We start from the raw sequence: 72,089 nt of genomic DNA, 5'->3' as shown, positions 1-72,089 counted from the left end.
GCCTGCAGCTCACCGATGATCTCGCCAAACCCAAGAGGTATCTGGAAGCATCTACCTGTGAGGAGCACTGCTGCGGAGACGCAGACAGGGCTGCTGGGAGGTGAGTTGGGTGCCCTGGCAGAGACTCAAGCAGAGGCTGAACAGCTACCAAACGTCACCCACTGCGATCCTCTTCAAGCCAATACATCCACCTGCCTGGACAGCTTTCCTCCAATGCTCCCTTTGGCTCTGACATTAGATGGCTCTCCTTTGTGTGACCACATTTGGTCTCGTGCATGCTCCTGGGATCACATGGGGGCAGATACTTGAGAAACGTGTAATGGTAGTGAGCAGAGTCTGAGATGGTAGACCTGCATAAGAGAACTGGAGTGAAGCCACCTCACTATGCTAAGCCTGGTAAGACACTCCTTGGGGATTGCCAGACATATTACCACTAAAGACATCAAACACTACATGAGCACCAGCCGTGGTATCAGAACTCAGATCTCCTTTTCCTCACTTTCATCTTTTGGATATTCAAAAAAAGGCTTCATTTGTAGTTTTACAGCTCTGGTCAAATTCTTGCTTTCTGTATCAAAGATATGGGTAAGATAAAGCTTATTCAACTTAAAATACATGCTTTAACCACACACGTGCTCAGTGAAGCTTAAAGTCTTAGGATAGTAGTAATCTCAGTTAAGGCAGCAGGACTTTGCAGCGGCTTTGACCTGTGCAGTTTCCTCATGTTCCTCCCAGTGTAGATCATGCTCCAGCATCATAGCACAAGTATCCACGTGCATTGTCACATGGGAAGACATAAGGGTCCAAAAGACATCCCTTTACCATTGTGGGCTACTGTCTCCAGGTTCTCCTCACTGCTGGGGGTGTTAAGGGTCCCTACCAGCAAGTTAGCCTTGGACCAAAGATCAGGCTGTGAAGGCGGGCTGAACTGACATAAACGACTTCACGTTCCTAAACCACATGCTGGACAGAGCTCACTCCTGCCCTAGCTGGTGTACCAGCAGAAGGAAGTCAGGGAGTAGGACATCCTTCCCCAACCCAGCTTGTGCTAGGACAGCTGCCACCACTGTCCTTGCTGCACTGTCCCAGTGCCTTGTCACCTACTTGCTCCAGCCAAAAATGGGGACGGTACGAACTCCTGAGCAACACAGGGCCATGCCAGGGCAGAGGGAGACACAACTGGTCTTTGTGGCAGGCTTCTGACCATGGTGACTTGCTCTGCTGCAAGATGATGCACCAGGGTGCCTGCTGAGAAAAAAATCTGTACCTATTTTAGTCCATTTTCTTACACCTTTCACTACCCAGACCCCACAGGAGTACAAGAGATTACTGCAACATCCCTCTCAGCTCAGCTGTTTCTGAGGTTCATGACAACTCAGGCCCACGTTTCATGAAGCCATGCCAGGAGCAGAAACCCAAGCAAAGATGCAACCATTGGAACACTCACATTGAAGCTGTTTCTTACAACTCGGTACCAAATATTCTCATGTCTCTTTCTTGTTTTGAGCCCCCTAAGCATCCCTGGATCTTTTCCCTATCTCCAGCTCCCTTTTGCTATGAAAACACCCCCTTTTTTACATCCCTTTACCCCTTGGGTTAAGCAAAAAGAAGCTCATTCACAACAGGTGCGTAGATTCACTCACTAGTGGGACAAGAGGCTGTTTCACTGGTCTCCCCACCTCCTTGTGAAAAATCAGTTATGATATGGGAATTCACATGCTCTGAGGCTGTTGGCTGCTGGGTCACCTGTGGTTAGCAAATGGATTCAGAAGCAATTCAGGGGTAAGGCCTGAGAGACAGAGACGGTCAGAGAGGGACAGGCAGGGGGAATGCCTAATCCCTGACTTCATTAGGAAACCAGTTTAAAAATAACTTTGCACCTAAATAAGCACTTTGATTTTCCAAAGAGCTAAGCTCCTGGGAGAATTTGGCCCAAGGTGCTGCAAAACGCTGATCTCTGCGATCAGCCAGAAAGAAGATACTGGAAGTCTTGGGGTATCACCACCTACCTTTGCCCTTAATTATGTATTTTACATCACCTGTTCCTTGATACAGAGTCATTACGAGTAAAGGAAGTCTGCAGAAAGTGCTCATTTACATTACACAGACTTTGCCCTCTGTAGTTTGGCTAATGGATGTGTTCCATGCTTAGATATCTCAAAGAACTCTAAAAGAGGTTCAGTAAGCATTAGCTCTGAATTGCATTTCAACTTTCTTTCCCCATAGTGGAACTGACAAGAGAAAATTACAGTTGGAGGAAACTGGAAAACAAAGCAGCACAAAAGCAGCCCAACGCATGCAGCAGAGGAGCCTGAAGTCTATTTGCTCTGTGAATTTTAAATGCAGCAATACACAGCATTAAGCAGGGTTTAGCACCTCTTGTGACCTCGCACACACACATGCAGATAAAGCCCAGCGTGAAGGGCTGCAGGTATCCAGTCAACTACTTCAGCCGTCCTTGTTATGAGTACTTCACAACCACAGGGCTTTTCAAACGTAATCCTACACATTCCACATGTTCAACATGTACACACACACACCAACTCCTGTCTCACCGAAGCAACCACGGGGCTTGAGCTGCCAGAGCTCTGAGCGAGCGGATACAGTGCTGGGATGAGTGACCTCCAGCCAAACAGTCTGCTGGGGGGGGCGGGGATGATCAACAACGAGACGTCCTCCCCCACTTAACTTCAGCGGACCCAAGGACATCTGCTGCAGAAAGGAGTGCCTGGTGTAGGAATGTTTGTGCTTGCAAGGAATTACAAACATTTTCTAATTCTGGAAGAATCTGCAAGCTGTTGGCACACAAAATGCCACCTCATTTCTGGTACATTAGCTTCAGACTAATGCTTCCTTCAGCAAGCAAAATGACAATTGCTTCTGGGATATACCGACAGAGTCTGACATAATTAATACCAGCCAGCACGCCTTATGGAATAAACATTTTATTCCAATGAGATTACTGTATTGACTTGATATACTTGAATTTTGCAAGGTGTTTTACCTTGCAGTCTGTTGTAAGATCTTGCATTATGGAAGTTTAAGAGGACAGACATGGCATGAATAAACACTCTCTTCACTGAAAGGTCTTCCAGGTTCTGTGGTTGCTAATGAGATCATGAGAAATGTGTGGGTCTGTTTTACCAACACCCCCAGATGCAATGCTTGCTGCAATATTGTTTTGTTTGACTACCTGCTATCTAGGCAACAATTCCAAACCTTTGCAGGTAAACTCAGTGGATGACTCGGAGGCTATAGGATAGAAAACCTAAGGAAGATGGGTCATCCTTACAGAATGATCTGAAATGACTGGTTAATGGCCACGAGACAACAAAAACATATTTTTGTAGGCCTAAAAACTAGGTACCATCTCTGGGCAGAGAGCATAAGTCATACCAGAATGGTGAAATGCCGTCCTGTGCCTCCTTATACTCGATCCATGCCTGTCCCCACTCTAAGGAGCTCAAAATATGAACATAAACAAAGGCGGCTCACAAGTAACAGGAGAGCTACCGAAAAAAAGGTGGGTGGAGAACCGGAGCCACTGTGACTGAGGCACAGTTTAGCCTACGTACTCACAGATGGAAAAGGCATCAGCTGCTAGAGAACATCTCACGCTTGCCAAGAAGGATAGCTGCTGAAGCGGCTAGCAGTTGACACTAGGCAATTCTTCAGATATTGCCTATAAGTCTGCATGTTGCCAGCTATCAATGCTGGCCTATTTTACCCTGGAATTCTGAAAAACGCCATATTATTTTTTTCCCCATACATCTCCCAATTTTTTAACAGGCATTTAGGGCTTGAGTTCAGGTAGGGGAAGCACAGAGAAGGTTAATACCAGCCAGGACCTAGTGCTGGGAAGAAACATGCTCTCATTACACTTTAAAAAGTCAAAAAAACCCCACCCAGACTGTTTATAGACGTGAAGAAGAAATTATTTCCCTACATCATGTCAGCTTGGCATAGACCCAGCAAGCAGACTGTTTGACCTCTCCAATAAATTACATGGATTGCCAGTAAGGATCATGTGGCTAAGTCTCTAGAAATAACGTCCCTGGGACTTCATCTTCTGTGCTTGGCATATTTTAATCTCCTAAAAAAGGTAATACTTTTGTTCAGTCTAACACTCTCAGCAGGGAAGCAAAAGGTATTTTATTGTAATGCTGGTTTCTCACTCTGAAGGTCTTCCTGACAAAGCCTGAGTGACAAGACAGTTGAATGGACCAGAAGATTCAGAACAGCTCAGAAGGCCTAAGGACTTATATTTTCAAAAGTAATACATGATTTCCAGGAAGTTAAATACACAAGGCCTCAGATTTTCCAGAAGCATGTCTGGTACCTCCTGGTAAAGTCCATCCGAACCATTTTCTAAATGCACTGCTCCTTCCTGAAAATACCGCCCACTACATGCTTACAAACTTCACTCTGTGCAAAATGCTGGCCCCTTTCCCTTCCTATGTTTTAAACTGTAACTCCCAACTACAGGTTGCAAACTAATTTACCTAGGATATCTCTTCTTTAAAAAAAAGCTTTCAGACCTCCCAAAACTCTCTACCCAGAAAGCAGGTCACAGATGCTTAGATTTTTGTGGTCAGAGTAATTAATTATGCCATTTATTCCAACGCCCTACATTGCACAGGCTATTGGAAAGAAATCTCTGGCTGCCTGGAAACGTTTCACCACCTCAGCTCTAGAACCCAAACAACTGATGTGCTCTTCTGTTCAGCATTACATGGTCTTGTACTTATTTTGAGACCTTAATGGCCACTGGACAATAAGCACAGGACCGTTCCTTCTTTTGAGGATTATACCTCACCCACACAACAAAACTAAAATAACACAGCTTTCCACTTAAAAAGCATTCACCCTAGGTTCAGAAACACGACATCAGTCTGCATGTTAAAAAGGTGAAGGACTTATCCCCGAATGCACAGGAAATCAGTGGTGAAGATAAGCAGATACTTCCCCAGCACCGACCCAGCATCCTACCTTCTAAACCCAACAGCTCCCCGAATGCTGTACGTTCACCAGCACACCCAGATTAGCTTCAAACTCCAATGATGCTCTAGAGTCTGGTTCATTAACTGGCACAGGCTGCAGCCGAGGGCTGCGAGCCCAGCAGTGCACGGAAATATTATATTTCACAGGTGGCAACTGCTGCAAGAAGATGAGGACGGCCAGACCTGCCTCACTAGGGAGGTCCACGCAAGGGGTTAATCCTCACTCCCAGGCCCAAGGACCAGACTGGTGTCCTGCTCCTGCACTCACCACCTGAAATATGTGTGAATCCTGCCCTCTGTGCACAAGCCACAGGAAAGTAAGTAAGACTACATTCACATGCCTGCTTTGTTCCTTCAGTTTCTGAGCTCTTGTAGGAGGTGGGGGAGGAAGCAGCTTTTTGGATCAAAACTGCTCAGAAAAAAAATCAGTCCTTCTGTCTGTAATCCTAGAGACGTGGTTATGCTATGAAGTGCCCTAAACATTTTCTGAGAAAAAAATTTGGTCAAAGGGACACACTTTGTATTAAAATAATGATGTTTATTATGAAGATGTGCAGTCACTATCTTTGAACTTTTGTTCTGCTGCTTCTTGCATTCTTACCAACACCCTTTAGTCTGTGCTTTGTGTGGCTGACACACTTGTTAAGTGTTAATGTGTTTATATACAATCATCATTATTATTATTACTATTAGACTTTCAACATTCAGAGACTTGAAAGATTCCAGGTGAATGCTAGGTCTTCACATCTTGGGCCAGGCTTTAATGAGGAACTCAATTTTTGGAGGTACAACTAATTGCTAGCATAACTAATTGCTATAGTGTGCATATCCGAGCACCTCAGAGCAGCCATAAACCAGGAAAAGTCTTCTAGATAAGCTGAGATCTGGAGTGTTGAGCAGTCTTATATCAACAGGTAGTAGGACATAGAATGAGTGTTTTGCAGATCTCTCATCTGTCACATCTTGGTGTCTCCTATATCATTCCTATATGAAAGGAACAAGTCACTAGGCTGCTCTTTATCTCTGAAAGCTTACGCATAGAATGGTCACTCTCTGACGTTTGAGCCTTGCAAATATTAGTCTGTTTAGATTTTTCTTAAATCATGCAACCAGCTCCCTAAAATGAAAACTGATAACTAAGGAAAGGGAGAAAAGCGCTCAAATGCTTGAATATGGTGGCCACAGCCACCACCACATACTCAGAAGAGTGGCTTTTCCACACAGGTTTCCTCCAAGGTGTTTGGTGCTGACATTCTGCCTGTACAGCCAGTGCATGATGATGCCCAAGACCGAGATATGTCCGTATTTCAGAAGAGCGAACATTCAGAAACAGATGTGGAACTGATGCCTCTTCAGCTCCTCCACAACAGACTTTCCCCATGACCTTTTTCAAGCTAATTAATGCTAGGTCCTTTCAGGATAATTACAGGCTTAAAGAAACAGGAACAAAGTGGTAGTCTCTGAAGCTTCTAAATACCTTTGAAAAATCATATGAAACTGTCATTCGCATCTTGAAAAATCTTGCCTTTCATCTTTGCCATTTATCCTTAGTTAGAGACATCCAGAATAATGGAGACACTTATTCCCCAGCCTCATCAAACAACAGGGAAGAAGAGTACCAGAACAAGACAGAGTAATCTACTGCTGACCAAACTGCTCAGACATGATGGGGACAAAGGCCAGGACGAGAAGAACAAAAAGGGACCCAGATCAACCAGCTTCTAGGAAGGAAAGATGAAAGACTCACTCCGACTACCACTGAAGTGAGTGGAAAAAACTCTCATTGACTTCAATGGAAGTTAGATGAAAGATTTGTATTTTCCTTTGTGAAGTAAGAGGCATGGATGCAAACCTGCAGATAGGCCTGGGAAGTGTCCCAATCAGGCATAAAGAGGGGTTCACTGAAGATCGAGGAGCAAGAACAGGAGTTCTAACCTGGTTAAAATGCAAAACTCTACACCTCCACAGAGCATAAGAAGTTTAATACAAAACTTCATTTGGAAGTAATGGAAACAACATTATCTCACAACTTCGGTGGAATCTTGTGCATTTGGAACTCAGGACTAATTAGGATAAATTAGCCAAGCTACAATGCCCCTTGGTTGGGTCACATGTACCTACTCTTGGAGCACTATCTGTAAACCAAGTCACTTGTGTCTTCTGAAAATAAAATGCACTAGTAAGTAGGCTGTACAAACAACCTAGACTGTTAAACGGGTTTCGCTAGCTGTCAACCCACAGGGTAATTTTAATGACCTTCCCTCCTCCCACTCCCCTGCCCCAGCCCCATGCAGCTGGACTGGAGTATCACTGCAAGAAAAACAGCAGAGGCAGAGAGGAAGGCAGATCCCTATCAAATTCAGCCCCTTGCAAACTTGGCTGTGTTAGTCTGGCCTTCTTCAGACACCTGCTCGGGACTGGGAATGTTGCCTACACATATAGAAGCTGGCTATCCCAGAGTGAGACAAGTAATACATCTGTCATGTCTCTGATGACTGACCAGACTGCATGTTCTGGTAAGAATGTCACCAGCCCCACAAGTCAATTCCAGCCTTCCATGAACATGCAGGAAGCAATGCAAAGTAATCTATGTGGTGAGGAGAAATTAAAAAAAAAAAAAAACAAACAAAACTGCCATTTATTAGCAGGTGATGAGATTACACTAGGAATTTCCAGAGGAACTGGGTCTGGTTTTCAGAATGAACCCCCAGAAGTTACAGGAGGAGACACCAACCTAGAAGAAAGAGAATGAAAAAACAACAGTTCTGCATTTAATTTTGCTCATGTGAGTAACTCCTTTGATGTCCAAGGACCTACTTATACGCATTTGCAAGGGCAGGCTGCTAATTTGCACTTTCTTAACTACATTTCATCTGTAAAGCCAGTAATTACACACAAAAGGCCTCATTTAACAAGACCACCTGACCATACAATCACACTACTTGGACAGTCTCTGGAATCATATTTACAAATTAAGTAAAGTGTAGGCTGCTTCTATTTTGTTTTAAAGTAGGTCTTTAATGTCCCATATATCAACCTAAGCAGGTTTTTTGTTGTTGTTTGGGGTTTATTTTGTTGGTTTTGTGTTGTGGGTTTTTGTGTGTGTGTGTGTTTGTGTGGTTTTTTGTCTAGTTTTGGGTTTTGTTTGTTTGTTTGTTTTTTTAATGTTGCTTTTTTGTCTCCCTTGATGCTGATGGTGCAAATCACTAAACTATCTCTCAGTGACACATTCCCAGCTGGAATGAAGGGATTCAAATCCCCTGATGAGTAAAACTACAATAATTTACATCAGCAGATGCTCTGGCTCTTGCGATATCCTTCATTGCTCTATTGAAAAAGCAGAATTAATGACTTTGTCAGCCCTCTGCACTCGAAAGAGTGTCTGATTCTTATTTACACTTAACCTTCCTTACAGCGCTCAGGCTTTGGAAAGAAGCCTCCAAGAGAAGTAGAATTTCCAAGATGGAACCTCACAATCTTTAGTTTCAGTTCCCCCTGTTCTGCAAAGGGTCTGGAAAAAAAAAATCGGTGTCATCTGAAACACATGCAGCAGCCGGCTTGCTATTGTGAAGAAGACCGGAACATGTGTAACATACTGGTTTTATGGGGTGCTGATGAAACCTGGAGAAGGATTAATGGGAGACAGGGAAAAGTTAAAAAAAAAAATCTGAAATGTAATTACACAACACAGATCATTCTCATGCTTTAGCCTGAACATCACTGCATCTCTATCAGACACCTTAAAACAATAACAGCTTCTTAAAAAGCCCCTATGTGGAAGGGCAGTTGGGAAACTGGGGTAGCTAGCTGAGATATCCTTCAGCAAATAACAGAACGGCTACAGAAATACAAAATAAAAGAAAAATAAAAGAACAGCTTTTTATCCAAAACTTTTGGATGAGCTGAGGCCTTCAATGTGGAAGAAAGAGTCCAAAATGGCACACAGGGAACTGATGGTGACAAGTTCATATGCCACTGAGGATTTAGGGTTCAGTTCTGGGGTTTGGGGTTTTTGCAAAGTTTCTGAAGAGAACCCTGTTTCCTAAGAAGTTGTATCAATGAGATACATATATCTAAGTACGTTGTGGTCATATTTATCCATTTAGCCATCTCGAATCCTCCTTTGAAACCTATTCAACAAACGTGACTGGGACAAAGGTTTGCACCCCTAGGAGGTTAAGCAGCCAAAGAAAAATTCATTATGCTACAGAAAAGCAAACTGTCATGCAAACACTTTCACATGCAGTTAGAAACGCCAAAATCCACAAGAAAATTAAAAAAAAAAAAAAAAATGAACATCTCAACACAGGGTAAAGTCCTATGAGAGCACAATATATATGAAGAGCCACAAACCCAAATGTAACCAGGCTTTATTATTTCTGGTACTCAAAGGACTGCTTGGTGGGAGGTTTTTTTCCTTTTTTTTTTTCCCTCCCTCCCCCTTTGTTATTGTTGTCATTGGCTGGTCATGTTATTTGGACAAGTAAAACCTACTTCCCCAGTTCACCATTTTACTGCAGTATGTGCACTCAACTTATCAGATCACCAAAGACAGCCCAACCTTTTGCAGTAAGACACATTCACGTTCACATGATAAGCAGTCTCAAAACAGGCTGCAGTGTCTCCTGAGAAGGGTAATTATTAACCTACATCAGACCTAAAGCAGCCTAGTACTTGACTTTAGCACTGCCAGCTGCTTCAGACAAGAGCAGAGATGGCACAGGCTAACCTAGTTACAGGGGTACAGTTTGGCCTATGTGTCAGCTAAACTGTTCTTTACAAGTGATCTTGTCCTTCGCTCTTATTACTAAAAACTCCCATAAGGCTAATTTCTAATTACACTTTTTCTAAATTTTTTCTTGCCATGAATGATGAAAGTCAGCAGCGCCGAGGTAACGACAAATGACCCAGCTGCCAAATATTTAGCATGAGGGGTGCACTTTCAAAAAAGTTTTCCAGAGAACTGAAGTCTTTCTGAAGAAAACAAACTTTCACCAAAATCCCCACAAATGCTGAGCTGTCATTTGGGCAGTGAAAGCCCTTCACTTCATACAAACCATAAAACTCAAACTTACATTCAAGCTGAGGTGTAATTCAAGTGCCTCATACAGAGCCCCACCTGGTGTGGTATCGCACAGGCAATCCCCTCCCAGGCTGACAACTGCCATTAGCAAGAACACCTGTGCATCACTTGCTCCTCATGTGAGCAACATTTCCACAAGGACTACAGGACACCTGCAGGCACAAGAAAAGATGTAACATAACACGGTCCTTTGTTATACACTGTAGTGCAACATCACCTTGGGCCAACTGATGTAAATCACTTCTGTTTCTATTTATGCACCACCCACCACCGTCTTTTTCATAAGGCAAGACCAAATTGCAACAGAGGGGTGATTTGGGAGCACCATGGTTATTCTGGACAGCAAGGTTAATAAAGATCTCCTTCTTCCCTCATTACATCAGTTACACCTTCAAGTCACCATGGAGTCTCCATTTATTGACAGTGTTCAAAGGCAATCTCCAACACTGGGCCCAGAAAGGATGGAAAAAAGGAAAGCAGTTGAAGTTTTTTAATTTGCTTATACAATCCAAGAGATGTACATAAAACAGGCACCATGCAAACAAGTCATTGCTTTGTAGTGTACAGAACTCTAAAAAGCAGACAAGACTATTTTCAGGCTCTCAGATTGCCATCAAGGAGTAGCCTCATGGTGTGAAAGACTTACTCCAGTACTGTCATAGTGTATCTGGAGTTTTTCACTGCACCAAGCACTGTGGTCCACATAAACAATAGCAGTATCGCTATTTGTCTTCTCTGTCAGAAAACCCTGTAGGATATGATACTGTCTGGTCAGCAGATGGATCTTTTAGTTTGCACTGAGTACCCTTCCATTGCATGGCTTGTTTCTTTCAGTTACTGCCTCCTTCTCTGTCTCTGAGCTCAGGTTCAAATTCACAGAGGCTGGGCAGGCACTTGAAATGCAGACCATCATTCAGGCATACAGCAGAGTACTCTCTTAGCCTGAATATTTCTTTGCACATTCACTGTGGAAAGTTCTGTTCATTTGTTTGTCAAGACACTTTCAGCACTCAGGACTCAGCTCAAGAATTTACAGGCTTGAGATTGCTTGGGCTGTGTGCGTTAGCAAGAGAGACAGGCTTGAGAAGCAAATGCTTTCTTCCATCTCTCGATTTTCTCACAGCTAGAAAGGTGCACAGTAACTTCAGGACTGACAGAGAGGGTCCTTTGAAGTGAAATACTAGACAGTTACAGCAATTCCTTTGGTGCTGTCTCCTGCCCTGTCATTCCAGAACAGGAACTGCTGTTCCCACTCCCAATCTGGTCTTAATTGTTCTGAGATTATCAGGTAACAAATCCTCTCAGAAGCTTCCAGATGGACATTCCTTTCCATATTGTCATTTTTCATTGAACGAAGTGCTTTAGTGGCATGGAGACCAAAGCAGTTCAACCTTAAAGGATCAGGAGACATTTTAGTGAGCAACTCCCAAGAAGCAAATCCATTACTTTCATGGATGAAAGGGAGCTTTGACCTTCTGGCTCCTAAAAGTCTGGATAAACACGCTGTTTTACACCTTGTGGATTGATAGGCTGATTCAGGATTATGAGAGCCCAATTTTTCATTGTAGACAGCTTCAAAGTGCAAGTTCCAAAGTATAAAAACTTGAGGAGACGACATGACAGAAGTAGTCACTGCACAATGCTAAGTGGTGAAAGACTGGTTTTGTTTCTAAATTTTCAGTACCATCTGTTAGAAGTAGGACAGATTCCCACTTCTTCCCAACTTCCACCCAAAGAAAAACTTGTTGACAAAGAAAATTAATTCTGTTTAGAAATGACACTGTGCTACTTCCCCCTTAATCATCAGCATTACTGGATGAACTTCAAGATACCCCAACAAGGTAAATGAACCCATCATAAACTCCACTATGCAGTTTCTTCCACCTTCTGACAACTCACTCATAGGACTCATCTGGTTTTCTCCTTGAGACAAGCCTGGGAGTCCATGTCACTGAAATCTGTATGAATATTTATGATTTATTCTACTCAATAATTTCCAACCCAGGCAGAGCGAGCAAGATCATTGAGCTCTATGGCTGATGTGAAAATAGTGAGGGCTTTCTAGTAACATTTTCTAAAATTACTTGTCTATACTTTAGAAAATTTATGTTATCTGCATGATATGTTTAAAAAAGAACAACTCTCAGGTCTATTCTCTCAGACAAACTCAAATGACTGTTTCCCACCTCTACACTCAAGTTCTCCAAAGCTTTATTTGCTCTCAGATTTACCTATTCGGATTTGGGATAACAGACTCCATTAAGAAGCAGCACACATTCTGACATTATGATGTTACACTCAGTCTGCATGAGAAATGTGATGCAATTTTGAGTAGAAATAACGATTTAAGTCCAACCCTGATACTGCAAGCTGCATATATTTTCATATGTCTATAAAACCTCTCACACAAACAGAAGAGGGGTTTCTTCAGGTATTTACCCTCTCTAGCCACCTTGTTTGCATGTTGTTAGACCCTCTAACCTACAAATTCAACACTGTCCCAGCAGAGCTTCACAGACTGCTATAGTAACCTGGCAAACATCTCACTGTCTCTTGCCCCAAATGTAAAATCACTTTGTCCCTTTTTCTCCTCTTATATCTAAGGCATTCCAGAGGTATTATTAGGGCATGCTAAGGCTTATTAAGGCATAATACAGTTATAGACACTACAAATTCCAGCAGTGCAGCAATAAAGAGAAACTGCAGCAAGTGTCTCCAATTCAAAAATCTAAATACACAGAAGATGGCAGAACACTGCCTATGCACTAGAAGAAGCCCCATTAGTCAAGCCTATTTTTCTTGCCACATTAGCTTCCAACAAGGTATTTCTCTCATTAAAAACACCACTTTATCTCTGCCACCTGATGGCATGAACACCAGACACAGCACATCAAATGCATGACTTCAACTTCAGCCTCACTTCACAGCAGTACGTTTAAGTAATATGACTCCCCAAAAGGCTGAGCTCTTACAATTTCATGAGTGACCTTCTCAGTTCTCCTCACTTGCATTCTTAGCTTTCAATTAGCCTCCCCTTTAAGCAGCATAATATATACAATTCATAAGCGACTAAGTTGACTCTTTAATAAAATTGCAAAGCAATAGATGCTAAGAACTCTGAAGCAAAGCAAATTATGAACTGAATTCAGAACACGAGGCCACCCTCATTGCTGGCAGCAGCTGACAAAGCCACCGTTAAATGCTGTTTACATGCCTCTGCCAGAGTCATGCCAAACCACTGTATTCAGCAATAACAGCTCTCCATTCTGCTATCCTGCACGTGAGCAAAATCATCACTCCTGTTCATGGCAAACTGAGGTTTAGTGTTTTAGCAATGGCAATTTGCCACTGATTTTCAACAGTGACCTAGGCACTGCACGTACACTTTAACCAGGTACAGAAAATGGTCTCTTGGGTATTTTATCTTAATATTTGTGTACCAATAAGCCATCTACTTCAAATTCTGAGAAATGTGAAAGACAATATAGCTATGTACTCATTTAGCAACAATTTCTTACAGCAACTGAAAAAAAAATTATGGCTCTGTTGATTTATAGCCCTATTTCATATATTCTGAAGGAATTCTGCTCTTCTGAGATTGAGTATTCCCCATTTTTGTGGCAACTTCCCACAGGTCACAGTTTACAATATAAGACACGTACTCATGGATCACGAATTACATTCATACTCAAGAGGTATAATCCCATGAAAAACAGTTGCCCAAATGAAATTTGCAGCATTGCTCCACTAGTATGCTGCATAATCCTGCACTTTGCCAAGGGAAATTTTACATGGAGATAACAAATAAAGCAAACAGCAGTATTACTATGAAATGCACACTTGAGGTGGATCACTCATTTCTCTCAATTCAAAGAACAAAGGCTCCTGAAGAAACTCAAAGAGCAGATCAGGTCTTAACAATGTAACATATAGCTAGAAATGAAAATCAAATTACTTTTTCTCCACCTTCAAGCAGGAGCACCTCAGTGTGTTTAGGCTGTCCAAGAGTACTTGTGGTCAGTGATATCTACGCCAAAGTATAAACTTTTTTGTTTTTATTGCCCTCTTTTTTTCGTAACGTCCTTATCACCTCTCAGAGCTGGTTTTAGAAGCAAAACGCTGAACAAAGAGCTACTGGCTGAAAAGGAACGCATAATTTATTTGTTCTTTGATTCCTTCAATATAAATGTTAATCCTGTTCCCAGCTTCTTTGTCAATCTAACTCTTGGTTATTTATAGATGCAGAGTCCCACCAAAAGTCAGATCGTTAGCTGACACTCCATTTGGTCCTGCCACACCATTCATTCCTCTCTGCCTTCAACATACTGTGTAAGTCTTCCAGGCGTGCCCTTTCACAAACACTGCTGCCTCTTCCAGGTGCAGACTCTTCACTTCGACCTAGCCTACTCACAGAAGAAACCTCTATCCCAGGTAATGGGAACAGAATTACACTCATAGTTTTGTTTCATATCCCACCCAGAAGACCATTTCTAACTATTTCCAACACCTCAACTCCTGCCTCTGAAATCTTGTTTTTCCATTCTCTAACAGGTGCTGATAGCGCTCCCTTTGCAGCTTCCATCTCCAATAGTGAGGAAAAAAACAGAAAAAAGAAAGGGGAAAAAAAAAAAAAGAGATTTAGAGTCAAGACAATGCAAGACAATGGGGTGGGGGAAGGAAGGAACATGCTTAATTCAAATATATCATTAAAAATATGTATCTGAATTTACAAGATTTTGGCCAATTCTACAGATACAGCCACACAGATACTTGGGAGACATTCCCCCATTTTTTCATCTTTGGTTGCTGCACATTTAAAGTCAAATGCTTCACATTAAAAGGACAGCAATTAATCCCTCCCCTGGGATGGCAAACAGACATGCCTGCTAGAATATCTGGTTACTCCTAGTCTGTCACATCTAAAATCCCTATCTCAGGCAACAAGAATTTCAAAGACATCTCTCCTTGCCCTCCACAGCACCCAGTATTCACATTAATATGTGGAGCCATATCAAAACAGAAAGGTATCTGTTTTGAAAGTAAAATAAACTTTGCATTCTAGGTGTCTAGGCACAGCTGCATAGGTATAAACAACACTAAACCTTCACTTAAATACTATTTTTAGCACTGGACTTGCAGCAAACAAAAGCATATAGCAGATAATAATTTTTAAGAGTTCCCTGAGGAAAATGCCAAAGCAAAGGAATGAAGAGGCGATAAGTATCTTCAGAGTCTATTACTATTTTTTCAGACTACTATCACTGAACAATATGCATGTGTCTCTATTAATTTCATTGCCATCTGGACAGAAGATGCCACAGATGCTAGTGTCTTCACAAAATGTGCTTTGATTAGAGTTAAATTGTGTGTTAATAACGTTTATTTTTCCTGCCTAGCCAATAAGTGTATCTGTGTATCAGGAAGGAGGAAAGAAGGTGAGCAATAACACGAACCAAAAAGGTTGTCCTTTTTTTCCTCGCAGGTCATATATTCTGTAAGGAAATACCTAAGTACAGCACTGGCACATGGCAACCGGAAGTCAGCAGCATCAGCTACCGCCATAAATCCCAACCATTCCCATACATCATTTCATCACAGGTGGAATAACCCCACTTTTCTGGATAGTTTATTGAAGTCACAAAATTTTATAATTTGCAAAATAATAAAAGACAGTGTGCTGAACACTTTGTGGCATCCCAAACCAGGCAAGGGAGAACTTAAAATTTTACTGACAAAGATGTTCTCTCTTCACTCCCATCTTATTGTTTCCACTGAATTATATAGTATTTTGAAGTGCAGAAACTCTGCGTTAGTTTGTGTGCAGATAGAACTTGCCTGGAAATAAATCAGCAAAAGAATTTAAACATTAACATGTCTGTCTCCAAATCTCTCTAAAACCACCTGAAATATTCAATGAAACCACAGGTGACAGATCTTCTTACATTATTTGAGGACTTGTTTTTTGTCTCTCAGTTTCATTCATTCACGTGTATTCTTGAAGTAAAGCTCAACCCAGCACTTTAAAATCAGAGACACAGTTTGACTTTACGAGTGATTATTCTCACACTCCTCAAAAGCTTTTTTAGTGTGGTAAGAATAAAGCATATCATCAATCCAATCTCTTGGGTTTAACTGGATTCATAAGAGGATTCTGGACAAGGTTAATGAACCATAGAATTAAAATGCAGCTACATAAAGGACATAAGATTAGACAACTATAGAATGAATAGGACTTCAGAGTAATTTCTTTAATCCAAATTGAAAGTGCATTATGAATAGCTTTTCACTAAGCAGATACTTAGAAGTTTTACAACACAGGTAAGGACTCCAGTACCAAAACTTAAGAAGAAATACTTGATTTTCTCAGCTACTGTTGACAAAGCGCTGAGGACAATGCTCACCAAATCCCTATAAGATCTGCAGCAAAGAAGCTGGAAAGCATGCTCTGCAGACAATTCCTGGTAGCACTTGGCAGAAAATGAGGCACAGCATACCTAGACAACTTTAATAACCTATTCAGGTCACACTTACCTTTTCAAGACCATATGAGTTCAATATATTATTTCCTTTTGGCAGCAACTACAAAGAGAAACATGATTCTCCATGGCAAGCATCCCACTACGGAAAAGATAAGAGTTTTTGCTAGGATGTAAGGTCAGACACCTGTTGTTCGTCAGAAGTCACATAAACACCATTTCACTGTTGAAAACCGGGAACAGAAAATTACTAGTAAGGCTTCATCCACAACAGCTATAAACCCTCAGTCTCTCAGCATACAAAGTTACAAATGACCAAAGCTACTAGCTTTTTTACAAAGACCAAGCTCAACAGTCTTTAATTGAAATACATTTATAATAAGTAAACATTTCAGAATCAAAATTGGAGGCAGTTGACTGAAAACACGCGCAGACATTCTTGCATTACTCTCCATCCTCCTAGAGAAAGAATGGTTACTTCTGAGAGCAGTTTGATCAGTACAGAAGACTCCCACAAACTAAAACATGTTGTTTCAGATATTAGCTATGTAGTAGAGTACATTCGAGAAGTCTTTATATCAGTTTGGCATTTTTCAAGTACTTGGCAGCTGGTCCTTTTACAGATAACAAATATCCCCTTTTAGCCTGAAGAGAGTTAAATCAAAATCCATCTCTTCCAGCCCATAAATATACTAAGAATCCTATTTAGCTGAAGTCTACTGGCTGACTTGAATATTAACATTTCACTAAAATGAAAGCATTATGAAAGACTTATTTTCTATTTAGCAATATCACAACTACTGATAGATCTGGGTTGTGCTACTGATCACTTAAGACATACACCTATGAAATTTTAAGAGAATAAAATCTGAATAATTAAAATACACACTATCTGGAAAAACATCACATGTGCCTAAGGATAGAAAGAAAAAGGTTTTAATACATTTAACTATTTTGTGTAGATAATCATTTAACAGACTATGGCCAACCAATGAAGAAACAAAATACAATACAAACATTTTAGTCTTTTTCACTCTCTTTTCTCAATACACTTGACTTGTACTTTGAGCTTAAGTATTAGTTGAGTAGTTAATCCACTGATATACAACCTAAGCAGAAAAATAATTTTTTAAATGTACCACTAAATTGTTAATATCATTAATGGTACAACACCTCAGTACTGTACCACTAATAATATTTTCTTGGTTACTGTAGAGATAAATTTGTAATCTAGGTAACTGGAGTACAACTCAAAACATCCCCATGATAGCTTTAGGTTAAATTACAATTTGTTTTCATTGCTCACACTGCAATTATGGGCAAAATTGTCTCTACAAGTCAACATATATTAAAAGGAAGACTGTTACATTTTATGATAACTAAATAAAGTAAATGACAAGTAGTTACCAAAAAGTAAGATTCAAAACTCCATAACCAAAGCCTTTTTGCAATATGAGAGATATGAATGAAGATTCTTCTGGGTTGGAATAACTTCATTGTTTTGTAGATATCCCAAGTTATGAACGTCTCTTCCTCATAAAATGAGTAAGTCCAAGAAAGTCCCTACTGAACAGAATTAGCTTGATAATTACAATCTACTCAAAAGCAACAGAATGCCAATATCTTCAGATGCTTATAGCTGTGTTGTAAAAGCCAGTTCAAAGGTAGTAAGGTGAAATTTGCTTTGATAAAGTTTCACTGCAGTGGACAAAAATGAAGCTTGCATTTTGTTTGCTGGCAGAAAGAGAATTTTCAATTCACAAGAGCGCATATAACAAAACCAAACATGCAATCTATTGATTTTAAAACTTTTACTGCAATGTGACATTTAACTGAACAGTAATTAGATATCTATCATTTTTCCCCCAAAAAAGATGTAAACAGGATAATAATTACCTGTACGTATATAGCCTCTCAGATCACTTGAGGCAGGCAAAGCAGGGGGTAGTGTTTCTTAATGATTGAGACAGTTTTAACTGAAATGGATTTTCATTTTAAAAAAAGCAGCGCCAACATTTTTTTAACCCAACTTTAAACAAAATACTGTGCTTCTTGCCCTACTTTAACGTATCTGAAAAAGCAAAATAATTACCCATATTTTGGCATTCATGTTTGCATTTGCTCTGATCTTTCAGATTTCACAAGGCTGCTATTCAGTGTTGCCACGAAATACAGACTGTAGAATCTAGGTAGCACAGGCTACTTTCAATACCAAGTAGAAAGGAACATGAAGCAGGGCATCACACTACATTTCTGCAACTAGTACAGTAAGAGTGAAAACTAGAAAAAGTTAACCTACAGTGTACAGAAGAAACTAATTATCTGCAAAAGCTGATTTTTGGTTGTATATTATTTTACACTGTAATTTTCTGCATCTGCTGAATTAAAGTAGACATACTTGCTGCTTTCTTTGCTTTGTTTCCTATATTCTCTTCTCCCCTGCTCCCCATATATCATACACCAAGCATTATGAATATAAGCCCAAATATCCCCGACAATCCAGTGAACAAAGTTAGTTTAATGCACTGGTGTGAGGTGTGAAACCAAAAAAGGTCTCTCAATCTTCATCAAAGTTCTGTTGTAGAAGAAAGTTGGCAGCCAAGTTTTCATTCTTCTCACAAGCAAAATACGCCTGTATCACAAGTCCTTCAGGAAATCCTAATGCCTTTAACTGAAGAAAATAAACAGATTTAGAAAGTACATTTTATTATATATTAACCTTCTTTGTATGTCCAGTAATTTGACATGCCACTTAAGCATATACAGCCTTTAGTGCACAAAGGTGTTGCCTCTGTCTTCAGAAAACAGAATTCTTACTTGAAAAAGTGATCTGAGTCTAACGAAGTACCATAAAACATGTCACTTTTCTTTCACTGCAACAGTAACACACTAAAACAGACTCTGATCACAGTAACGTCAGGAAGTAACAGCAGATTGCACCACCACACAAAAAAAAACCCCAAACACCGCTCATTTGAAGTTATTAATTATATAAAGTTCAGGATTGTTAACAAAAGTTGCCTGGAACAGAACTTCCCAGCTTGTGATTACTAGTAGGTAGCCCAATGCATCACATTAAGCCATACTTTCCATTGTTCCAACTGGCCTTTCACTTTAAAAAAAAAAAATTGATTACACGTTGCAGCCATAAGAAATAAGTTGAAAGCAGTAAGTTTTTCAGCAGTCAAGGAACTAATTAATGTCTAGGACACAATGACAACAGGGGATGAGAATACTAGAGAAGAGCTTATTACTGTGCCAAAGGACAGGCTTAGCCTGCCCTTAAAGATATTCAGCAAACCAATCTTTGTTTTAGCCAAATGCAAGTACACACAACCACTTGGAGATTTTCTTAAAATCCTCACAGCACCCACAAGGCATTTTACATATAGGGCAGACCAAATCTCTTTGAAAAACTATGTCCTATTATCCTTTATTAACCATTCCTAGATTTAATTTCATGCTTACAAACAGCATGAATGTGTCAGCTGTAACACTAAGACAGTCCAACTTTTGGAAAGGGGAAAGCATGGAAAAGCGAAGCAGCATGCAGGTCTCTGCTGGGTTTTTGTACAGGTTGTAGAGGTAATAACGCTCTACTGCATAAAATGGTTTTAAAAGGAAATGCAGCAGACAAGAGAGGATGACCGGTGAAGATGTACATGTACAAAGACTTTTATTAGACTAATTTATTGTCAATTTCCTTGAGATCTAGGAAACTGACACCTATACTAAAAGTTGTTTTTTTCCTGATGATGCTTACATAATCTTTTGCTTTACCAGTTGAAAAACAGTCTTTGATATACAAAAACACTACCACAGTACGACACAAATCTTTGCAATCTGTTCTAAGAAAACTTAGAGGTATTGCTATCTATGCAAATCCATATTCAATCAGTGTTACACACAGTATTTATAAATGAAATATACCGTCAGAGTATATTTTTATAGACATATTTACCTTTATTTTTAAAAAACTATAATTAACTAATTCTCATGGACAGACATAACTGGGTTAAGTGGTGACTTCAACTAATCTACTTAACTATGAGAGGTCTTACTATCCATGTACTTTGCAAACAGTGCACATGCAGACACAACTCTGTACCTGGAAGCCTATCACAGCACCATCTAGAAAACCACCGTCTGAGGCTTTTGCAAGAGAAATTACTGCCTGAGTTCCCTCCCATTCCAGAGGGAAACACATTCAATCATCAATTACTACAGATGGCCTCTGATCACTTAAAAGGCTCTGCATCTTCTCAGTAAGATAGAGTCAAAAGATTTTGGACTCAATTGCTATAAAGCAAGAAGAGATGTAATTTGAAACAAGACTATAACAGCTATGACATGCCAAATATAAAATATCAAAACCGACGCAGAACTACTGAGCATAAACAAAGTTTAAGGCATGTCTTAAGCATGCACCACAGTCAAAACACTACAGCAACAGCCAAGCAACATTTCAAAGAAGAAAGCCTCACCCTTTCTATAGCTTCTTTTTCCTGAGGTGTTACTTGAATGTAGTTCATATGCCCATTTCCAGCTTCTGCTACTCCTCCAGTGCTGGCACCATCATCACTGCCACTTAATCCTTGGCGGGACTCTACAGCTGGCTCATTCAACATATGAATAAAATGTTCCTGGTGTTGGCTTATTTGCTATGATACAGAAGAGAAAAATTAATATTTTGAAATGAAGCATGTTTAAGTCTGCCAATAGGCAAGTAAGAATATTCATTTTCAGTGAATTAAGGAGTTAAACAAACGTGTAAAAAGTGCATACTGAAAAATGATTAAATCTAAGCATAAAAAATGCAATTTAAGGTTTCAGTTCAATTGCAATGACCCTTCCCTTTGTCCGATGCCCTTTGCACCTCTTGGGAAAAGACTCAGACTCATTTCTAATGTCACAGAAAATATGTTCTGTACAGCAATAACTGCTGAAAAGCCAACAAAGAATGTTCTAACAGCTATTAACACACTACCCCAGTTAACATCAACATATTCCTTTCTTTCTTGTAAAGCTAAATCAAAATTAGTAGCATTATTTTGTCATTTTAAGATTCACCTGCAGTAGTTGAGGGTTTTCCCGTCCAATCTGCTGTAGCAATGCTGGCAACAGAGAAGGATTTTGCTGAATAATTTGTCTCATCTGCTGGAACTGAGGCTGATTTCGTAAAAACTCAAGTGGATGTCCTGAAAAATCAAGGAGATAACACGTTTTTTAAAAAGTTACCAAGATCCTTAATAAAATACATATCTAAGCTATAACTGTAGATAGAAATGGAACATGAAAGTGGACAATACACCCCTTACTGAAGAACAGAAAAGCTTGCTTCCCCACACTAACTTATTCTAGTTTTAAGCAAGAACTCTTTATGCTGAGGTTAAACAATGCATTTTCTTATCACTCAGCCTTCGCTTAATATCCAAGAGCCTCCTGTCCTTGATCTCCAGCACTTTTCTCTTTATATCCCATTTCTGAGTAACCTCAGAGACACCTACCCAGCCTACTCTCTTGTCTCTATGCCTACAATGGAGTTCTCTACCTCCTGGAATAGGTCAGTTCTGTCCTCAAGTCAGTCTTGCCTTCACATATATCCTATACTGTTAGGTATTGCCTTGAATCCAGCAGTGTCTAAAGTGCTCTGAAGTATCCCATTCCCCCATTCTCTCTTTATAGATAATATCATGTGTGTCTGTCACTTCTACCCCTATGGTACACTCTGGCCTCTATCAAGGATTACATCTTGAACACCATCTCTGCCACAGCCTAGGACAGACCTTTGCTACCCCTTGATTATGCTCCTTTCATGTATTTATTTCCCTTTAACACAGAGTTCTCCTCAGCAGGGACCAACCAGTCTGTTTGTGTGCTGCACTGCTGAGTGAGAAGTCCTAGGTCACGGATAGGTCTCTCAGGTGTTACACCTCACAGCATTACTGCAGGTTGCTCCCTTGATATTCCAACTTCCAAGCAGTAAATGCATTAGTATAGTCACAGCTGACAGCACACAGGCAAAGCAGAAAACAGAGTTTAAGAGAAAACACAGTCCTCTCCACATTTGTGGTCTTACATTTGAATGCAGAATACCGAATCAAAGGAATTGTGCAAGTTCACAGCATTTTTAGAAGCTTCATGCTCTATTCCAGATATATCCACATACAACAAGCCATTTGTTCTAAGCGAGTACCACACTTGAAATTTCCATGCTGCAGCTCTTATCCAATTCACTTTGACAAGTTCACAACCACCAGGAACTTAAAATTCACTGAAGCACAGAATACTTGAATGCCTGTGTTTATCACATCCACTCATATATAACCTTTCTTACCTCCTAATGAACTAGTAGTCGTAGGTATAGTTGCTACTGATGTTGCCACTGCTGAAGACTGAGAGGCACCAGTGCTTGCTGCTTGAGATGGCTCAGCCACAGCCTGATTATCTCCAGGTATACCCTAAAGCCACAGTTCACATAATTACCTACAGAATGCTAAAAGATACTTGTTTTTCTACACATATCATGTAGTTTTCAGAACGAAGAAAAAACATTAATGCTTTCACTGCAAATACAAAGCACGATGTTGTGATATGTATATATTTACAACTGGAAGAGAATACTGTGAAAGAGTAATTTATTTTTTGAGAAGAAAAATATGTGGCTTGTATAGCGAGGTAGTAAAGCACGCACTGCACCAGTTTAAAATACATTTTACTCCATCAACAATTACTTGCTTTGAATTCTGTTCTAAGATATCTGACAGGAGTGAAAAAGTTAAACTAAATATAGTGTTACAATGTTATAGTGTTAAGCAAATAAAGTTACATTACAGCAACAGAATTGTGGCACACAATGCTAACAGTGAGATTATAGATGCCATACAATCTGGCAAGAAATTGAGATATAAGAACAAGGCTTTTTGGATCTCTTTCCTCAATGCAACATCACAACAGCTGTCATTTACTCTACCTTAAGTGTGAAAAGGCTTGTATGTTATCAAATTTTAGCAGGTTAAAAACCAGTTAACTTGCATTTTGTTTATTTTCCACGTGTAGACAACTTTATATAGGAACTAATTGCTTAGCAGGACAAATCTAAAAAAGAACAATTATAATAATTAGAATGTGGGCTATACCCACGAGACAGACCTTACTTACTCTACTACTTCTCTCCTATATGGAAATCCTTCAAAACTTCCCACCCAGACCATGTTTTCCTCACTGTCCTGAATTGCACCAAATTCATCCTTTCCATCACCCTCCCTGAAGCCTAGAAGCCTAAGGCAGCTTGGCCCGGGCACCCTTCAGTTTGGAACCACAAAATGTAAGGAACGGGGTAGGTGGAAATAATCACAGAATTTCAGTGTAACCAGACAAGGAAGAGGTTTGGCAAACCTACCAGAAATCACTGGTAGGTAACGCAGATTAAAAATCCTACTCCTACTTGTTCTTCACATGAGATGTTCATCACTATAGCTGAACAAAAAGGATGAATACACAGCTAATATAGAGGCCAATTCTGAAAAAGGAGAACTGGACAGTGCTTCAGCAAAACTTTGCCCTACTGTGAGGTAAGATGTAAACCAAGTTATAAATCACCTAATCACCAAGTTCACTTTTAAGTCACTGACAGGAATAAACGCAATTTTTCCCTGCCACATACTTCATTACCATTACATGGCTTGGTCAGCTTGCTACACATCCCTCCCTCCACAGAGGAGGAAGAAAACTTCACTCACTACATAATTCTGAGGTAACTCTCTTATCAGTGCACTGCTTAAATACCTTTTCCCATTAAATCAGTCATTTCTGGGAATTTAAGTATAATGTAGGAACTTGGGTTAATCTTATGAAATTACGGGTTGATTTTGCCTGTTCACAGGCATGTTTTGTCACTGCAATCTGTGCCCAGATCAAACAGCATATGCTTTTTTAAACCTTAAGTTTGCTCTCGAATGGAAGCACTACGGAAACTAGTTAATGAAATTTACTTAGAGACGAATTGTCATCTTGAACATCACCTTAAGTCTTAAATATAACCTTGAAGTATCACCCTCCAAATAACCGAGACTGTGTACAACTATAATTGGATGAGAGTAGTGAGGTGTACGCACTCTCTTCATAGAGCTATCCAACAGAATAAAGCATGATACTAATTCAAGTAAAATTAATTTTGAATGTAAAAATTCCTTGGACAGCAAAAAGGCCATTTTTTTTCCTTATGGCGGATTAAACAACTCTTCACTGTTTAAGTGAGCTCCAGAGCAGTTTTTAGCTGACATTGTTCTCCATAGGGTAATATTCACATGAAGTCCAGCACAAGGAATGTAATAGTTCCAGTGGGAAGGGACGTACAATGATCATCTCGTCCAACTGCCTGACCACTTCTGGGCTGACCAGTAGTTAACGCTTGTCATTAAGGGCATTGTCCAAATGCCTCTGAAACACTGACAGGCTTGGGGCATCGACCACCTCTCTAGGAAGCCTGTTCAGTGTTTGACTACCTTGAGGGTAAAGAGATATTTCCTAAAAAGTTTCAAACTAAGAGGCTGTAACCAATGGTCTGGTTGTTGGAGGAAAGGCAGGACTCCTTCCTAATGAAGGGCTAGAAAACCTTGGATCAAAGCGAGATCTGAATCTAAACGCTTCAAAGATGAGTGTGGAGTATAGCAAAAGAAACAGCACCTTCTGGAATCAAGACCTCCTTCCATGACTACAGCTCAAATACATAGGATTACATCTAGATCCTCAGCCATGAAAATTGAACAGCTTGTCATCTGAACCATGGACAACATGTGGAAATTTCAGGGCTCACTGAATACACAGTTACACTTCAGGCATACTCTCTTGACACTTTCTTTCCAATACTTCACAGGTGCCTTTGGTGTACTCATCCTTTAAACCAGGACAGTGGTATAGACTTACAGCTCTCAACATCCTAATCCTACACTGCAGATTACATAAAAGATAACATCAATGACGGTTTGGAGGCAGACAGAGGGTCAAAGAACAGTGTTGTCAATGGACCACTATTAACTAAAGATACGTTTTTTTTAATGCAGCAGGATAGTAAGGAACATGTTCAGATCACAGCAGATCAAGAACAATTAAAAAGACCATTTGCAGCAAAAAGATTCTTCTAGAAGGACAACAGAAGTCTGGCAGCTATTACAGAATTATAGAATGTCCTGAGTTGGAAGGGACCCACAAGGATCACCGAGTCCAATGCCAGTCTCTGCATCTGACAACTCCACAGGTCACACCATGTGTCTGAGGGCGTTGTCCAGTCTCTTCTTGAACACTGTCAGGCTTGGGGCCGTGACACCTCCCTGGGGAGCCTGTTCCAGTGCTCCACCACCCTCTGGGTGAAGAACCTTTTCCTAATGTCCAACCTAAACCTCCCCTGGCACATCTTCCTGCCATTCCCTTGGGTTCTGTCATTGGTCACTAAAGAGAAGAGTTCGGGGACTGCCCCTCCTCCTCCCTTTGTGAGGAATCTGGAGCCCCATGAGGTCTCCCCTCAGCCTCCTCCAGGAAGAACAAACCCAGTGACTTTAGCTGCTCCTCATATGACTTCCTCTCCAAACTTTTCACTAACTTTGTAGCCCTCCTCTGGACACTCTGCAGTACACCTTTGTATCCTTTTCATCCTGTGGCGCCCAGAACTGCACACAGTGCTCCAGGTGAGGCTGCACCAGTGCAGAGCAGAGCAGGACAGTCACCTTCCTCGCCCGGCTGGCAATGCACAGTCTGAGGAGTCTCACTGTCATGCATCTCCTGAAGCTTTGGTGTGCTATCCCACTGCTCCTCACTGACCTGCCTGCTACTGCCCCATTCCCCCTTTCAATCTCATTTAAAGAAAGAAAATGTATTCTCAGTAAAGGATAAAATATATTCTCAGTAAAGGATAACACAACACAGACAGGGACCAGCTTATAAAACAGAAGGATCCACATTAAACACAGGACCTACTGAAGGAATAGAAAGGAACTGCTGAGACCAGTCAGACAATCTATTTGGCAGAAGTGCCACATGTTGACCTCCATCATAGGGATTCTCTATTTCTGTTCAGGACTTCCTGAACAGAAATAAGCTATAGCAGGGAAATATCAGAGTGTACAAGCACTGCACACAGTACATGACTGTCACACATACAGCAAGCCCCAAACGTACAGTATGCACTGGATTTATGGTATATGTACAGACTAAATTAATAGTAAAATCAACGTTTTTAAGGCATGAAAACCAAATGTTTGAGATTCCAGACGTTTGAGGTTCGAGACTTATGGCAGATAAACAGGAACTACTGCATTCACTCTAAGGGCAAGACAATATTTACCACCTTTCAGTGGCTCAAACAAAGAATCATTTTGGCTGCAAGAGATCCTCAAGGTCTTCAATTGTTAACACTGGCACTAAACCATGTCCCCAAGAACCTCCCCTATACATCTTTTAAACACCTCCAGGGATGCTGACTCAACCACTTCCCTCAGCAGCCTGTTCCATGGCCTGACAACTCTTTCTGTGAAGAAATTGTTTCCTAATATCCAATCTCAGCCTCCTCTGAGGCAACTTGAGGCCATTTCCCCTTGTCCTGTCACTTGCTACTTGAGAGAAGAGACCAACACCCTCCATGCTACAATCTCCTTTCAGATAGTTGTTCTCATCTAATACTAGATGAGAACTGAACTTTCTACATTCATGTATTCAAAACATCTGTTGCCTGTTTAGAAACTACAGGTTACAAAGTCTTGGGATTACTAATGTAAGTAGCAAGCACACCAGTGACTTGTAGTTTTAACTACTGAAGAAAAACTTCATTAGCAAGAAATGTTTCATAACTAGAGGTAAAGACGCCATTTTCTTATCTATCAGAAATTCAATCCATATATATTTTGCAAAGACTGCTTCAAGATATCTGACTCCAAGATTTTAATAAAGTTCAGATTTGGAACAAGTAAAAGCTGCATCAGGGGGAAAAAATGGTATGCTAGAGTGAAAACTAAATGCACCTGAAATACTGATGAAGCAACAAGCTTCCAGACAGATTCTCTGGTGTTTACAATTCACCTGTTAGATGAAGGTATACAATGAGCAGTAATCAAAAAAGCCCCTAAAACGATTCACAAGATTTCCATTCAAGTGAAGCTACTCTTCTATTTCCTCTTATGCCAATGACGTTCATTTCTCCCTTCAAACTATATTTGTCAAATAAGAAACTGTTTCTTCCCCAAAACACTGCTTAAGTTAAAACACCAGTTAAACTAAGCACACTTCACAAAATTTTCAAACCTTTCTGTTTGGAAAGTATATTATTAAGAACACTGTGCGTTATTAGTAAAAACAATGAACTGGAACTTAAAAAGAGCCTTTGTGATGTTACAGATACTAGTAAAAAACCACAGCTAATGCTGTCACTAAGATGTGACTCAAAATCATTCCTTGAGCCAGCTACTGGCACTTAAAACTATCACTGTAACTGGACATACTTTACATACATATCCATGTAAATCAACAAAAGTGACAGAAGTAGTTAGAGGTGACTTCACTATTTCCTGGAGCATATTATGACCCTCCAAATCCAAATCTCAGCCTTCCAGATGCTCTGCTTAGAGATGGTTTTCCTCTATGAACACGTATTACTCTCACCGATTGGATAATATTCAAAATAACAAGTAAATCACAGTTATAACTATTCGTTAGCAAGGACAAAACAGAAAGTGAGAGAACAAGGTGTTGATAAAATAAACTGCTCACCATTAAAAGATATTCCACCGCTCTGTCAGGATTGTTGAAGCTGGCCCTCAGCGCCGCAATTACTTGCTCGCGTTCATAGCCCATTGACATGATCTCAGTCACCATATTCTCATAGGACTGACCTGTCACTAGAAGTAACATGACCACCATTTTAAGGGAATAAGTCAAAAAAAAGCACCAAAAAAGTTGCAATGGATAAATTTCACTTCTACCCAAATCTGAGTTGTTCACTGAAGAATTAAGAATAGCTCATATTAAATTTGCCATGATCCTGTTGCTTTAATTCCAAATATACTCTGGTGGTTTCATTATGCATTTGATTGGAACAGTAGATGGTAATGAACACAACACAAACTTTATTGAAAAAGGCAGCACTTGTGATACCTCTGTACTCATAATAGAAATAATATTCCCCCTCTAGGCTTTCATCTAAGGTCAAGGGTATCCTCACAGGTAATATTCGATTCCTGATGTAATCAAGAAAAGTGTCCTGCAGTGCAAGTTTGGAAATTAAGCTTTCCAGCCAGAAATCTGCCTGTGAAACTGCTGGCTATTGAGGTTTTCCTTAAGAGACTTTACACTATGCTACGGTTAGATAGATGACAAATAATGATGACCAAGTTACAACTGTATATTGCTACATGCTGGTGATAATGATCTAAGTCACTTAATCCACTTAATATAGACCAATTCGAATCAGGCAGAAGACCTAATGTTACATCTAGGGAAGTCACCTAGTCCTCCATGAGGGTTCAGGAGAACAAGTTAACTCATTTAATTAATGTATAGTTGACTAGACACCTATCACATAAAATCTCCCACCTCTCACAGCATAAACAAACTAAAACAGGCCCACACCTGCAGTCATCAAAAGGGTACACACACTACATATGGAGCAATTTAAGGACAACTGATCACTATACTAATGGTATTGTAGGGAAAATTATTATCTCTTCACAATCCATTTTATTTCCCTTCCTCAAAAGTAGACAGCAGGTTTAATAATTAAAAAAAATAACTATTCTATCATAAATTGTATCTAAGCAACATCTTAAAGGTTACCTTACTGTGCAAAAATGGGAGAAAAAACCCCACGGGCATTAAAATACCTTCTCCTTCCTTGGATAAAGGTACTCCTGATCTCAGTGGAACACTGCTACTGACTCTCTAACACTAGCAAGTTAGTGGCAGAAGAGTTAAATAATTAACAGTCACCATAAAAACTAACAGATTAAAAAAAGTAGAGGGAACAAATACTGCTAAAGCTACTCTGTTAAGTAAGTCACAATTAAAAGAACCAAAGAAAATATTGAGTTTTATTCCTTTAGAAAGGGGTTTAACTCAAGCCAAAATTAACAAAACCACATTGCTCGTTTTTTAAAGAATGCTTCTAAACAATCAGTGGATGTATGACTGAGGGCAATATCCTCAAGAACAAATAATAAAACAGCCCAAGCCCAAGGATACTTATGCATTATCCTTAATGATAAATAATAGATTTACAAACCTTGACTAATTTGAGTATTTATTGTTCAGATTTCATAGTGCCAATCTGAATTTTAGGAATGGTAAGTTCATGTCTTCATATACAAGACCAATCATTTTACATCTACTTTCATTTTTTTTAAGGCATTAAAAAAAAAAAAATCACCTGGCTCTAAAGACAGGTATTTCTGTACATACCTTCAGAGAAGCAAGAAAGTCAAGCCAACAAGTGTTCCAACACAGTGATTTTGTTAAACTTACTGCTCATGTTCTTTCTTACACAGCAGTAGTTTACCCGTACTATTGGTAATAAACTAATAAAGGTAAACAGCAGACACAACATATTTTGATCTAAATAGTTAGTAAAACATTTCTGTAGTGCTCTTATAAGCTGGGTAGAGACTAGAAGAGTATGAGATTTGGTACAGAAAAAAAAGATGCAATTAGGTTGACTTGCTCTGGACAGACTGCTACATAAGCCGTAATTAAATGACAAAGAAGGAAACAGAATTACCAGGAATTTAGGCACATATACTCCAAATACAGCCTACTTACAGAAGTCATGCAAAAGCAAGACCAAGAATAGTAATTCAGGAATTGCACACCAGCCATGTCATGATATAGAGTCAGGCCTATCTCTGCACAGTGCTACTGGAAACGTTTGTGAGGTCAAAGTTCATCTGCTCTGCTCTTTGCTTTCATCTTTCAGATAACGTTTTAAAGCTGGATTAACTGTCAAATTCAGTTCATTCCACTCCCCACAATAATTCTTGTCCCACGCCCTAAAGAAAGCTTAGGTTGCTTCAGTGAAAGATACTGTTGCATAGGAATGGCAAGATGTGCAGACCTTCATGTAGCACACAAAGCCACATTGGCTTTCAGTCAGTGTATCTAACTGAAAACAAAAGCAATTTAGTAGAAATCAATCCCTGTTCTTAAAGTGAAGCCAATTACCTTCAGGCAATATAACTGAGAAGCCACAGTAAGAACATGCCTAGGACCCTACTTAGGATGTAAAAACATACTACATGAATTTGTGCAAGCAGATTCCTTTTCAGACAGTTTCTGAAGAAAAAGAACCACAGAGTTCATGCCTATTGCCTTTGAAAAATTTTTGGCGTATGCTCGCCCAGGAAATGACACTCAATGCGTGTAATTTTCAAACTGTTAGGGACACATGGGTTTACTCTATCAGATACCAAAGAACTTTCATATAAGATGGATAAGGTGATGCTCTCCTGCTCCTTTGAGAGGAGATCTATTTTTTTGTTTTCAACTCAAAAGATAAATGAATCAAGACTACTAGCTTAACTAAAATTGTTGGTCATTACTGTGTTAACACAGGGGTGTTCAACTCATTTTCACAGGGGGCCACATCAGCCTCACAGTTGCCTTCAAAGGGCAGAATGTTATTTTAGGACAGTATAAATGTAACTACTCCTATAAATGTAACTATGCTCCCGGTGTAAGATAAGCATTTGCGATGACTGCATCTCAGCCACTAAGGTATAATGAATGGCTAATGAAACTTGCAGCACCGCTGGTAGCAGCAGTCACTTAAAAAATGTAGCAGAACTTGACTAGCTACCCCCTACAGTATCTATCAGCTATTTCAGCTCATGCATTTCCTCAGCCTAAAACAGTATGTCTGTCGTAAGACCTGACCTGCAGTTAAACCAGACTAAACCTGGTTGCTGCCACCAATACATGTAAAATATTACTACTGCTCCTAAATCACTTTGGGTTGCTTAATCACAACACCTGCCTCCAATATCAACACACCCTTACACAAAAATTTAAGTGAAACTCTCTAACTGCTTTAACTTTTTGTACCAAGTTGCAGCTTAATGTTACAGAGATGATACAAAATAAAAACCCCATCTCCCCCTTATAATTTAAGTAAGAGTAAGGAGTTGTGGGTTTGCCTAGTAATTTCATAGCTACCAGAATCAGCATAAACGAGGGGCACTTCCTATTGTTCTTACTGTGTGTATTCCACAATGAAACAAAGACATTTAAAGTGTCAAAAGAAAAGTGAATTGAGTATAAGTATATGGAGACATTCATTCCTCAACCCAGACAGCAGGAGATTCGGTGAATTTATCTAATCTGAATGTGTCAAAAGACAGCACTGTCAAAGCGGGAATGAGTGAATTATAAAGGCAGCCATTTATCAGACCTGCACACTGGGAGGCAAATGTGAAAAGTATATACATATTTAGGTCTAGTCTTCTATTCAAGACACTTCAAATTGTATAGTTAGAAGAGAAATTAAGGCAAAAAGGAAAAAAAACTAGGAATGAGAACAATCTTCCTTTCACACAATAAAAATACATGAACTGAAATATTCTTCAGTAAAGAAGTTCTAGATGCTGGTTCTACGATAGCAACTTCAGGCCTTAGAAAAGAGTACTTCAATTATAACTGTAACAATGACAGATACAGAAGAGAATGTCAACATCTGCTAATCCGTCACTTGTTTCTGCTGCACCAAAATAATGTCTACATTAAAAAAACACTCCACTTACCAAGTGCACTTATAGCATCCTCAAAAAGATTTGATCGAGATGTATCACCTGTTGTACTGCAAGATGAAGACAAGTGCAATGGTAATTACAAAACTTTGGAAAACTTCCTGTTTTTCAAAAAAAGCAGCAGCAGCTGTAACTCTAATAGTCCTTTTTGTTTCTAAAAAACCAACAAAGCTTTCCAAAGAGCTCTCTTTGGTCTAATAGTGAGACCAGATTTTACAGACTTACAATGCTACCATTTTTAACACAAGGCCAACCTTCCCCCCCTACCCCCCAATAGTTTGGCTCTTGCCCATCTGCTCGTGGATTAGCCATCTGCTTGCTTGAATGCTTTAAAAGGTGGAAGCATAAAGTGGATTTTCAAAAGCACACAGCAGTCTCACTAACTGCTTCCCCATAGTCACCAGTTTGACCTCAATGAGGACTCAAGGTGAGCAGCAAGAATTTATTAAAATCTCAGTATCCTGCTTTCCCAGGAATATAAACTGCTAACATTTGCGCTTACTCCATCTGAAGTTATCAAAGTGTTAAATTACAGAATTAAAGGCTCACCTCCATGAACACCAAGGAACATAGAGGCACAACTCCAGGCAGAAGAACCCCAGTTAACTCAGTCAGAGCCACGGGTGCCCCTTTCCTGGCTTGTCCCAGGGCTGCAACTTAAGGCATCAGCCCCTTGGTCTCAGGGTGACACCCCTGATGGGTCAACGAGAGAGGGTCTCCATGTCTCCTTACAAGATCAAGGTTATTACTGCCTACAGAGTGGTGCAACTCACCACGGGGTGCCAGGAAAAAAAATGTTTGGAGATCATGCAAGACCTGTCATGGGAAGAATCAAAGCCAGGGAAAGGGAAGCATCAAGGCACCCTGTGGATGAAAGGCATGGGTAAAGAGAGTGAAAAGAGGAGAAAAAAGGCCAGTCACATGTAAACAACACTTGCCTGACCATGACCTGCACCTGAGCACAAGTGCATCCTGACTTCTAACTGAATTCCGTGTCTATTTTTCATGGTGGGGGTCTCTCTGTTCTACATGCACATGTGTGTATGGAAGCTTAAGTGCCCACAACTGGACACGGAACCATGAGAGTCACAGGGATCCACATGTCTGTGGAGTCAGCAACTGCAGTGACCAGACGCCGTGGAAGTCTCAGTGCCAGCAACTGGAGAAGGAGCCACAGGAGTCCACATGCCTGGGGTGTTGGCAACTGAAGAGACTCAAGTGTAGACATATTCTGAGTGGATGAATACGCTGGCTTACATGTCATCACCAGCAAGCACTACACTTGACTACAGGGAGCAGGGTAAGACTCTTGAGAGCCAGTTATTGAATGGCTGTAGATCAAGAGTCTGCTGCTGAAGAGAATGGAGGGTCTGGGGGTCAGCTACTGGTAAGGTCACAGGCCTCAACCAACTGGTGGAGAGACCTGTCCATATGTCCAGGAATGAAGCAAATGGGAGACCAGGGGGTCTACAGACTAGCTACCTGGTTCGGTGCGCATCTACAGCCAGTTCCTGGATGGATCCTCTGTGTGTGTGCACATGTGTATGCGTGCCAAGGGAATCTGAGTTATCAGCAAATGGAGAAGGGTGGCAGGACTCAGGCAGTCACACGCCCAGGTACCAAAAACTTGGGAGACTGGGAGATCTAGGGACCAGTTATCAGAATACACTGTCTAAGGCTAGCTACTGGAGAAACTAACATTGTTCATTTGCATGTTTGTACACAGGCATTTTGCACTAGTTGGCTTTGCCTTGAGTAGCCTGAGGTGAACAGGATGTGTGTGTTGGTGCTGTATGGTTGCTTGAGTGCTGTTTTTCTCCTGCCTCTGTTGACCTATGCAGCTGATCATAAATAGGTATACACATATTGCGTGTATGTACTGGGAATACATGTTCAATCTTAATACTTGATAGACCTGGGGACATGGAGCTGCAGCAGCCTTGCATCTATCAGGCTACGAGAGTTGGCAGCTCCTATCAGTACATGAAAGATCATCAGATTAATCTGAATCAGTTTTCAGAAGATGCCACTAGGAGAAAAAAAAATCTAACGAGGCATTTACAGAGATGTATCTTTTTACGAAAGAAAAAAATTGTTCCAACAAGAACGCTTCACTAGTATCTATGACTATTAAAAGTTACAACTGAAAAAGATCAAAGGCAAAATGGGACACCAGATTGTCTGGCTAACCCTCAATAAATCTTCACCAGCCTTAGTAATTTAACTTCAAAAGCAGATCAGAAACAAGCACTACTCACTGAAATCAAGGCAGGTGGAAACTACAACATATTTGTTAAATAGTTCTCGTTTCATTTTACGTACACTGAGGTTCCCTTACTGCAGCTTTTTACTGCAATCTGTACATGGAAAACCTGGAAAGCACTGTTTCAGCATCAAAGATTTAATTTAATATTAGAACCTACTGGACACACTGGGCAGCAAAAAACCCAACCCATGAACATCAAAGAAAATCTAAGTTATTTGACTGATAAATGAAGCTTTATTTGTACTCCATTTTAAAAATACGTCTATTTCTCAGAATTGCAAAATTAAACCATCACTTAGGGTACTTAGTGCAAGAAATTTGTGATGACATCGTGAAGATATTAGGCAATTGCAAGTTAAGTTTCTTTATCATCAAATCAATATTTGATTGTGTGTAAATACAACCACCTCAAAAAAATCTGTGTCTCGTGCACCAGTATTCATATAAATAACACAGAAATAATTGAAAACCAGTGTATGAAAAATGAAGATTTGATGCTTGCAGCACTTCAAGGGCCATTAAGTTACAGTTAGCCTTTTTATCCCACACAATAGTTAAGCAATTTAAAGTGAGCAAAAAAGGCCACAGTATACAACACAGTTGAAATCTTCAACTTCCATTTGATTTTCTTAAATGTAGAGAAGTGAGGTTAATAGACATCCCAACTCCTACAACTATCTGCAGATGGGCCAAAGAGCATTCAGAACAAATAAGCTTGTAGCTTTAAGACATTACATGATTAAGAGCAATACTATAGCCTACATTTTGGAAGAAAAATCTCTTTCCAGAAATTAAGAGACTCTTACAGCAATAAAGAACTTATGGTTCAAATCTAGCCAACATGAATCAAAACATAATGAGAGGTCTATAAACAGGACAGGACACATCCCTCTGAAGTCTTAAGGAGCTCTGTGAACAGTAGGTCCCCACACAAGGTGAATATCCTCAGCCTGAAAAGACAACTTGTAGCACAGGGATTCTGAAATGCCTAATGGGAGCACAAGTTCTGTGTCATTTAAATTTCCACTCCATAGGCTTAGTTCCAAGACCACACTTCCACAGCAGAAAGTCTAAGTGGGGAGGGGCACTTCTTACCATCAGTAACGTTATACTTGAGCCAGAGACTGCAGTTACAGTTAAGACTGAAGAAAAATTACGCAGAATTGAGACAATGATTGGACTAACACTGTAATGGAGAATTCAACTTCAAATCAAAACTAGAAGCAACAGAAATGGACAGGAAAGTCATTTTCGGAGGCTCATTCATACCTCTCAGTTGACGATGGGCTGATAGCAGCTGGTGCCTCAGGTGTTTTTTCTGCTGGCTTCTCTTCTTGAGGAGCACTCACAGGTGCAGATTCACAAGCAACTTCATCTGGTGCTGGTGGTGGAGGAACAGGATCTGGCACAGGGGCAGCAGTAGGGACTGGTGCAGTGACTGGCACAGCAGCTGCAGTTGTCGAGCTAACAGCACTAGTCGCATTTGACTGCTGAGTCGCTCCAGCTGCTGCTTTGGGCTATAGGAGAACAACAGAATTCACACACAGCACAAAGCTCCTAAACCCATGATTTCTATAGTCAACACATTCATTTATGTCCTGTCAAGACCATTTGTGTCTGACATCACCCCTTCAACATCAAGCATAACATCAAAACATTGCAAGATATTAAATCTATAATGCCTTGTATTGTGTTTAAACAGGCAACTGATAGTGTCACTGAAGTACTTACTTAGACACCTAAGCAGTCACACTATTTGAGCATGAAGCCAAATGCAAAGATAAGATCTAAATATTTATGGACTGCAATACTCTAAACATGAAAACAATAATGTGTTTTACAAAAGCAGATTTTTCAGAAGAAATTAAAACAGTTTTCAAAAGACATCTGACAAGCATAACAAGCATAAGGTTTTATCACCACTTGAATTCGGAAAAAAAGTGATAAAGACAGACATCGCATTTCATTATGAATGCTATTTGCTGGAAAATGAGATGCTAAAAAATTTAAACTTAACCTGCGTCAAGTTTTACTTATGCACTCTTTACATTAAAAGCACTACATAAATAACATTCACAGACTTTTGAGTTCTGTAGTGAGCATCAAAAATCCAGCAGAATCAAGGACTACCAAATCTACAGCAGCAGATTTAGAGTGGGTAATACTTGCATATAATTGTCATTTAATCTTCACATCTCTATTGGAAACACGAATTTTGCTTGGATGAAGTATTAATCTAATTACATGTGCTTACATAACAAGGCATGTCTTATCCACAAAAGAATCAAGGAAAGGGAAACTGAGCTTAAAGACTTATCAAAGAAACCATAACACTGCAGAAATACCCAAATCCAAGACACAGGTTCTTCAATCTAAGAAGGTAGTGCATTTAGCAGTTCTTAATGGACGTCTGCATTTCTTCTGCTATAAACAAAATGAAAGTTGTACTCTGAAATCCCATCTGCACCTGTTTTCTTGTACTGATAGATGCCTTTTTTCCATGTGAACCACAGACTAGGAGGCTGTTAGTTCAGGATGACAGCAGGAACAGTTATGTCCAAACAGAGAATCTAACAAGCCAATACCAGAAAGAAGTGAAGGGCAACCGAACCTAGGTTTTCTGTGTCAGAAGGAGGACCTCTAACTCCAAAATTAACTTCATATCTCAGATGAAAAGCCAGTTTATTCATAACCCAAGGGTCTGGAATGCCTAGAAAAATCAGTGGCTCGATCCCCAGAAGCAATCTGGTGACCAGCTAAAAGGAAATATACTTCAAATACATGTCACAGTCATTCTTTTTAATTTGTCATTGCAGTCATTCAAAACTCACAGGTTTGTTGACTGGCATATGTACCCCTTCTCTATTGCTTTAAGCTGTTGAGCTTGACAAAAGAAACAGCCATGAGTTTTGAAAAGCAACCTGGCAAAACTGGAAGAGCTCTATACAGGGGGTTCAGTGACAAACTATCTAGGTTCCCTTCTTCCTTTAATTGTATCACTGGAAAAAATAACACAGAAAAACAAGAAAGAAGAAACCCTAAAATCAGACATTGCAAACAGCAACAACAACCAGCATAAGCAAACTAGGACTGTGAAGCAGTATTTCATTATCTCAAGCATTTATTTTTATCATTGACCCAAACTTTCACATGATTAAATTCCACTGGTTTTAAGAGTAAGCATATATAATCACTCATCATAATGAAAAAAAGACTGAAATCAGTGCAATTTCCTTTTCAAAAATAAGGACTACTCACTTTTGTCACCATAACCACCACAAAGTTCTTCTCATCTATTTTGTATTCTTTAAGAGCAGTATCATCGTTAAGGATTTTACCTGGCAAATTGAACATATACAAAATTATAAGTTGTCATTTAACAGATCATTAGATGGTCTTAGAACTCCTTCATATAAACACAGTTTAAAAAAAAACCACATAAAACCACATTTTATACAGATTTATAAACATTAATAATCCTACAAAAAGTGTTTTGGCTACTAAGTGTTGGCAGTAGAGCTACAAGTAATTTTCTTCCTACTATGTCCACAGTACCAGTTAGCTTGAAGGCTGTTGCCTTAAGTGTTGAGATGCTTCAAAACATTTAAAATAGAAGCATTAAATCTAGAGAAAGATTTATTGGACTTTTAACACAGATACAAGTAATTTAGAGGAAAGGCTTTAACATACAATAGCCTTAACTGAATAACTTATGCCTGCCTCTAGACACAGTAGGAAAATTCCTTCCTGCTGATCTTCTGTTTGCCTTTCATATGTAGTAAACTATCTACAGCTCCCTGCCACAAACTAAGTTTATCTGCATTACGTAAGTTTGTGACTTTGCAACTGTAATCTGTTCTTAAAATAAGAGTAAAGCATTAGAAAAAGCTAGAATCATTATATATCCTTCTACCTTGACATACAGATTAAACAAAAAAAAAAAAAAAGAGAGAAAACCAGAAATGTTTGTTATACTTTCACTTATGTTTCATAATCAGTGATGGTACTGTGGCAAGGTAGATTTGCCTCATGTCTATAAGAACTCAGAAACACATTAAGCCACATGGACTTCTGTTTTTTTTAGAATAAGCTGATTTAGAGGCAGTACCACAAACCAGAAAAGTTTTATAGCACCCACCTCTATTATAGAATTTTCAGGAAGTATTTTATTATTTCAATTGATTTATTTTCTGAAGATCTGCCACGAACTGCTTCGCTATTTCAAAAGGAAGTTACATATTTTCACAACCATTCTCAGTGCTAGTGGAAGACAGCACTGAACTGTAGCAGGACGCATCCTTATCCTGATAATTGCAAGGAAATCAAGCAATGCATTTACATTACGGCATGTGGAACACAAGTGAGGTGGCACTGTCCTACTCTCTACTGGTTCCACCAGTCTTGCAGGTCAAATACTCAGATACTTATTATATGTACTGTAGTAGTAATACCTGTAGTAGATGGTGCAGCATCTGACTCAGAACCTACACAAGTTTACTTAGAGTTTTCTTGTTTATAGGCACTTTGGGGAAGAAGCTTGCATATCCTATCTTCTCAGGAAACACCACTCAGGGTTTCTAGACTTTGCCCTACTACAGATGACAACACAACAGATATACCTCACTGCTGATTAGCATAACCTTTTTTTTTAAAAAAAAAAAAATGCAAGTATTTTAAATAACAAATTGTGTACTTTCATCAGGCTCACTTGGGATATCACTCTGCTTTAGCAGACTATGAAAATTCTAAAGCCTATTGCAATCGAAGTAAAAATTTCATCAATATACCCTTGTTATATGTCTTGTCCAAGAAAAAATACAATCAATCTTCGGACGCTCTTCTATTCTAAATCTTACTTTACAAAGCTGCAGATAAATTCTGGCTTCTGAAAATACTCAAATAACATAATATGATCTTATGCAACTCTTGGTTTTTTTTAATCACAGAAACATAGTATTAAGAGTGTTATGCAATTATACATATTGCACAAGGCCTTCTGCCTTATTAATATTTGTTTATTATACATACAACTTATATCTTCATGTTCTTGATGTGCATTCCATCCACTGAAGTACAAGGGACATAAAACTTGCTAAGAAACACAGTCCTGATGAGTCTGTACAAACATGGAACTGACTCCCCACTTCTCTTCCATTAGCATCTTTCTACTTTGATCAGTGGCTTTAGCTTATTAGAAGTGGAAAATCAATACTGTTTACAAAGCAGAATACTGAAGAAGTAAAAAGACCACCTAAGTTTCCTTCAAGTGCTGTTTGAGAGAAAAAGCACTACAGGGGGTATTGGAATAGAATGTTTTAAGTTCTGACATGAAATGAGAACAAAAAAATGGATCTGTGTGCTAGTGCCAGAATGCATCAGCCAGGCAGAAAACAATAGAAAAACATTGTCAAAAAAAAAAATCAAACGTTAGCTCAAATAAAGTAACTTAATGTCTTGATCTGACATTAACCTGCTTTTTGCTAGTACATAATACATGTTTCTAATGACAGAGCTTATAGAAGTATTGAAAGTACCTTTGTTTAGCAAGGATTAGGTGGTGGGTTTCTTTTGTTAATACAAAAGAAATAATCTGATTTTTTAATTCTCTGAGGTGCACACAGGAATGCTTCAGCTGTACGCAGCATAAACTGAACAAAAGACAAAAGTTAATCCAGAACAAGAGATATGATCTATATAAATCTTGATTTCTTGTAAAAAAAGCTCTTTCTACGCCCCACCCAGGACTAAAGCTGATAGCATATCGTGCTATAAGAGCAAAGATAACAACAGAGACATGTATTAAAACCTGAAAAATTCTGATTCAAAATTAAGGGTTCCCTTTGACAACAAGGTTTGTTGTTGATTTGGTTTTGTGTTTGTTGTTTTGTTGTTGTTATTTTTTGTTTGGTTAGGTTTTGGTTAGTTTGGGTTGGTTGGTTGGTTTGCTTGTTTTTTAAACCTGTTTCCGTTTCTATACTTAAAATCTTTAGAAGACATTCACATCAAAGAAGAACATAAAAAATAAGGCAGATTCAGATACAGTATCTTCTGAATATTCATTACCTGCATAAATTAGTTTTTGGCCAGCTACTGGAAAAGCATCTTTCCCCCTTTCTGATTCAATCTTCTCTTTCAGTGCCTTCACCTAAAGCACAGAAACAGTCTTATGAAAAAGTTGAACAATACAAACTTAATTAAGTACAATTAGTTCTAAGTTTTAATACTAAAAATTAGTCGTCAGTCATATCTTGATTGTGTCAAGTAGATCACTCTTCCAATGACTTCATTGTAACTGCTTGCAGAGCAACACATTCCCGTCCCAAATATTCTCTCAAAAAATCAAATTTCTCCACAAGGAGTGTCTGAGTTTACAACACAGTGAAAAAATGAGAAATTTGGGCAAAAATATGCTTTTATCTACTGACACATTTCCCCTCCCTATTCCTTCTCTGAATGCAGCGGGTACATGTGCTACACACAGCTGACGGCTTTCTTCAAAATGACTCCTCAAGGAATGCCTGTTTTTTTGGTAAGGTCACCATGACATTCAATTTAACTCACTTGTATGATGTGAAGCCTTAATATACAGAAACTTGTGCAAACTGTCCAGTTGTTCATTTTATAGGAGTAGTTTTAAACTCTCTTCCCTCCTCCGTACTTTCTGGAGCTTTGCATAGCAACTTTAAGCCTACACATGAAAGCGTTTTGCCTTATTTACTGGCTTACGCAGACCACTAATATATAGTCCAGACTTTCAGAGCACCAGATACAATAGATCAAACGACACTATGTTAGTTGTCATATATCAGAATGACCGTATTCTTCAGAAAGACTTCGTAACACTAACCTGAGGAGATAAAAGATGTTCCTGTAGAAGCATTTCTGTACTGATCCATTTGAAATCATGATTTAAGACAAACTGCCTGTATACAAACATTCATTCTTTGCTTCCTGACAGACACTCCGAATATACGTAAAACAAAGGCAACCAAACTGTTATGAATTTATCACTACAAACTTACTCCATCTTTTTAAGGTTTTTGTTCCTGAATATTCATAAACATTTTTCATGAAATTCTGCAATTGAGATGCATATATCTAGCTATTTAACCAGCTAAGCACATAAAAATGTGTTTATCTTGACAGCTTATATCAGGCCAGCAACTACGTGTGCCACACGTAACTTTAGTATTACCATTTTCTGTTAATTTTTAAAGCTGTAGCTCACTATTAAGGTTGCTTGAGTAGTAAATACACTGAAACAGTATTTTTAGGTGCTAAATATTTCCTGAGAAGTTGAGCTTCATGATTCTCAGGATAATTTAAATCTGTCTGCCACTTCACATTCTGGTCATACTTCCTGGATTCACTTAATTCTTCTGTTAATTATGTCTTAGACCTTTTTGTTACACTTTTCCTTCACTGGCCCCCTCGCTTCTTTTTGCTCTTCCCCTCATATGTTATTTCCGTGTTTCTTTATTTGTCTCTTTACCAGGCTAATCCTTCCAGTTTGGTCCAAAAGGGACAAACCAAACTTTATACTCAAAATGAAGCTGCATCTTTTCAACAGGATACATGAAAAGGAGTGTTTTACCAGGCTTCATCACCCAGCAGAGGAAGCCTGCAGAATCAAACCTCTTCAATAAGCTTAAACCTGAGGCAGGTGATTAAATCACTAGCCACAGAAGGATATAGAACACAAGATGTTACTTTGCTCTATGGGACTACACCAAAATAGGATGCTAAATCTTTTTTAATTCGGCAGACAGAGGAAGGATGCTCTTGGTATTCTTATTATGTGTGGCATCCCAGCACCTGCCAAAAGCTTCAGAATCAGTCTCTAGCCAGCCAGTTGCTATTCCACAGCAAAACTAACAGCAGCTCACTGCCATCCACAAGTCTTCAGACAGACTAAAACCTTTACTTATTTTAATAATAATTTGCTGATAGCATCATCATGATCGTGCACATACTTTACAAAAGATTGGTCTATCCCTGGATTTACATTTATTTTAAAGGAGTATGTCCTTGAAATCTAAAAAACTGATGTGGCCCCTGGTGAAAATGAGTTTGACACACCTGCACTACAGCTTTTTGAATCCCTGTGAAACCATTACCTCTGAGAAGTACACTCAGCAAACTGATGAGATGCACCGAAAACACCTGCAGCTGGCATTGGTCAACAGAAAGGGCACAATTCTTCTCTACAACAATGCCCAATCACACATCGCACAACCAATACTTCAAAAGTTGAACAAATTGGAGTACGAAGCTTTGCCTCATCTGCCATATTCACCTGACCTCTCGCCAACTGACTACCAATTCTTCAAGCACCTTGACAATTTTTTGCAGGAAAAATGCTTCCCCAACCAGGAGGGTGCAGAAAACGCTTTCCAAGGCTTTGTCGAATCCCAAACCATGGATTTTTACACTACAGGAATAAACAAACTTATTTCTCATTAGCGAAAATGTGTTGGTTTTAATGGTTCCTATTTTGATTAATAAAGATGTGTTTGAGCCTAGTTAGAATGATTTAAAATTCACAGTCCGAAAGTGCAATTACTTTTGCACCAACCTAATAGTTTTAAGCTCTGTCAATGAGCCCAGTAGCTCATGAGCAAAGACCCTCTTCCCCCTTTGAGAAACATGAATCTCATTCGATGCCAGCAGGTCTGGTGCTGTGTAGACCATCTAATTATCAGAAAACCCAAAACAGTGGCAGCAACACCAGCCATGGAGCCATGTGTTAACAGAATGGGTCCACCTGTTTCTTCCAATGTCATTTCCCACAACTGAAAGGAGAGAGGAAAAAAATACCAGTGCTCCATATTCCTTTACCAACCACCCCAAGGCCCTGAAGTCTCTTTTGATTGCCCTTGGATTATGTGTTGCTGCTTCATTGCCACCCCCACATGGAAGAGCAATAATGTGTAATAGTCCAAGGGCCATACCAGTCTAGGAAGCTTCCTAGTGATGTCCTTAAGGCAGGCCCCAGAGAAGCTGCAAACTTCCTTAAGTGGAGAGTCTGTCTGGCACATTGGACCCCCTGTTCCACTCAGAAGGGAGCTACCTACAACTATAACCCATCTTCCTTGCGGAGGTGGCTGTGATACAGGGGGTAGGCCTTTCTGACCTTGGCAACACATCTGGTGTAGATGGACCATCATCCACCGACCAACCTTCCACATCCAGAGCCTCACACTGTTGTACAGACGCACCTGGGAAGGCAAGGTGAGCAAGGAGTGGGTTTGTCTGCTGCCTTGAGTGTGGACTTATCTTGAAGCACTCTTTCCTTTAAGGTATTGCCTTCTGCCTGGTGGAGGGAGGATATCGGGACCCCTTGATTTTTTTTTTTTTTTTTTCTGGTGGCTGTTCCTGTTTGTGTCTCAGGGAGGGCAGAGCATAGTTCCACTACTCTATCTCTTCCTCAGACTCCCTGATGCTCCCTTAGCCTTTCTACTTCCTCTTGTAGCTCTGTCGCCAGGCTGAGCAGAGCATCTACCTGGTTACACCTCACAGCTGTTCTCACTACTGCCATTCATTACCTGTGAAATTCCATGATTCTATGAAATGCTCTGGCACCTCCTGCAGTCTAAAGTCTGGATGGCTGCAGATTTTCGTGGGAGCTGTCACACGTGGGGTTGCCACATCCGTCCTGGGCACTGCAGAGGACACAGCTTTCTGCCAAGTGGATACCACAGCCAAGCTCCTTCTGACACGGTGATGACCATCAACTGAACACACACCTTGAGCTGGTAGGGTGATGATGCCCTTCCTGCACACACTTCCATGTGAACTGCTGTGCCGTGTTCTGTTCGCCTGTCCTGCTGGCAGCACTGCCAGTCACTAGCGCTCCCTGGGCTGCTTTTATAGGTGTGGGGGGTGGTCACCATTGCTCTGGCAATGTCCAGGTCTCATCAGCATCTCCTATGAAAGCTGCCAGCTCCTGGCAGGTCTTTCCACTGCCCCAGTGTTTCCCTGTCTCAGGAAATCCCCCTGCGTACCAAGACCTGCCACTCTGCTGTGGATCGGACCAGCTCCAGAGCAGCTTCCTTCAGCTCTAAGTTTATATCGTAGCTGTAGTAGAGCAGGTACTGTGGCACTGCAGAGTGGTGTTACTTCATATTCAAATCTCAATAGCATACAGTTAAATCTTCAATCCCCACTGGGTTTTCACACAAGTTAGACACAGTTGTTGAAGGGTAAATGAACTAATACAACTGCTCCTTGACTTTCCAGTTGTTTGATATGACCATATATGGGACAAAGCAAATCTCTGTTGGTCTAGTATTGTAACCAGTGCTCCATTTGAGTTGCAGCCAGCTGTAGTCTGACTACTAACACTCCTTCTAAGAGGAGCTGAGGTATCAAAAGGGTATCATTACTCATTTCCACAACAGCAATGCTAAATACTCATTGTCTCTGTTGATCCTTAAAATATCTGTTCTTCAAAAAAGTCAGTGCTCGAGATGCAAAAGTAAGTCCCATTACAACATCATCAGGTTTGCAGTTTCCATTAGTGAGACTAGATTCAATTTCTACTACATGCAGCTTCTGCCAGCCTACACAGAGTAGGAGTTAATGTTAACTTACCTATGAGTTACTAGTATTCTATATTTGCTACTAATACACAATCTCCAGCAGGAGTACTGCATGCAGTGCCTGCTAGACTCCTACACAGTGCATTAACACTCAGGTTCCACAAGATTATACCCAGGAACACTAACTCCACAGCAACAGGCAGTCTCAGCCTCACAGACATTCAAGAGACCCTACTTCAGCTGCAGAATTCCCCTTTCACAGTCCAAAAACTGCCTTTGGACCCCACTCCTGACATAATTTTTATAAATGTTGTGGTTTAGGTCAGGACAGACTAAACACATAACTGGATCCATGTGAAGGAGTTTGGTATTTATTGCCTTGGTGAAGTAGTTCTTATTAATGCAAATAACACTAAGAAGTTATGTGAAAGCAGTAACCTCTGCTTCCTCTTTGCTTTCTGACAGGAGCAGGGCTGTGAGCAGTCAGGAGGAGCAGCATGCTGAGTTGGTGGTGCCAGCTGCCTTTTCTTGGGAGCATGGTGACTCCAGATGTGCAAGCTTGGTCCCAGGCATCCTTAGAGGTCCTCCACAGCCAGGTGTCACAGCCACATTGGTACTGAACATAGGAACAAACTACACACTTGCTCCTCAAAGAACAGAGGCAACCTTTGGCTAAAGGCTGCCAATACAGTGGCCATGAGTAGCTTCTTAAAGGAATTTGAAAAAGAAATGCTGAGAAGAGGAGGACATTACGGTTTTCAGTACCGGTCTTTATTCTCTGTTCTCGCCATATATGGGAACCAGTTTAAGAATAGATCACATTCAAACACAAATTACATCAGTTCTCAGACACATTTCTCCAGCTGACAGTTTACAAAAATATAAACCAAATTTAAGCTTAACATAGCTGAGCTAATTTGCAGTATTTTGCTAACTATATCCACAGACACATTGCCATTTGCAAAGGCAAAGATCATTAACACAGGTCTCTCATGTAAATGGACATTCACTCTGTGAAGTTTTGCCATTCAAAGATATCTAACATGTTACTGTGATTAACAGTAACTTTACACAATGTGAGCTCCACATTATTAACTAAAAATTCTGTCATGTAGTTCAAATTGTTCCTATAAAACCAAAAACACACAAAATAGTCATGCAACTTCCAGAAAATACAAATCAGCACATTGTTTAACTCTTTTATACAGAACAGTCATTTACATAAGGGAATCTGTCATATCTCAAATGAACACACTTAAGTGATCACAGGTATTCAAAGGAGCAAATTAAGGCTTCTACTTAATCTAATTCTAAACTACTAAAGCTTGAATCTGCAAGAGAATGCAGTCAGTTGCAGATGTCAGCATTCTCCTGTTAGAGGCAGAAGTTCAAGAAACACTCAGACTAGAGTAAGTTTTTTTATAAACAGTGCCTGCCTGTTCTTTTGGCTTTCATCACTGCCCAGCCTAAGAGGCTAGAAACACTTCATTTGCAGAGGACAGAATACTAATTCTCAAAATAAAAAAGGAATAGATAACATCAGATACATCAAATTGAATAGCAACATGCTAGTGGCATAAAAGTTACTCTAGTAGTTCCAGCTGGAGTGACTGAAGACTTAGCGCCCACTAACAAGAAGATACCTGTATCTTTAATTCTTCCAACAGAAGAGAATACATGTTTCCCTAAACAACCTGTGCATCAGACACAGTAGTCTTAAGCACCTTTATTCTTTCATTTAGGTTTAAACCATTAATTCTCCTTTTTGAAGGAACAAACAAACAAAGAGGCCCCTTCATTGCTCTTGAGAAAGGTAGCTGCATCACCCAGTGAGTAGTACAGTGAGCTGCTGAAAAGAGCAACATCCTAAACTTTGCCTCTAGAAAATTAGGTAGCTAAGAGTTCAAGGTTTTAGAGTAAAAATTAATTTTGGGAAAGCACACCCAGCACATTGATCTGTCAAACTTAGAAAGCAGGTTTAAGATATACAGTCAGCCTCTGCATCCGTAACATTATGATGTATTTTTCTCAAAAACACAGATCCATAAACCAAACCTCCAAGCTAGCCACTTTTATTCCACCTGATCAGAGTTCAAAATATATTTCAGTCCCCAGAGAATCCCATTTTTCTTATACCCTAATGAATTTCACATCAGAATAAAGGGAACCCATACTTTATGACAAGATCTTTAAGAATGAACATCAATTCACCTGCAAACACCCTAGAGATTCAGAAACAGCACACTTACACACTGCAGTGGCCAACTAACAATTTTTTTCTGCTCTCTACGAATTGAGATGGGATACTCCCTCTGCTACTCAAGAGACCATACTGAACACAATGTCCTCAAGAATAGATGCCATGCAATCTGTTTAATTAAGAGTCAGAGCTTAACAACACCTAACTAAAAAACTGAGGTCTTCCAAAGACATACCAGTCCCTAACTGCATCCCAGCCACACATCCTACATGTGAATTATATGAAACTGCTAGTGCTAAGATGCCCAGTTGCTCCCTACAGTTGTTTTAGCCAGCTAAGCAGGCAGGGCACACTGGGCTCCATCTAGGCAAGCAGTTCCCATAGCTCAGTACATCGAGCAAATTCTCTCCCTTCCCTCACACACACCAGTTTCCATTTCTCCTATCTTATACACTAGGCTAAAACAGAAGAGGAGAAAAAACCACAGTTAATATGAAGACACATTTCATAATTCCTAATAAAAAAGCAAAACAGTATACTTCCAGGAATTTTAATTTAAAATTACACAAGCAGTGCAACACAGGCAATATATATATTTCTGAATTTATTGAGGTCTATAGAGAAACTGAATACAACACTGAAAAGGACCTCTTCTGACATCAAGCCACATACCCACATTCCACACCACTATCTTCATCTGGAATCTGATCCTCCTTCACCTCATGACAAGTAAGGTCTTCTACACGGCTGGTACAAATTTTATTCTGATGTTGGAAGCCTTCTCCTAATTTTCAGTCCAAATTAATTCATAAACTATTAATACTCATTTGTTCTTATGTTGCTGATAAAATTGAAGCATGAACAGCCTTCCTACTTCCCACGGGGCTTACCACTATAAAATATTTACATTACCAAATCTTTCTCCCAGCTCGTGAGCTAAGCTCGCCAAGGTCCTTTAGTTCCCTTTCACGTGGAGTCTCAGCCTTCTGTAACCTCCTAGCACCTCTTTCCTCCACCTGCTCAGATGGAAATTCATTCCCCTTGGGAAGAGGTGGCCAGCACACATGTACTGGTGTGGCATCACTACTCCTACTGGAAGTTTTACTACCCTTAATCAAACTCCATGATCAGCATCAGATTGACGGCATATATTGTATGTACTATTGAAACGTCCAGGGGATAAGAAGCTACCTAGTTCATAAGTAAATGCTTTATAGCTTTACCGTTAAGAACACATTTCTAACTACTTCATTCTATAAACACCAAAAGCAGATTTTGCTGGCAGAAACCTATATTTGTAGTAATCTCTTACATTGTCTTCCTAAACAGGACACTCATACGCATTCAGGAGACCACCTCTATGGTTGTATGAACAGATTACTGCCCTAGTTCAGATCCCAAAGGTGTAACAGACACAGTAACTGAGAAGAACCATAGGAGAGTAAGAATTGTGAATCCAGTCAGGTTTACAAAGTTCCTGAGTGACCGGAAAAAACCTACATTTGTAGTCAACTAAACACGGTATTTAAAATTATTCCAATATTAAAAACCAGCCTCATAGACAGTATAAAGCATTCATAAACTTCTTTATTTACTATTAGCATTTACTGTGCTTAAGTTTGTGTACAAAGACTGAATCAGCATGGTCTGGAAGATAAATGGTCTGGAACTGGGAAGGTACAAATCCAAAACATTTACTTCCTGAGCAACTACCTCTGCCTTTCTAATTTCCTCTCAAAAATTGAGCTTGTCTACACTTAAAATTTATCAGTCTAGTAGTTGCACACTGCTCAGAGATCAACAAAATGAACTTCTGACATCAAAAGTTGGCCTCTACACACTTCTACCCTGCATTTCAAAATTGGTTTAAGCCCTGTTTAAAAGAGGAGACGCTAAAGCCAGTTTTCTGATGCTAAATAGTGACTAAAAGAGCTGCATACATGCAGTTTTGCACTAACACATGAACACATACATTTCAACACAAAGCAGAACTTTAAGCAACACAAAAAAGAAAGCTCAGCTATCTGTACCTTTCAAAAAAAGCAGAAAAGGTGTGGCTACTGACAGTTCTGAGTGCTCCTGATGAATCCACATGTGCTTGTTTTAAGGAGAAATATTATACTCTCCGAGTTCTGCCTCTTGCATGGTCATGTTGATTAGCATAAACAACCCTCCATTACCTTTAAGGAGACAATTTTTACAACAAGTAATATTGTCCACAAACTGATTTACAACCAGTGTAACAGCAATGCAGTAGTTTGAGGAGGACCAAAACGGACAACACATTTTAAGTAATTATAAAAAGACACTTAAAAAAATAAAAACAACTTTCCCAATACTGCATACCAGCAAACCAGTTGGAGGGGTAAAACAAGTTTCATTTAGATATACATTAAAGGTTTAATTTAGATAACCCAACAAAAAACAAGTTAGAAATATAATGTGTGAAGCTTAGACATACAGGCTGGGAGGACGGGGACAAGGATTACAGCTCCAGTTCTGTTCCTTGCCCTGAGGTTAACACAATTCTGATACAAAGACACAGACAATGACAGGGAGGACTAGAGTCAGATAGTCCCTAGCCCACACTCTGACTTGGTGTTCTTAGAGCAATTGCAAGCCTTTTCCTCCTCCTTTCACGTTAATTTAATGCTTCCTGCAGGGCAGCATGCAGAGGAGAGCCACTGAGGCCTCCTGCCTGGCCCTTACAGGGCCTAGGTAAGTCATGGGGCACTTCAGGCCCTGTAAAACAAAAAATTGCTTCAGTAAGTCCGCTCCATCCAAGTGTCCTGTCTGAACAGTGAGCAAAGATACAAACCTTGGAGGGAAAAGACATTGGCAGCCTTCAGTCCAGTAAGTTTACATAGCCTTATAAATTTCCCTTCAGGAAAGTATTTTCCTATGTTTCAGAAATACAACGAAAATACTTTCAAAAGGTTTGCCAGTAAACGTGCCCTTTTAAGCACAAGGGCAGCAATGAGACTGTAGAAAGCAGCATGGTCATCTGCTCATATAATTCTTTAATTAACATGTATTCTCCACTGCCCGTAAGTTCCAAAGGGAACATCTTTCAGCCTCTTGTTATACATATCAAGGACAGATACCTTTGCTTACCAACAACGGCTGCAAAATAGAGTTTAAATAAAAGACACAATTATGTACAGAGCTATCTGTGTGTACAACGTGTATATCTAACTTCTCAGTTTACTGGCCACCTTGGGCATGGTGGTCAAATGAAATTTGGATGGTTGAGAAATACAGCACATAATATTGGCAAATTATTAAAAGTACAAAGGTAACTTTTTCTTGTTGACAGCTGAACTAGATAAGAACATTCCAATAAAACAGTTGTAAAATTATGGTCACAGAGCCAACGCATTTGAAAAATGGCTAACATGTAAAAACATAATCCAATATGAATAAAATTAGTTGTATTCATAGTTCATGCTATCTTACCATTTCCGTTATTAAATTTTAAAGATGTGTCATCATCCCTAAAGTTCTTTGGAAATTATATTAGAACACTCACCAGAATTTAAGGAGAATATTCCTGAACATGTAAAAGCCTAGCCTTCTTCAGCCAAGAATTAGAACAACTTCCCTTGACTGAAAAGTTTAACTCTAACCAGGAAGCACAGAAAGACCAGCCACTGAAGAAAAGTGCTAGCAAAAAAAAAAAAAAAAAAGGACAGTAAAAAAAAACAAACATGAATTATCAGCACACGCCTTGAAAATGCTACATTCTGCAAAGAAAACACAAAAATAATGAAAAAAAAATGCAAGTGTTCCCTGACACACTTATTCGGTTACCCTTCAAAGCTACCATATTTGCAGACTTATCTATCAAACCTCAAGCACCAAGTAAAAGCTCTTCAAATTTACACCTCCTCTGACTGTGTAAGTACCTACATTCACCAATAAAATCCTAGGAGATACAAGAGCAACATAACAATCCTCTAGAAGAGGAGAACGATACCTGCTGTAAAATCAAAGAACTCAAGAAAAATATCAGGACTTGAGACAGAAAGACACCTTTAACCCAGAAGGATATTTCTGGATTTTGAACAGGATCATGAGAACACTTTTTCTCTAACCACTAAGACTATACATAAACTCTCAGGAAAATATGAAAACTATCCTCTTATCAGCAACTGCTGCAGGATTAACCTACACTGAAACACATGTAGGAAGGAGGTCGGAGTAAGTTCATACTTCCCCATAGGTTACAAGCCTCAAAGTCAGATTTTATCATTTCACCCAGCAATATTCTATGGCTCCTGCAGAACCGTTTCTAAAGTTAATTCTTCTGACAAATACAATAAATTACAAATTCAGCAAAACTAAAATGACCAACACTAAATCTACTACTTTTATATATTCTTATATCACAAAAAAAAAATCACTTTCTTATAACACAAGTGTACTACTACTTACAAATTAATCCACTTATATATTGAGTAGTGCTAGTCCTTATTCTTCACTAATGCTGCTAGATCAGGAGGTGTTTTTCCAACAGAAGCCCGCAGTTTACCAGGGGAGTGCTAAGAAATATGATTGATACCTTTCACGACAATGCATTATTTGTTTCCATGCACCTTTCCTAGCCCCAGACAGAACTAGAATTGACGCAAACTATGCTTTAAAATTACATAGGCTGTCAATACTCATTTTTCTTAGATGCTTTAGTATAGCTCAATATTCCAAATACATACAGACAGATATAACTAATAAATGTTGTGGGTTCATGAACAGTATTTGCTTCCATAAGCGTTCACAAATCATGATCTATCCATTCAAATGGTAGCCTCCCCTAATTTAGAAATCTATCACTGCACTCTCTGAAGAAAATTAAAGCAGCTTGTCATTTAATCATAGACACCCCTCAAGTACATATTAAAAAGTAACTCCCTTATGTATCACCTCATTGTTGTAACACAGTGGTTTTTACATCCCATACAAACCAGAAAATATAAATTCTTTGCTATGTCATTGCCTTTTGAAAAATGGGACTAGTATCTCTTTTTCCCTGCAGTATACCTGTTTTATCTAGAAAAATGAGATGTATGCCAAAACTCACTTTTCCCCCTTGGATTCTGCTTCATTTTTGCTGGAGTGTAGTCTCCACACATTTAATTTGGCTTCCTTAGTATCTAGCCTAAATGTCTAAACTTAAAAACCAGGAGCTTCCAGCACCAAAGGGGCATAATGTTAGCATACAAGAATCCACACACACGTTTAACAATAAAGCATAAATGTCTTAAGGATGGACCAGAATGCACAGAAGATCAAACTTCCACAACAAAGTGTCCTGTTGACACAGTGTTAAACAAGTAGGCACTTCCTGGGTGTTCAAACATTGTTCAAACGTCAGCGAAATGTGAAAGCTCATAATATGTGACAACAGAAACCGCAGCCAAAAAGCTACTGACATCCTGAATGTTCCTTGCACTTCTCTGCATTTTGACAATTGGGTTTTTGGGTTAACAGCACAGGGAAGCTGAAAAAGAAACAGGACAGACCTTCAACTGGTATTTCACTTTCAAACGAAGTTAAGAATGTTTGAGATTTTTTAAAAGCCTATTTAATGTATACATTTAGAAGCCTACAATGTGATCATCACTGTCACCTCATACAAGAGATTTGGCTACACAGGTCTACATGAGCTTCAGACAGGGCCTATTATTTGCTCCCAACACAATGCTTAATGTATATACTCTCGCACAGTAAACAAACAGAAGCTGCTTGTGCAGGTAAATGCACACTTTTATTTATCTTGGTTGAGTCTGAATACTCATGTGCTGACTGGCCTCGCTCGTAACGCTAAAATGATCACAACAGGTAAATCCACTCCTCTGCAGAGCATGAGTACAACATTTATTCCCATGAACTCAAGGTTTTCCCCCCAAAAAACCAAGAATACTCCATGCTTCTAGTCCAATTTTTATTCAGTCAATATACCCAGTGGGGCAACAATTTAAAACACAACTAAATCAAAACTAAAGGCACATTATTAAAAAAGCACGTTTTGAACTTTAAAATTCAACTGTCTGATTAAGCAGAAAAAAAATATAATCTGTTGCTTCTGTAAAAGCTGTAGCAAGTCCAATCAGTTATTATGAAGTGTGTTGCTTCAAAATTTCACCAGTTTGCTTAAATATACCTCACCAATGACACCTTCCAGTTACAAGCATAAACTCTCGTTAAAGTACTAGCACGTGTAACATCAAGTCTCTTCAGGTTAATTTTGTATTGAGAATAAGGGCAGAAATTGCTAGAACGAGAAACCAATTTTAGCGAATGAGAATCCAATTTCAGAGCAACAAGTCTCCTGGGCCTATCACAACGAGATGATTTTTGGCCTTGTCACACTAGAGGGCACAGATCCAAGTAAACAAGCCTCCCTCTAGCAGAGAAACACACACATATAGTTCAAAGACTAAAAGTAATGTTTCCTAAACTCTGCAAAACAAACACCTCTGCTTCAAGATGTTAGAAAACTAAGCTAAAATACCAGTGGACTTAGCTAAAATTAGTATTTCTCAAAATCAGACTGAGAACTTTCAAACATACACTTGTGAAACATTTGCTTAACAGACTACATTTTGAAGCATTTTCCAATTTTAACAGATTTGGTTTCTACCTGAAGGCTCAAAAGTGTTCTTCTCTTTATTAAGTTCTACAATTTGCAATATTTTCAACAGGAATTTCTTTGTAATTTTCTAAAAAGTAGACCAAGGGAATCTAATATGTTTTTCACCTCCACACCTTGCAGCTAATAAGATTGAGGCTTCACCCTGCTCACTTTAAAACAAAGTTCTCTTCAAATCCTATCCACATTTCCTCTATCTTACCACCCATTCCTACCCAAAAACTGAAGTATTATGCTCATGAGAAGTATTCTTGCTTCCACTACTGAACTACTGCAGCAATTCCATTTATAAAACACGGAGTGCAGTCTAATTTCCCATAATCCAACCTCTTGCTAACGCATTTTGCTGTCTCATAAGCTGGTAAGGGTTTTGACTGGCAACATTCCTTTAGTCCTCTCCCCAATTTTATTTCCCAGGACCCTACTGAATAACAGAGAAAAAGAAGAAGTCTTAAAAGAGAGCTTTTCTCCATATCAAGACTGACGTTTTAAATCTTTGAAGGTTTTTAAGACATGCATCAGCTAGACATTTGCCATCTCACTCTGCCACACTGTTCAACCACATCAACTCTCAATCCAACTTTAACCATTGTTCTTTATTTTTCTTAAGATGGAAGTGGAAGAGGGTAAACCAAGCGATTTGATAAAAGCAGATGTAATGTCCCACAGTTTCCAGAGTTTCACTGCCCAGATATCATGTGAAAGGCTACTGCGGACACACCTTCAGATGCTTAACTCCCCAAATCTTTCAAAAGAAGGCCACAAGGATGTCTGGACTTGGCTATCAGAGGCAACCATCCCTGCTCAGGCAAGTGACAAAGCAACTTCCAACCCTGCAAACTCACTTAAGGCCCTTCCTTTCATCTCAGATCAGTGTATTTCCCTGAGGATTTTTCAGCAGAATGCCATGTGCCAATAAAAAACATTCACCTGCAACCAAAACACATCCTCTCCCCACTCCCAATCTTAGAAGTACACAGATATAGTCACTGCAACCTGCCAATAAGGTTGGCTAACTCTTATTATAAACCTCGCCACAAACCTGAATGCCTGTTTTGCAGGAGACACCAACATTCACCCTACAGCTGTTAGCAGAATCTCACATACACTCCCTCACCTCATAAACAGAGATTAATCATGCTGTAGGCAAAACAGCAAAGTCTCCCTGCAACCACCTACCTTCAAATACAGTATACACTTGCCTAAGCGTACAGGGATGCATCTGAGGGCAAATCCTCACGAGCTCCTCTGCAGTACGCACTACTGCAGAGAGGAGCCCTACAACTCTCCCGACATTTCCTTTCCGGGCAGGAATCTGTAGAGAGCGAGAACCATATTTTCCTTCAGCCCCCTCCCCCCGCCAAGTGGTCACGACCCACTCCCAGTGTTGCCCCATCAGCACTAATTCACTGGTGTGGGCACATATATTCCTGAAAGAAAAAACTTTAGCTTCCTATTGCCCTCTTGCTTCTTTTCTCCAGAGTACCGTGTGAGACATTCTCCCTTCCACCTTTTGGGCATTCTTTTTCAAAACGAGGAAAGTCCCCTCGCTGAGGGACTGGTCACCACGGCCCCTTTCCCCCAGCTATGAAAAGTCACTCTCATCCAGCAGGAGGTCTCTCTGCACCCCGAGAAAAAGGGGTCACCCCATGACCGCCCGCGCTCCCCGGAAAGCGGCCCGCATCCCCCACCGCGCTGAAGCGCCCGCTCCTCCACCCCGCGGTGGAGCTCCCAAACCTCATTCTCCCGGCCGTACCCCACCCCCCCAAACTCCTGCCGGGCCGTCACACCACACCCACACAACCCAGGCCCTCGCACAGGCTCCGGTGACCCCTCCCCCGCACACGCTGCCCGCCCCTCCCCCAACGGAGAGGTCCGTCCTGCCCCTTTCCCCGTCTCGCCCCCAGTCCCGGGGCCAGGGGAAAGGCCGCCCCAACTCCCCCCTCAGCCGCTGCCCGGGCCGCGCTCTCTCCTCCGGGAAGGGGGAGCAAGGCCTGAGCCCGGGAGGGGACGGAGCGCAGCCCCCCCCCACACCGCATCTCGTCCCCGCGCGGGCCCGCACCGTCTCCTCAGGGTCGATGTCGATCCGGAAGGTCTGCTGCTGCAGCGTTTTCAGAGTGATCTGCATGGCGGCGGCTGCAGGCCGCCCGTCGCGGTCACGCTCCTGCCCCAGCACCCTCCACAGCGCAGCGGGACGGGCGGCGAAGAGAGACGAGGAAGGGGCGGGGGAAGGGGAGGAGCAGCAACGGCTCGCCCTATGGCGCGCGGCCCCGGGACGCCAGTCACACTCGCGGCGCAGGGGCGGGCGGTGGCGCTCAGGGCCGCGGCCCAGGCGGCGGGGGGGGACGGAGGGAGAGGAGCGGGGAAGAACGACCCGGCTCGGCGGGAGGGGGCGGGGCGGGCGAGGTGCGCCTGCGCAAGATGCCCGCTGCTCTCGTCCGCCGAGAGCCGGGGGCGGAGGCGCGGGCGCAGATGTGCGGCCGCCCCGCCTGGGTGGTGCTCACTGGTGTGCCGGCCGCCGCCTGGGCCCCGCCGCGGAGCCTGCGGAGGCGCCCGCGATGCGCGGGCAGCCGGCAGCGGACTCAGTGCGCAGGCGCTGGCGCGGGCGGGGGGTTGGCGGTGCCTGCGGCGGACTGCGGCTGCGCCGCCCGTGAGTTATGTTCGCGGGTTCAGTGCCACACACGTACGCGTTCGCAGGGGGCAGGGAGTCCTGGAGGCAGGGTGGCCGTGGGCGGTTTCACGTCATCGAGGCCACGCGTCCGTCTGTCCGTCCGGCGTGTCCGCAGCAGCCGGGAGCTGGAGTTGTGCCGTGTCTCCTGGCTGGCACGTCTGCTGCGGTGAGGTGGCTGTGTCGCTGAGTGCGCCAGCTCGGTGACCCAGCTCCTCGTCTCGGGGCGCCGAGGAGCACGTGCTGCTCGGTCGGCCTGTGTGTGCATAGCGGGGAGCCGCGTTTCCTTCGCAGTCGCTCGCCACAGCGGTGCTGTCAGGCCCGTTCGACATGGGCACAGCTCTTCAGCAGCATCGACGGATGTGCGGACGCCTAAACTGACAGGTCAGGAAAGAGGCTTACCTGTCACCACAGCGAATCTCCAGTTGAAAGTCTTTTCTCCAAGAAGTTGATAACAACCTATTGTTACACCTTCCTGAAGACTGAATTTCTTTTAAAAATCATGACAAGGCTTACAATGCACATAAGCAAAAGTTTAGACTGGTTCTCTGCCATAGTCATCCCAAGCTTTATAACTAACAAGTTGTTTGTCTGATTTTCCTAAAGTCTGGATCATCTTTTCTGCCTTATCATTTCCATCTCATTTCAATCCCATGCATGCAAATAGGGAGCCCAGGAAGTTACTTGCTTATCAGAGAAACTGGTGCAGTGGATGGACAATGTAATGCCTGAATTCTGCCAGTGCCGGTTTCAATAGTTAGTGCTTACCTTTGATGAGTTATTAACCTCTCTTTCCTCTGGTACTCAGGCAGCAAAGAGAGCCCCCTGCTACAAAGAACTACTGGTAAAAGAGACCCCCACCCCAGCTCCTTATAACCTCTTCCATCAGTAGGTGTGGGATCTCCCAGTGTACTTTCTTTGGAACCAAGGCTGTCTTTCTGCATAAGAGGACTCTGGTGTTAGGCTAACGTAGTACTGTAATGTAATTAAACCCAAAATTTTGTGGTATTGTGCAATGCCTTGAGAAGTTCTGTTCTGCCACATTGTCCATGTAATGTTTGTCGCCAAAAACCCCCGTCTTCTAATTCATTATTACAATAAGCTTGGCTTCATTGTGATTTCTTACCAGCAGCACAGTGGAGCAGAGACCAGCAGGCTGTATTGCAGTACAAAGGGTAAGTGGGAGATGCCTCTCCCTGTGGGAGTGTATGAATGTACACATGTGTTGCATGCACAGGTGGTGGTGCTGCTACTGTAATCATCCCCCTCAGGCTCTAACACACAGCTGCTAGACAGCCGAAGCCTCTCAGGGCTTTTGCAACCAAAAAGAAACTGCTGACTGTTGCTAGTAGGAATCCAGCATTCTTGGCAGCACAGAATAACTTGCTTGCATTGCATTGAGCACCATTAAAAAAAAAAAAAGGCATGAGGTAAAATATCGCCTGCTATTTTTTGTTTGGGTGGTTACCACTTAAAATATGCTGCTTGTTCACTTTCAGTATTGCGTGATAGTAGATCTAATTCTATACTTTGGAGACAAAATAAATGGGATTTTTTTTAATTTTCCATTCAGCAGTCCAGCATTTGTAAGTGCTCAGCTTCACATGCAAATAAAAGCACTCCTGCTGAGGGATTGTGTCATTTTCACTACTCTTTTCTGCTCAGAATATGTTAAATGTAAACTACTCATCTGATTTTTGTGATTGCTGGTTATAATATGAAACCATTCTGACCAGTTTGTTGTAGGGCGAGGGTTCATTTACATTTGGCTGTTTAGTTCTCCTATGAGGCTTGTAAAAGCCTCAGCATAACTGGGAATCAACTCCAAAGACTGTGAACTGTTTAGAATAAAAGTTTTCCTGACCATTTATTTGAACTTTGAGCAAATAGAATGAGAAAAATAAAAGCTGTGATGTTTCTTTTTTTATTTATTTTTTTTTTTCTGTGTAGAGTGGTACAGGAACTTAGGACAACTCACTGTATGGGATGTAAATTAAATAAACGAGTTCTTCGTGTTTCGTCTAGCTCAGCCCCTTCAGCTCTGTAAAATACATTATGGCAGAGCTTGACTCTCCAGGTCTTTCTTCAGGCTCCCTTCCATCAGTTGCAGAATTGATGATTGTGTTTTTTCCCAGAGTATTCTTGTCTTTTAGCCTAACAGTGCTTCTCCTTGACAGCTAGTGCATTGTTTTTTTTTTTCATTTTGTGTCTGAAGTGTTTGGGGTAATTGCCCTGTGTTCAGACTGGAGTATCATAGTCACTGACTTCATTACAGCAGTTTGTATGCTGACTCAGTGAGTGCACAACCCTCTTCTACGCAAGTAGAAAACCTTACGTTGCTTTGAAAGAAATGTGAAATAAAGCCTAAAAAGTTAGATATTTTGATGGCAAATGTCTATAGCAATTACTTTTCAGCTCTCAGAACTCTTGGATTTTCGTTTCCGAGTAACTTGATCTCCCTGGTGCAGGTTCTCCAACTTCATGCCCCCAGGGATTTGTCCTGCTCAGCACATTTTAGTTGTCCACGATCGTCCAGTGAATGCCATCTCCCAAGTGGAGGTATATGTTTTCATGTCTTACAAGTTACTAGACAAAGCCAAGTTCTTGCTGGTTCTTGCAGAGAGGGAGGAAAACACAGCGAACCCAAAATGGAGTAGGGAAAGTAATTGGAAAATGTGCCTCCAGTACACCTTTCCCTGCAGCAAGATTTCCTTACGTAACCCTGGTGTTTCTGGAAGTTGGAAAGATGTGCACATATAAACCACACAGAAATAAGGACAGGAGTCAGCACTATCACCTTACTGACTGAGTTGTCCAAAGCCTAGGGTCTTGCTGGTAGTTTATCGGAGTGTGTATACATGCTGTGGAGCATGTCGGTAGCGGCTGGAGTCTGTGACACCCTAGGTCTCTCAGAGTAATGTTACATTTAATGGAAGTAGAATCTGGCAGCTGAGACGGTAAGCAGGTCTGATGCAACCATGCTTACCTACAGTGAACATGCAAGGACCTGATTCTCAGCTGCTGGTGGCCCAGTAAAAGCAGTTTTGCTGTTGTTGGTAACAGACTTGTGCTGACTTTATGAGGCCAGAGGACCAGGGTCTATTGTGCTTGGTGACTTCTGATAACTTTGTGTAAATAAGTTTTGTAATTGTGTCACTTGTTACAATATGCAGTTCAAGTAGAAGGTAATAGCAAAGGCTTTGAAAACATGAGCAGGGGCTAAAAGAGCATCCCCAAGGCTATGAAAAATTCGCTAGTAGTTACTGGTTATGCAAGAAGTACAGCCTTGAGACCTGAGAAAAACCGTATCATAAACAGAAAAAATGAGGAAGAATGTAAACAAGAAAAATGTTGAGCAACAGGGTAATATGCCTGACATGCTGGGAAAGTAACATCTTCAAGCCTCGCACTGCATGAAGTCCATCAGACAGAGGCCTGTGGCTAAGACCCTGCTTAGAGAGTCAAACCTGTTAGGGTAAGATCTCACCACTGAATTAGTTTTCTTACTACACATACTGGTTTGAAGCTGTGAACATACTCCTGGCTTCAAGGACCCCACCTACAGAGCCTTAGACCTGAGAGCATTGTCCAGGGCTGGGCATAACAAGATGAGTGTGTACTTGTCTGTGTGTTTTCACCTCTTCAACCACCAAAAAAATCCCTATTGCATCTTACTACAGTTGGTCTAATTACTCTTGGTAAAAGGCTCTGCAGACTCTCTGGCAAACATCGAAGCAAATACTTGCATCCGTCAGTGCATGTGGTAAGTCAGTGCATCCAGTTTCTGCACTAACTTGCAGTAAGTGCCTACACTCTGTTGCTTAGGTCATCCCACCATCTTAAAATACCTGTATGTTATGAACACTAGCAATCATTATTAGCATTACCATAATCTTTACGAGACCTACTCAGACATTAGGATGGATGGCAGATGAAGAACATGAAGGTGATTCTCACCCCAAAGAACCAACAATCTAAGGAAGCAAGGAATGCAATGGTCCTTACAAGAAAGCAGCACATGTGTAGCAGATGTTCTGTTTCAGACCTTTTGAAGGAGAGTGCTGACTTTTCAAAACCAAGTGAGAAGCAACAGGAACAGCAGCATGGCCTGCACAAGGCCCTGAATGTGGAAAAAGCAGCTTGTATTTGCTATGCTGAACCAGGGGGAGGTATGCAGAGGGCAATACTCCAGGTGGATGCCTGTGAGACTGGATACCAGCAGATGAGCAGCAGCAGAGATAAGAGGCAAGATTTTGAGCTTGTGATGGCGATTAGGAAGAGCTGTTAATTAGGCAGATGTGTACAAAGACTCCAGAAGGGCAGCACAGTCTGAAGGGTCTTTGTATCAAATGGAACACACACCAGTAATGGAGAGATGAGGGGAAGTAGCAGAGTGACTGGCAGGTGGTAATGTGAAAAGCTCCCTCCTTGCCCTTAATGAAAGGAAGGATTTACACCTTTCACAATTAGTGACTTGTCTCAGAAAAATGTTCTGACAGCAGGCCTTTTCACCAGCTGTTGACATTAAATAGGTATTAATTAGTGTGATGTGTCTTAGGATATAGTGTTTATTTTTCCTTTAGGGTGAGATTTTCCATTGAGTTGACTGGTCTCCGTTCCACATGCCTTTATGCAGAGCATCCATTCACTTTCTCTGTAACACATATTAACAGAGAATGCCAGGGCATCTTTTGGGAAGGCTGAATCAGCTACAAGCACATCTCTGGAGTAGGTTAACTGGTACTTAGGTTCCAGTTTGCAGTAATTGTTATCAGTGTAAATTAATTCACCCTGAATCTAATTCTGCATGCACTCAGGAGCTTTATCTGTCTCCTGTTGGCAGCATTATTTCTTCACTACAGGAATAATTCACAGGTTTACTTGAGGTATGAAACTGCTACCAACCTTCCACAATCATCCTCGTTTATTGTGCAAGACAACACTGAAGCAGCTTCACACTATTTGCCATGATAGTAAAGAGCAGCTGCTCAGGTTAATCAATTCACTAGACTGTGAGATATTAGGCAGTGACCATGGGAGCAGTGGTAACTTGCAGCAAGGTAGTTCTAGTCTCTTCAGCCACTACCAGCTGCAGGCAGAAGAGGGTCCAGATGATACTTTTTGTTGGCATTATCAGTGACCTCTCATGTCTGCATGCCTCAAGGTCTGAAAAAAGTCATCAAAAAGGACTGGAGACTTCACACTTGGAGCACTCCAAAGCAGTGGTGCTCCCTTGGATGAGAGAAATCACTGTGTGCATTTTCAGCACCACATCCAGAAGCGTGGAAATTCCATTAGAGTTTCCATCAGCACTTGGACACTGTGGGTGTTGCACTCCACTGTACACTGGAGTCTGCACAGAAGCACCTGTAGTTCATACACACCAACATGAAGTTAGTATGAGATCAAAATGAAACCCGGCTTTTTGTGACAAAAGGGTACTGAAATGTCTTTTAAGTAGGGATTTGGTCTTTTATTTTGTGAGCGATTGCTTTTTTGTTGTTAACCTTTTAGCTTGATTGGCACTCAAACAGCTGCCAAAAATACTGGGGATTGACTACAAAATAACAGCATGGCAAGTGCAACTACTCCTACATTTGTACAGTCCTAAAATTACATTCGGCCCTTTGAAGGCCACCATGAGGCTGATGTGACCCCCGCTGAAAATGAGTTTGAAACCCCTGCATTAGACTGTCATCTTGACAGGTTTATATATTTATTACACTAATTATGTGAGTGTAGTAATTGTATATAGGAATATCTAGATGATATTTCCCATCTGTAAAATCAGTACCAGGCATGGGGAAACCCACGAAAGATTTGTCAGCTGACACTAGCCTGCAAATTTTCCTTGAACATATCACGAATTTTCTCATTCAGTAGCAAAACCTTTATATTTTTTTTTCTATACAGAGATTTAGGTGCAGTAACTATGCTAATTTGAAATGACTGTCAGTTCATTTTACCCCATTTCTTAAGGAAGCGAAAGACAAGGGGTGGGAAGAGGAATCTCAGTTCAGGGAGTGGCTGCAAGGCGTGCTTTCTGAGAGCTATTCCTAGAGCATTGCTTCTGACAGTCAAGCTTCACTCCAACACCGTGCCCACAGTTAGAATCTAACCCTTTCATATGTATTTTTGTTTGCTTGCAGTCTCTCTTGCAGTCATATCACTGTCATTTTGCTACTCCAGGATATGAGGTTTGCCAATAAAAGTTGTATGGGAGCTAGGGTTGAATACCAGGCTGCATGCTAGATGTTGCCCAAAGCATTTTAAAGCAGAGGTCATCTTCCAGGCTCATAGCAGTCATGGCTAATGACTCTGGAAGCTTAGACTGTCAGTGTCAATGCCTGGAAGAGGCTATTGACTGGGCATAGGAATTAAAGTCTGTAGATCTGTGTATGCATAAAGACTACTTGTCAGTGAGGAGGACAAGGTATTGAATTCTGTGTGCTTCAAGAGAGTTTATTTGGAAATGCACAAATCTTGTCATCTGTGAAAAGTTTCGTTATTTAGTCACTCGTTTCTTTGGAGTGCTAGACAGTTGAAAGGGAAGGGAATAAAAATGATTTGGGTTTAACAATTGCCAATGTGTGTCTCCGAGGACAGTTATCTGATGGCTGGGTCTGTTAGCAGTAAGGACTATTGTTGCTGTAGGGGGATTTAACAGTGTTTCAGAGTGCAGACTCTTTGCCAACTATTTTAATATTTAGGCTTTGTTTGAGCTTCTGTCCTGTCTTTGTTCTTGCCTGTGCTGTAATAAAAAGAACAAATGGAACCCGGAAGCTGCGTGTTGGCCTTCTGTAGTTCAGCAGACCTCCTATGGAAAGGCCAGACATCAGAATATTTCTGAAGCGAGGCCAATTATTGCATGAGACATTAGAATGGCAAATAATGCAGCCAGCCAGGGAAGCCCATCCCTATTGCTGCGATTTGACAGTGTCACTATGAAGGTCTTCCCAACTTCAGGGCTGGACCAAGCAGTTGCAGAATTGGTTGTTGAATGCGCTATGAAAAGCTCCTAGGGAAATGACATCAGAAATTGGCAGCAATCAATCTGGAACATTGATTCCAAGAAAAATATTTATCTGAAAAATAATTAATCAAATCCTACAGGTCAAACTGAGCCTACTGTAAATAAATTAAATCAGTTTATTTTTCTATGAGTCGTTAATCATATTACAGTCATCACTGTAGTTATGTGAAAGTATTTTAATTTAATCAAAATGCAGTTAAAACTCATATAAACAAATTTGGCCTCAAGTGTACTACCCCCCACACAGACTAATCTTTTCCAGCATGTTATCGGGAATGAGACACCAAAATAGATCTTTCTATAGAGACCTGATAATGGATTTATGCATTACTTGATTTTGAACATGCACTTTACAACACTCTGCTTTTCATCCTGACTACCAGATAAAAGAGAACAATATGCCATGCTCTGAGACTTTTGTCACAGTGTTCATAGCTTGTACAGGCCATCTGCTGTGGAGTAATATAGCTGCTGCAGTACATTACTTTCCTAGCATATGCATACCCTGACAGCTGGAGAGTGTGAGCCCTCTGGATTCATCAGGAATTCACTTCTATGTGTAGCTACTCTGTCCGCATAAAGCCGTATATAAAACAATAATAACTCCTAGGTCACAGGGACCATAGAAGCATTGCAGTTTGCAGGGACATGGGTAGCTTCCGGTCCAAACTTCTCCTTGGACTGAGGTTCTAGAATGAATTCAGATCCTGGTGCTCAGAGCTTTATCCAGACAGACTGTGGAAACCTCCAAGGACAGAGACACCACAGCCTCTCTGGCTCCTGCTGCAATGCTTAATTATTCTGTTTTTCCCCTTCTAACCGAGGTGTTACTGAGTGAATCCTCCTGCTATATGGGCCTGGAGACATCCAGCCTGAGCCTCTTTGGCCCGGACGAGCAAACCCTGTGCCAGCTGCTGCGGGCTGCCCTGGGCCCGCACACAGGCAGCTTTGTGCGCCGGCTGATCGACACCGTGGTGGCGCGGTGCAGCAACGAGGCCCAACGCCGGATGGGCCTGGGGGACAACTGGGCTGCCGAGGAGCGGGAGGGCAGCCCCGAAGCTGCCCCCGGCCCTGCTGCCTCCCGAAGGGGCTCTCCTGCCCCCAGTCCAGCCCCCTCCAGCAGCCCTGACAGATTTGAGGCAGAAGAGCTCCCCAGCACCTCCTCGGCTGCCCTTCGTGGGGGTCCCAGCGGCACCCGCTCTGTCCCCGTCCCCACCCACGGGGAGCAAGAGGAGCCGCGGGAGGACCCAGAGGAGGCTGGGCCCACGGCCTCCACTCCCAGCCGGGGCAGCCAGTGCTCCCCTGGGAGGGCCCGGCGAGCCCCGAAGAGGAGGGCAGGAAGCCCTGAGGCCACTTCACCACCAAACAAGAGGCCACCCCACCGGCAACAGTAGGAGGGCGCCCCAGGAGCTGGCGAAACCAGGGCTGGGCCAGCGGCTGGGGCACCCGCCAGCCCCCAAGGGGCCTGGGAGGCTAATGATCAAATAGTACAGTAAATGTATGAAAACTACAGAAACGGGCTTCGTGTTTCCAACAATGGAGTTGGTGTTGCTAGTCTAAGAGGTAGTTCAGAGCAGCGAGTAGGGTGCCTAACTGGGATGAAAAAGGCCTGCCTACCATACTGCCCAAAGTAACCGGTCAGCTAATGTTTTGATTTTATCTGTTTGTGGTGCTGTCCTCTCTGTGGAGATAATTCAATAGACCTGCAAAGTACAATGACTTAAAAATTAACTTAATAATATTTTTTAAATTACAATGATGAAGCAAATTACCCACAGTGACAACAGGAAATAAAAGTCAGCCACTAATTGTTTGTTGGAAGACAGGTTCAGTGAAGCAGAAAATCAAATTATATAGGTATTGCTTGGTTTGTCTTTATACTTTCTTTGCTAAATGGTGTTTTCTGAGATCAAGGGGAGGACTTAGCAAGAAACAATTCAATTTCTGGATTTATGCAGTGTTTACTTTCATGTCTGCTTATAAATATTGATGGTTACAGCATACTTGATTTCTGCTACAATTGTAATGTAGAAATAATATTTTTGGGAGTGCAAAAGGCCTGTAAAGGGTAGCTTGTTTAAGGTGAGAAGGACTTTAAAACTGAGAAAGTGAGAATAAACTCATTCAAGTTGAGCACAAGGGTGCTCATCATCAGTCAAAGCAGGGAGAACTTAACCATGCTTTAGGGAGATGCAATGTAGAGGACATGCTGTCTAAGTTAGTCTGCACTGAGGAGAGAAATTAAAGGAGTTATCCAAAGTTATGAATTATTTTTTCTCCTGCTCACTTCTATTGCATGTCTGCTTTAAGAGTAGAGACTGAAAAGATTGTGCTTCCATAGATGTGCACACTTATGAAAAGGAGCAGTGAAGGGGTGATAGGGGTAAATTGAATGAAGCTGATTATGGAGCAATACAAGCACATGATCAATGGCATCAATAGCACTTCACACTGAGAGGCAAAACAGTAAAATTTGCCATAAGCCTTGGCAATATGCTGCTTCTGATAGGAGACAGGGCTTCCGTGTTTCCAGCTGAGGCACAAGAGACAGACAGTTCTTGTGAATTACACACTTTTGCTTGTATACATGTTGCCCAATGCACTCAAGATGCAGCAAATCATTTATACCTGCTGAGAGGACAGGACGGAGTATGTGCCTTGTGCATGGAAGCCCAACTCTTTTTAGCCACAGCTGCTCAGCAGAGCAGCCCTGCACAATGGCTGCAGCTGATTGCCATGGCTCAAGCGGTGCTGTGGTCTCACCAGACATTTCCAGCAGTGCAGAAGACACTGTTTTTTTCCGTTATGTGGAAAAGCAGAGAGTAAAGGATGATCCAAAAGAGCCAGAAAGCTCCACAACCGGGACTGCAATGGAGATGGATTGGCTTAGCTAGAATATTCATGTCTGAATTCCCCACAGAAAACAATTACAAAAGTCAATATTAGTCACACCTATGGTAAGAATGTAATTTTAATATGATAAGTGATGATTTTTGTCAATGTTAATATGCAAATATTGACTATATTTGATTTGGAAAAATAGGTCTTGCCTCAGTGTATATTCCTCAAGTATCTGATTGCTGCTTCAGGGAGAAGATACCCAAATCTTACTGCTCAATTTTACATTGTCTCATTTTTCTCTCCCAAGTGACATTGGCATTTGCTCCCTGAATTGGGAGTATCCTAGAAGGCTTACTGTTTTGCACATGTTACAATATTTAAAGCTTGTCAGTGTGGAAGTCCAAATGCAGAGCAGAAATCTGGAGTCCAGTTAAATAGACTAAAAATCTCACTCTTGTGGGTCTTCAAAGGACATAAAGTTTAGGGCCCAAACCGAGATGTTGCTGCCTTGAAAGGAGTCTTGCTGGAAAAAAACATTTTCAAAAGATGTGAAGCTGGCATCCACTTTCCTCTTTCTTGAAATGGTTATTCCCTCTTTGCATGGAATAAAGATGCCAGTTTACTGGTTTACATCTTCTTTTATTCATTTTTTCTTCCATTCCCTGCAGAGCTGCCCAATCCCAAAAGGGTTTTGTTTCCTAATTCTGAAGTTATGTTGTTAGGTACCAACAGTTTCGGGGATAGCCCAACATCAGATTTCCAGGTAGCAGAAGTACCACTTAGATGTATCTGGCTCATTGCATTCTTTTTACCCATCCAGCAGATGGCATCGAAGCTCTAGAAAAGTTCATCCTTTGTCATTCTTTCAGGTCCTGCAGAGATTCTTCTATTTGCTTTGGTATTTTTTATTTAAAAGATAATGATGCCAAGAGGATTATTTTAGGAGACTTCAGTTTGGTTTGCTGTTAACTTTAAAAACTTATTATAGTAGTATATACATATATTTTTAAAAGTTGGTGATATTTTCCTGAAGCCTAACAGTGTGGAAATTTTAATTTTCTTCTTTGGTGTAGTTATAGTAAATTTAAGGAGAGCTTATCTTATACTGCTTTCAAGTGAGGTTATGTATTATTTCTCAGTTTGAGTCTGATTTCTGAAGTTCTTTGTTAAACTAATGTCTGTACTCCATATATAGGCAGTATTCTGGCTATGGTGAATACTGACATAGGTGACATATCAAATGTTAATCAAATGTGTTGAGATAATATTACTTCTAAATCACATTGCTTCATGATGTTTGATTTCACAGTGGTGGTCCAGTTTATGTATAGCATTTAATAACTTATGAATTCTCAGTTCAAAACTACTGCTTATATGCAATAGTAAAAAGCTAATACAAAAGCCTATTGTGACTGTATAAGGTCTAATCAATTCAATTGCACAGTCATACATTTATTTAGTTGACTCTAATGTCTATACTTTGTTAGGAGAAATGAATTTGTAATTATAACTTCAGTTCGTACAAGAACTAAGATCTGATCTATTTGCTCTTTCGTTTCCTGGCTGGTGAAAGAGAGCTGACTATCTGTGTCTAATCCTCCACACACTAGTCTTCATAGAAAGTCTCTTGTGCCAGTTCCTTTCCTAGCAAACGCTTCTAATGGGTGCCTAGACAACAAGAGGAGAGTCAAAATAATTCTATCAGGTCAATGAAAGTCAGGTTTGGTAGAAGATTTTTTTTCCTGAACCTCAGAATATGCAATTCAAATAGTCCTTTAGCAAAAAAATTTTAAAAGTATTCATCATCATGTACTGATGAAACCATTGATAGGCTCATCCCTCAATTTCAAATCTGAAAACTCAAAGGTAAAATATATTCTGCTTTGATTGAAGTCCACCTTAACATTGAATCATCCATGCTATTTAAACAAGTCTGCCTGTGTTACTCTAATATCTTACCATGTAGTCCTGATAGTAACAATGACAGTAAAGAAGAACAATTCCCAAGAAGACAAATAACAGCCATTCTTAAAAGAGGCTTCTAAAACATTTTAAAGTTTTAAATTACTCATTTAACAGATGTATTTATTTCATTGGTACTTCACTACTGAGGTAAATAAACTTAACTGTAGAAAACATAATGGGAAATGCTACTTGTTAAATATTTAATAAGTACTGAAAATTACCAGTTCAAGTAATCATGTAACTGACTCAGTAGTTTGCTACTGGAAGCCAAAGGTTATTCTCAGAACAACACCTAGTTCTGAAAAAGAAGGGATGACAAGTGGGGGACATTAATCAGAAGTAGGTTTTGATTCAGGCTGCTGGACAAGGTCTCACTGCTTACATTCTCTGTGCGTGGCCCAAACCAGAGTCTGTCTGAAACCTCAGAGCTCAAAGTGTGTGAGCCCCTGTGGCAGGGCAGCTCCTCCCCAACACCACTCCCACAGTCTGCTTGCTTGCTCCGGATGGTGGGCTCTCTGGGACGTGGATTTTAACCATCTGAGAATGGGGAGAGAGCTCCATCTGAGCCCTTAGTTGCTGCTGCAATACAAATAACAATGAGCTTTCTATTGTTCCAGCAGAATTCCTACTCAGATGAACCTCCTAAAGCTCGCATTTTTAATGAAATGTAGGGTGGTCATACCCAGATTGCCAGTTCTGCTGCAGGAGAACAAGTTGAGTTTGCAAGCACATTTTAGCTGCAGGCTCTTTTTTTTGCAGATCAAAGTCAGCAAATGGCAGGGAGGGTCGAACAGAGGTGAGGCTTGCTTGCAGCCAAATTGCACTGATGTCATCAGCTTTTTTCTTTGTCATAGAGGCAGTGCAGCCTGGCTATGATGAATCTTAGAAGGCAAGACTCAGTCAGCTTTCATTGTCTGTACAAAGTAAATGGAATTAAAAGGCCTTGCCTGTTCCTCCAGCTGGTAGCTTTAGTTTGGAGTCCTCCTGTTGCTACCCTAATTGTCAGTAGAAAGGATCTTCTTCTCCTGCATGTTTTGAAGTCTCGGGTGTTCACCTGCAGACGTAGGTCTATCTTATGTATGAACGATCAGGTCTCAAATATACCTGATTAATTCTTTGTCTCTCTGTCTCAGCTTACTAGAGAAATAACATACAGACTCACAGCAAATCAAGCACAGACATCCAGGACAGACTCTATTCCCATGCCTTTTGCAAGAAAACCATCCCTTTGTCAGAAGACGATTCATCAGCAGTTTATTCAACTGACACATGCAAGCAGCTATCCATCCTTCAGCTACCTTGATATTTGCTGAGAAAGCAGGACAGTGGTGCATAAGCAATCTGCATTTCTGTCCTGAGGACATAGTGTGTCCTAAGGCAATTGCTGCATGCACTGACTAGGAGTGCTAGGTGCTCTTCTGGACATACTCTTTACCAATAATGGACACTTTTTGGCAGCTTTACCTACAGTATCTGTAAGATTTTAACATGTAAGGGCTTAAGGGGCTTGAGGAAGACAAGCAGAAGAATGAAGACCCTGAATCCAAGAAAGACAGATGTTAGCTTTCTAATGGAAGTGTTAGGAGCAATCCCATTGGAGATTGCCTTGGAAGGCAAAGTTTCTCAGGAGTGCCAGGAAATTTTCAGATATAGCCCTCTCAAAGCATAAGAGTGGTCTACACCCTTCATCAGAAAAAGGAACAGTTATAACATAATAACAGCCTACTTAAAAAGTAAGCTACTGAGGGAGCTCAAATGCAGAAGGGAAATATAAGAGACATGGAGAAAGTGAGACTCCTGTAGAAAGAAACTTAGAAGTATTGCTCCTGCATGCAGAAATGTTGTTAGGAAAGCAAAAACTCAGCTGGACCTCAAACTAGCAAAAGATGACAAATATAGCAAAAACAACTGTTATTGGTATGTTACAAGTGGAAGTACAAGGAAGCTGTAGGTGTGCTGCTGAGTGGGGCTGGAAGGTTAATTAAAAGCCCCCACAGAAAAGACAAAAGTGCTCAGTGCCTTCTTTGCCTGAGTTTTGATGAATGAGATCAGCCTCCAGGTCTCTACACTGAGAAACAATGACAAATAAGTGTGCAAATACCAATAGTGGAGGAAAGTTGGATCATGAGACATCTCCACAAACTGGACACCTATAGACACTTTCCCCAAATTCAGGGGAAATTCTGTCTGGCTATAGGAAAAAAAAATGCTGTGAGAACAATTAGACATAGGAGCCCAGAAAAGCAGTAGACTTTCCCTTGATGAAAGTACTCAAGACTCAGTTTGGCAGAGCCTGGGTAACTAGCCTAAGGCACTTCTTTCCATAGAAGGTCGATGTCCCCTTCCAATCTGGACCTTTCTGTCATTTTCATGATCCTCTCAGGTTTCTGGAGAAAAATTTCAATGAATGAGAAACAAGTTACCTCATTACAAAACTGTCCTCCACCTCTAGTGACCACTTCAATAAACACACATAGTAACTCATCCGTTTGGCTTACACTTTATTTCATTTTTCTTGCATTCTCTCCAGTCCTGTGCCCCTCCACTAAAGATCACAGTAGATGTTGGGGGGAAAAAAGGTTTTTTTTTTCCCCAAAACACTGACGTTTTTATTCTGAATTATGTGGTCACAATGTTCAACCTTTGGCTTCTGGCCATGGCTATTGCCTTCTGTTTCAGGGTCAGTGAAAAAACACCATTTCTTAATGATAAAATTTTATTGTAATTTCTGATATTTGCAGCTACTCACCAGGTTATGCCTTACAGAACAAGATGTGATAACTTCTTTATAGCTCCCACTTGAATAATTTCTACTTTATCACTGTTGTTTTGTTACATCCACCTCTGCATTCTGAACAGCTTCTGTGCTACCACATGGAAAAAGTGAGGCATGCATTCGTACCTCTGTTCCAGGAAATCCAGTCCTCAAAACATTTTGGCATGTCTCCTGACTTAAGGTCTTAGTGAGGAACATATGAATGTTCAGCCTGAAGCATAACAATATCCAACTAACTTCTATGTTTTTTCAGTAGCAAAAAGTGTTTGCTTCTCTGAGGCATACTGGAGCCAGTTATGGTCTCACCTGACAGCACTGGTGTGCTTTCCTTCATATAGGAAAAGGCTATGCTGTCACTGATCTGCAGATACCCACCCAACCACTACGTTTCGAGTCCCAACGAGCTGAGTCAATATTGGTGTGATTCCAGGCTCTGCCTCTGTCTGTCAGACATGCCAAAATCTTTGTGCAAGAGTTTCACAGGACAGCCTCCAGGACTCGTGCTGATAGCCAGCATGCTCCAGCTAATTCCCTCCCACAGCTCCAAGCCCAGGAGCTCTCTGAGTTTACCACACTGTTCTCCCAGGACATATGTGAATTCCAGCAAGCCTAACTACTTTTTGGCTGATGCAAGAAATGCAAAGAGGAAAAAAACCAGTAACAGAAAAGTGCAACCTGTACACATTGGCCTGCCTCTGTGCCTTTGCTACAAAGCAAACTTAAGGTTTAGATTAGAGGCTTTTAAAAAGTCCACCCTCCTTCCTCTCCCCTTTTCCTCCTGAAAGTCTTATTTTCCTTTCCATCCAGCAGTT

At 40.9% G+C, this 72,089-nt stretch overlaps 1 protein-coding gene across 1 annotated transcript; it reads right to left on the bottom strand.

The window, feature by feature from the left end:
• Positions 1 to 15,687: 15,687 nt before the first annotated feature.
• Positions 15,688 to 56,244, bottom strand: RAD23B (RAD23 homolog B, nucleotide excision repair protein). The gene is made up of 10 exons (XM_065656520.1): positions 56,057 to 56,244; positions 40,668 to 40,749; positions 37,863 to 37,942; positions 35,874 to 36,121; positions 32,333 to 32,388; positions 28,320 to 28,447; positions 22,897 to 23,020; positions 21,630 to 21,757; positions 21,044 to 21,220; positions 15,688 to 19,230 (listed from the first exon to the last, which is right to left on the bottom strand). The coding sequence occupies exons 1-10, from the start codon at positions 56,120 to 56,122 to the stop codon at positions 19,117 to 19,119; spliced, it is 1,203 nt and encodes a 400-aa protein (XP_065512592.1). The 5' UTR covers positions 56,123 to 56,244; the 3' UTR covers positions 15,688 to 19,116.
• Positions 56,245 to 72,089: the final 15,845 nt, after the last annotated feature.

This window comes from Caloenas nicobarica, chromosome Z (assembly GCF_036013445.1).
Source record: "Caloenas nicobarica isolate bCalNic1 chromosome Z, bCalNic1.hap1, whole genome shotgun sequence".
NCBI classification, from domain to species: Eukaryota; Metazoa; Chordata; class Aves; order Columbiformes; family Columbidae; genus Caloenas; species Caloenas nicobarica.
This window is presented reverse-complemented; position numbering and strand designations above follow the sequence as displayed.

Excerpts from the sequence above, each read along its gene's own strand:
- RAD23B (XM_065656520.1), bottom strand. The coding sequence starts at position 56,122 with ATGCAGATCACTCTGAAAACGCTGCAGCAGCAGACCTTCCGGATCGAC. Across the intron at positions 21,221-21,629 it reads AAAACCCTCAACTACTGCAG|CAAATAAGCCAACACCAGGA; the intron begins GTGAATCTTAAA and ends TCTGTATCATAG. Across the intron at positions 19,231-21,043 it reads AAAAAGAAGCTATAGAAAGG|TTAAAGGCATTAGGATTTCC; the intron begins GTGAGGCTTTCT and ends TATTTTCTTCAG.